Below are 72,089 nucleotides of genomic sequence, written 5' to 3' on the forward strand. Positions count from 1 at the left end.
TACTAGGAGGCCTTCTGAGATACCACGTACAATTCCAATTATTCAGGAGTATGAAGAAAAGAATTCAACATGATGCAGGTATGGAGCAGGACTATGAGGATGAACGCGAGAACAGGCAGCCAGGAAACTAGAAAGAATTCGATCTGTTTAGACGAGCAAAATTAAGGCTTGTTTAAACTAGCAGAATGAAGGTTGGGGCAGAAAGAGGGATTGTTATGTGACTGCTCACTTAAAGCACACTGTGAAAAGGGGGGTGGGACAGGATAAGTATCAGGGATATGCAAGAATGTTGGCAAAGCTAAAAGACAATGCTGGCATAAGAACAAGCCAGTCCAAACTAGCCATACACATATGTATAAGCAGGAAATTATGAGGGAGTTTTTTAGTGTTTAACAAGCGAGTGGCTGGACTAGCTTCCTAATAAAAGCAAGAGGAACAAAATAAAAAACTAGCTACACGGTGGAACTTTTTAAGTTCATTAAAAGAATTCTAAAATATGTTTTTATGGGATAACAGGGAATGGGATTTGGTCACCAGACGGTGCCTTTCAATCCTACGTTCCTAGCTGGTTTTCAGCCTTTTAATTATGCATCCTATCATTATAACCATAGCGTGTTGCAGCCTCGGGTACAAGAATAACACATTGATCTTTTTCTAGTAACTCCTGTGCTAAAAATGGGGTTCTACCTCAAGTAACTCTGTGAAATAGGTTTGAAGGTTGCCGACTTAACTAACTTTCGGTGACTTCCAACGACTAAGCCTTTTGCTCCTTGAAGCGGGAATCATCTTTTTGGTTTGTGTTTGGGTGCAATAGAATCCTGAACCTTGCTTGTGGATCTTTAGCCTTATGCTAATCTAAATAATAACTAAAAAATGGCGAACTAACCCTGACGTTACAGCATGCTATGATGTTTTCTCTTAGGAGAGAAATGTATTTGTCTTTTAGATCACAGAAAAACATCTAGAGGCTGAATAAATACAAATTTGCGTGCACCCATCTACCGTGATAGCATGGGCAGTTACACCAGTGGTGTCAAGGTAGTCCAAACATGCTAGCTGAGTTTATCTACAGTGTTACTGACAATGGGAAATGATCAGTTTTTAGAGTTTAGTTAGAACTTGAAAAAGAATATGTGTCAACTTTCTTCTCAGTATAGCAGCATCTTCTTTTGTAACCATGTATTTACTGATAAGCCAGATCTACCAAGGTCAGCACAGCAGGGCTAACAGAAGAACAAGGTAGATTCTGTTATATCTTTGTACACCATCAAGTTGCCTCCTAAATTTTCTTTACAAGACCTTTTTCTCCAGCAATTATGCGTGCAGGAAAAAGACTGGAGGTTGATCAGCAATCACAAAGTCGATTTTGCGGATCTAAATGATTGTAGAAGAAAAAAATCTCACTCCTACCGTGTAATTCCTTGCAACAGCATTCTTCCCACTTTTTTACTGAACTCGTGGTAGGAAAGATATGACAGAAACATTTAATTTCATTACGCTGATATGGTAGACAACATTCACTTAACATCAATTAGCTTGTATTGTAGCTGATAATTTGGACCAGGGCAATATGCAGTTGATATTCAGAGCTTGGTCCAGACATGACATAAATAAAGAGGGATGCCTCTGCAGATGTGTTGCTCCTCCCCTGTCACTTAACTATGTGTGTGTTGAACCAGGTAGCAGCCCCCCAGGACATTTGCTCCTGTTATTAGGAATTACAGCAATGTACTAAAATCTTGTTTGAAAAGCAGTTTCTCTTTGTGCACGTTTTCTTATAATTCTCAGTGAAAATGGCATTTGCTTCCCTAGCTGCTACGATGTATTTTGGCTGTTGCAGCATTACTGAGCTGGAATCTTCAAATTTATCATGTTTTTTATATTTGCTCTCTTTAAGTGTTGAGCACAGCAGTGATATCATTCAGATATACATTATTAACTGATAAACTATGCTGTTCATCTTAAGGCTTGTCTTCACTTACTTGAAAGTCAGTAAATGCAGCACAGGAACCAGAATTTGATAGCTTAGGCATTAAAGTTATATGGGACATTTGGTTTATTTTCTTGCTCTCAAAGCTCATAGGCGACCATGAGAAGAGTTGTAAAGTTGTAAACAACTTAATTTTAGGCTGTTTAACTCCTGAAGTAGAGCCACAACACCTGATCTTGCAGCAAAGAAATGGACCCTCCGCATCTCCAAGAAGGAAGCTATATAAATTATCCTATACAAAAATACAAAAAGACAAAGACATGTCCTAAATCTCACCTTCCTCTGGGCTTAAATACTGGCCTATGAAAAAATAACTATGTCCATTTGGAATTTGCAGTCTGGGATTATCCTGACTAGATCAGTCAGCAATCTTCAGAAGAGGGATCAAGACCAAGTCATCTCTTTTTCAGCGCAATGCCTCCTTCTGCTCCTGCACCACACTGCACCGCACTGCGGAGCCAGAGCCCATTCAAAGCAGCTTCATCCATATACATTCCTGTCTTGGCTTCCTCTTTCTCCCAGCATTTCTCCAGAAATCCCCAATTTTTCATCCCTATTTCTCCTTTGTCAGGTGCTTCCATAGAGGAAGACTGTCAGAAGTTCAGGAAACACCAAGGAAAAATCTCTTCTTTTGAACTATTGGGCAGGAATAGCATAATTTCTAATGAAGATAGATAGTGGCTTCATGTCTTCTGGAGAGGTTATCTCAGGTAGCGGTCTGCACAGAGGGATGTCAGGATGGCACAGGCAAAGCTGCTGAGCCCTGCTAAGACAGACACGGTTCTGGACACAAACTGAAACAGAATGTTAAGCATTAGGGAAACATCACTATCAAAAACATGGCCATTAGGAGCTTTAGGCTTGCAATTCTCACTGTACCGCCAGGATTTAAGTACTTGTATTTCACCTCAATGTCCTAAGGCACTGGGGGGTTGTGTTTTAATTTCAAATTTCCCTTTAAATTCTCCTTGCCTTGCCAAGATGGCCTAAGGACAAATCCATTAATGCATGTGATATGCAGGTATATTTACATTACAGGAGTTATGTAAGCAGGTAGATCTCATCAATAATTAAAGGCTTTGTGGGCAAAATAAGATCTGACCATTTTCTTCTTCTAGCTTCTTAGAGTTTCTATGCAAGTCCATATGCTTTTCTTGTGAATAATTTTAAGGGACAATGTTTTAAGGGATGATGGTTCCAGTTCTTCCATCTGCAGAAAGGTGTGTGAGCTTCTCTCACTTATTTCTCCCAGAAACAAACCAGAGGGATTACCAATGTAAAATAGGAATTAGTAAAGGAAGAATCAAGCTTTCTAGTTCTGTTTTGATGACAGTCTGCACAAGTTGTAATAAAATCAATAGTTTGTCTTGCTGAAAGGTTTCTTTTTATCTACAGCAATGACAAGAGGATAGTGGGCAAAGAGCTCTATTAGCTGCTCTTTAAGAATCAATCACACTTAAAAGCAATAGCCAGTATGACAACAACTGCACGATGGACTATTAATTTTTTAACACAGATATCCTGAATTTCAGAGAAGAGAGATACTTTTGAAGAGATAGGAAATAAAATGTCTGTTTCTCTAAAAACCAAGAAAATACTAAGCATTTGTTACTAAAGACATTGAAATAGAAATGCTTAGATTTTTAAGGGGTAAAAGAACAGCATACAAATTGAGATCACCAGAACAAGAACAGCAGATAATGATCAAGATTCATTTGAAGCAAAATTTTAAAAGTCACACCAGGAAGTTCAAAATTCCTGAAGCTGCACTCCTAGAAGAAAGCCATCATGGCTGTGTCACTTCTACTGTCAGACAGGGACTTCCCCTCATACACAGTCTAACAAGCCACTGATCCTTCAGTACCTGGAGAAGGATGCGAGCTGATCCAGCACAGACCCACTGCCTTACACCAGCTGAGAACCAGCTGCGTTATGCCTCCGTGTTATAGCTAGAAACAGGAGGCATCATAAAGATGTAATCGGTAATTACAAGGTCACATTAAATGGTATGTAGCATTTAAATATATTGGAAGCATGTATAAAGGTATTAAAAACTAAAATTAGATCAGGTAAAAGGCATATTCATGCACAAATAACCAGGGGAAAATAATCACAGATCAGCTTGTTCTATTTTATCACACTGAGATTTCCACATGGTCTCAGTAGTGGGGAAGAGCAAATGAAAGCCAGAGCAAAGAAAGGAACTGTGCTTGGAGAATTATTCCTCGTTGATGCTGGGTGAGCTTATTGTGGCTCAGTAACAAGTATGTAAGCATGATCAAGAGCAAAAGAAACTCTGGTTAACATGCCCCTACTTTTCTCTGAGGTGCAGGGTTTTTTGAGATGCTGTAGTTACGGAACACTGTCACTTACTATGAGATAAAGAAGACAATAGATTTATGTTGGAGTTACAGACAGAATGACTTCGTAAATGTGGACAGCAGACTGTACTCTGTCTTTTCATGCTGTCGTGTTTCTTTGTTGATGCCTCTGTTTTAAGATCAGTTTGCTCCATGCATCACCAATTGTCTTTTGTCTTCTCACAGCAGGGAAGGCTCAGTTAATCCATATGTCACGACAAAAACTTCAAGCTTCTCTTTGACAGGAACCAAGCATGACAGCAAACTATTGAAAAGGTGTTTTGGACTATCATTTCTTCCAAGCTAATTTATTGACTGGATGGCTTTCAAAAATAACAGGTCTGATTCTCAAGATAATGAGCTCAGATGTGACTTGTGAAGTCCATGTGAGCACACAAATATACTAATTATGAGGAATAAACTAATAATAAACTATCAGTCTCTAGAAATCAGTATCTTGTTGTGATATACCAGCCTAAACTTCAGAGAACATGAATGGTTCCACCTGTTCCCTACTGCAATAATTTTATTAGCCTTATTTCTTACTATTAAGCCTTAGACAGATCAGGATGCTAAGAAAGGATCTGATCTTTGGAGGTGGGGGACGACAGTTTTGCTGAGCAAACTCCAGTTCTAGCATGTGGTTATATGGGGCAAATGCTATCCCACTAAAATTTAGTTAGTGTTCCAGAATCCACAGATTTACAAATCAGAGCTGTCAAAGTGAAGCACCCATGAAAATAAAAGACCTTTAGCATACCCCATTGACTGAATTTTTTTCCCCAGTATATTCCACTTTAAGTGTATATACCACAGAGTAATTACATAAACAGTGTATCTTTCCTGCAGCATTTGTGGAATAATTTTAACATTTTTTAACAAATAGTTTCTGTCACTCATTTTCCCATTTCTGAGACAGATGATGGACAGGACACAGCCATATTTTGACTGTAGAAAAGGCATGCTGAAGAAATGTGGCATACTTAGAAAACATGAATTATTCCCACACAATGAAACTTCTTCTTCTAACAACCAAAATGCCCATAATCTTATCTTCCAGAAAAAGGGACTATGTCCAATTTCTGCTGAAGCTGTAACAAAGACTGTTGCTACCCAGCCTGGACAATTTTTAACTCTTGGACTCCAGAATAATTTTTCATACCACAAAGACCTTTTCTGGCACATTTACAATATACCAAAAAATGGGTTTTTAAAAGAAACCTTTACAGTGTTCTCACTTTAGGTGTAAACCCAACAGGACTTTTTATGCTTACTGACTATCTACGCTCACTCAGGAGTAATCAGCTATAAAAACAGTCAAACAGTAGAAAATTCTGGGCCATTGTGTGTTTGTGTTTGACTCTTTTAAGGCTAGTGCTTTTAAGGCTGACCCTGAATCATCCTAACCTTTGCTTAGCTGTTTAACGTCTGTGCCTTATGCTACCAAGGAAAGAAATTGCTGCCTTAAAACGTTCTTGACCTTGTTCAGCACATCCCTCATGCCATAACTGACTTGCTTTTAGTTGCCAACAAAGCACAGTCAACGAGTTTAGAGATGACAAACGAAAGTTGCAGAAGTTGCATTCCAGGAGCATTTATAATTTCTTCTAAGAATTAAGAGCTCCCTTCTAGCACTATGAACTCCAGACTGCTGTGGATACTCTGTCTTTTGCTTATATTTCTATGAATTATTATGTGATATCTACAAGCACACTTCAGCATATTGTACTTACATCAACACTTACTAATGCTTAGCAAAACTTTTGACAAATACGGTCTGTTCTGGGTATGTACAAACAGTGAAAATAATATGGAGATACAGTCATCATTATTTTCTAAGCCCCGTTTTCTCTTTAGCACAACAGATGTCCATTGAAAAGAAAAATATGTTTCCAATGCTTTTAAAGTTACTAGGACTCTTCCTCCACAAACATTTCCTATAAAAGCTATTCCCGGGAAAAGTGAGTGACCAAAAGCCCTGCTTGGAGCTGCCCTGGTGAGCCCCTGTGTACACAGATTTCCACTTTCCTCTCCTCTTAGGGCCTTGAATAAGGCCTCCAATTTGAGCAGTTCCCAGTAAAAGTGGGACTGTGCAGTAGTAAAATGTCCATTCAGCAGAAATTAACAGATGCATTTTTTATTTGTGAAATAAAACCTGGATTTTAAGGGGTGAAATTCTGAGACATAAATAATCCCCTGGTGCTACAGCAGCTCTGTTACAATAGGTTTTAAACCCAATTTTCCATAAATATTTGTGTACAAGCCAAAAAAGCAGTCCAAGTACACTGAATTGATACCTGGTAGGTCATTCTAACCAGTGCAGGTCAGTTAGCTGTTGGTTTCAATTAAGCTGTGCAAAAACACCCTTGTGTCAGGGTGTACCGTGAAGAAAAATAATGAAGCAACCTAAACCAAAACGCTTCACTTACTTACAACGCAACTTTGGGCTGCGTGAAAGCAAGTTTGCACTGACAATAAGCAACTCACCAGCACACCGAGAACAGTAGGTCAATGAAAAGCAGGAGGAAGAGCCAGGGTGGGGCGAAGGAGGGAATTAGAAAGTTTTGTAAGACCCCAGTTTCCATCAGCTGGGTACAAGCACTTACGGCTTGTTTCCACTGAAACTCTGCAGATTGTATCAAGGTAATAAACATAAGCTATTATCATCTCACTTGGCACTTCTTTAGCATGTTCATTCTGCAGATGTCAAAACCCTTTACAAACCTCTGGCAAAGGCTGCCTTAAAGTTCTGGAAAAGTTTTCCTGAATGTTATCACCAGTTTATAGACAGGAAAAAAAAAATCAATAAAAAAATCATAGCAGTGAAATATTTTTTTCCATTGTATTAACATCTAGGGATACTCATTGAAGTAAAATCAGTTGTCAATAAACATACAGTGAGAGATTAAATTTTTATAGTATAAATAAACAATGCATGGGAAGAAGAAAATTACCATCCCTAATTCACAGAGATGACAAAGGCAGTATGGAACATGTCCAAAGTCAAGCCGAAGTGGCGACAGGACATAGTTATCTTGAGGCCCATGCCAGTGCCCTAGGCACACGTATAGTACAATATAATGCTCCCTCTTTTTTTCAAGATAGTAAAGGGCTTGTAACTAATGCATGAAATTGTATCAGCTGATGGGAAGTTTAGGTGTACATTAACATACAGTTGCAGTTTCTTATTTAGTGACAGAGTGAACATCCTTGAACTCTGTGATGAAATCTCCACCAGTTGGGGAAGGATATTTTTTTCTATTTCACGTTCACCATTTCTTTTTTGACTCTGAAATAAAACTGGGACACATCTGGACAGGTGGCCCCAAATAGCTTTTATTTTTCTTGGACAGAGTCTACTCTCAAGTGAAGTGGAAGAAAAGCGTCAATGTGGTACTTACTGCTTTGTGGAGGATGAAATGCTGTTGCTCCAAGTTGCTAACCTATTCAGTCAAACCGCCCCTGTAAAATGCCAGAACCTGCCCAATGCAGATAATGAAAAGATTGTAATAAACAAAAATCCTGGTTTATTTATGTATGTACAAAATGGTCACTGAAAGCAGTGCACCCTGGCGACAGTACACCGATTAATTAATCTCCAAACCCACAAGCCAGCTCAAGCCAGTAGGTACTGGCTATAGTATTAGATATAGAACCAGGTACACTTTTTAAACTAGAATTTTTACTGGGGCTGTTAGAAACGGGATCAGAGCAGGGCAGAATAGAAGCCATAACATCTTACAGCATCTTGCAGATCCTTTCCCAAGAGCTGAAAACGTTCCCCACGCACCCGGAGCCGCACAGTGCTGCTGGCATGAGGGGAGAGGAACAGAAAACCCCCAACAGCAAGCAGCTGTCCCCCAGGGCAGATGCAGCCCAGCTCGTGAGCTGAACCCCTTCCGCTCCGGCTCTGTGAGGAACCTGTGGTGCATGAGAGAAGCCAGGGATGGGTGGATGAGAGCAAATGGCTTTCCACAAAGGTGTCCTGGAGGGCGAAGGGTGAGTGGGCTGAAAAAGTCTCTCGCAAAGATCCTTCAGACCAGGAGACTTTTTCAGGACCCAGTGCTTTCACGTATCCCCATGAAAGAAATATGCTGCCTTAGGGAACTCTGTAACCAGGACTTTTTGTCAGGAAGTTTGAATATTTGGCATTTAGTTCAATCTCCGTAGTCACCTTCTGGAGAGCTTTCCGTTTCATTAAATCCGAAATGTAAACCGACGTGGTTGTGCTTTCACGGGACCTGGATTTGTCCGACAAAACGGCGGCAAAGCAGCCGCCGAAGCCCGCCTTGCCGAGCTGGGTCGCTCCCCCGCAGCCAGGCCCTGGCCGCCGCGCCCCGGCGGGGCGGAGGTTTCCTTCAGCCTCGGTGACTTGGTGCCATCTGGCGGTCGGGCCCCGCCAGCCCACGGCGGCGCCGGCTGCGCGGCCGCGGCGCAGGAGAGCGCGGGGCCGCGGCGGGGCCGGGTGGGCCGCGGAGGGGTCGTGGGGCCCTGGGCAGACCCGCGGGCCCAGCCTTTTCCTCTCCTCACCGAACTGCGTTTGGTGACGGAAGGGGCGTCTGTGCAACTCCCGCGTCTTCTGTGGCCCCCAGGGACTGAATGCAAGGTCCTCGGCCCCGAGTGAGGGCACGAGGTGGCACTGACTGACCTGTCACACGAAACAGTGCTGTCAGAATTCCACGCGCTTGACCCTTAGCGTTATGTTCCCTGCAGGAGAACACATGCGCGTGCTGCTGAGGCATCACAGAGGGTAAATAGAACCGAAATGTAAAGAAGGCAGTGACAGATCACTGAACGAGGAGAGAAGAACGGAGGGGGAGGACGAGTCTCGAGCTGGTTCCCGGCTCGGATGCCTGACCGGCAGCAAACGGAATTACTTGGCAAAAACCCCGTGTCAGAGAGAAGCGCCCAATGGATCAGAGTAGTTTGGTTTGTAGTGACCAGCGACGCTTTGCTTTTGCTGAGAAGGTCACGGCAGTGCCATCCGTATACTGCAAAGGGTAAACACGGTGTAAAAATGAACACTGGAACCACGCGTGAGCACTCTGAAGAGCAACCAGCCCATCACGACAGCGCACATGCCTATAGAAAGTAGAACCATACTGTGCTAATTGGGAGCCAGAACATCTCAGCGTTCTACCATCAGGCCATACTTGTAAGAAATACTTCTGTCACTATATATTCTCATTACAAGGTGTTAAAATTGGCTAACAGATATACTGCTCCTTTTTAATGTATAACATGACTGTACTTTAGTCATTGTTTCTTGTCTCATTAAAAAGTAAAACAATTTCTCATTGGCACAAAATAATTGGTGCAGTTGATTTGCATACAGAGGCTTCCACATCACTGCCACATCTTGAAACATGAAGTCATATTTCATTGAAAACCCCCAAAAAGGATTATATACTCACTTCAAAGCAGTTATTATTGAGCATCTGATAGGTTACTAAGAACGCAAGAAGGATTTGTTGGATTTGTTTCTGCAAATACCGCCACAAATATACTTGAGTCATTTAATTTTGGGGTGCTTATTGTCATGACAAGATGAAGTTACAGGTCATGCACCTCTCAAGCCAAATGGAGAGTCCTAAAAAAGCTTGGATAAGCTTCTTGCTGATGAATATGCATCAGAAACATATAATATGGCGTAACATAGGTGGCTTTGTCCAGAAGGCAGCTGCGTTCTAGAAGGAACATAGAAAATAAGACACACCAGAGAACTTGGAGTAAGGATTCTTTTAGTGTGTTTTCCTCCTTTTAAAAAGCTTATTAATGAGCTGGGTATCATAGCCTGTTTGTCTCTTTTTTTTTTGTCTCCCCCATCGTCATCTTTTCAGTTGTATCGGCATTACTGGCCTTTACTAGATGGGCTCTAGTGATCAAAATACACTAGTTAAAAGCTCTTCACCGTGCATTTATCATTGTCCAAAACAAAGTGGTCATACCCTGCATTTTGTGATCTCTTTTCCAATTTCGGTTCAACAACAGGGTCCTGATCTCAGGGGTCACTATGGCCTCAAAGTAAAGTCCACGTAAACTTCGAGGCAGAACGGTATTTATAAGAGATTGGGCAGAGAAGCAGTATAACCGAAGTACAACATCAAAAAACATTTTTTCCAGACTTAATCTTTAGGTGCAAAGGAAAGTAACTTAAATTGGCAGGAGCACATTCCTAATTGGTTGTTTCAGTAAAAGCAACTTATTATTTGAAGTGAGAAACATTCCCCCAGCCTACAAAAACTGGAGATTTACAGTGTGATCCCCATCTGGCTTAGGATGATGTCAAGACTTTTCAACACGGTATCCAAAACAGGGTATCCAATATTAATGTCATGTGCAGAAGCCATGGCTGAATTCTTCCTTCCCCTGATTCAAAGACGACGGTAACCTCCATCTGCCATGTCTCAAGTAAGTTTTATCTGTACACTGCCTTGCTGAGGACTGACAAGACTTATCCCTCCATCTCAGAAAAGAGCTGTGACAAATAGGGCATTCTTTTTTTTGCGTAGGAGATCTTTACGTTAAAAGCTGCTCAGCTAACAAAGGCCTGACTATTTGTGATTGAGCAGAGAGGCTCATTTACTTTGCTGTTTTTAAAGGCAGGATCCCAGTCAATGTTTCTTGTAGTCGAGGAGAATTTGAGTTCAGAGGCATTTGTGTCCCAACAAAGCGCTATGGCACGGACGCAGGATAGAAAGCTTGGATGCATGTTCTGGATCTGTTTTATAAATAGAGGCTTTGGGGCCCATGCAGTACTAAAAAAGGTTTCCAGTGATTTCAAGACCTACGACCAGATCTCTTGGGTAAAGTTTCCTATTATACAGACCTGCTATACATATGCTTAATTGCACAATTTCCTTTGTAATTGAAAAAAACCCCAAACACTATTATCGTTAACCTGTGGCTTTGCAGCCTTGGCACAATACCTGGGTAAGCACCAACCAACTGGAACACACTCTGCATTTTTTTACATACTTGCATAGAGAAATTGTGACTAGTGGCAACAGCTTTTGCACCTTGAATAGTGCTTATTATTGCCAGAAGAAATGCTGTGCTAACTAAAAACATTAGGCATATGCCACTTACAGGTTAATTATCACAGAATACATGCGCCTTTTAGAAGGCAAATGGTACCTACATGCTTGCTTCTTTACTGCTTCTCATCTAACTGAGTTCCATTTCTTGCATGTCTTCCATTTTCATCACGTGCTAAACTAGAAGCACCAACCTTTGAGCTGCTGACACCAAGGAAGGAGTTTACTCAGCTCAAGGAGTTGAGTTGAGGCGTTCACTCAATCAGTTACTGTGAGAAAGAAGGTGCTGGCACTTTGGGAAAAGAAGGGATGTTAGCAATGGAAGAGACGAGCTCCTCTGACCCTGTGGCAGCAGCAGAAGAAAGAGAGGTACCCCTGGGACAGTGAGGACTTCATAGATGGTACAGAGTGAGAAAATCTGTAGTAGCCATAAAAGTAGCTTGTCTGTTAGTAGCAGGAAATGTTCATGTTCCAGGTTAGCTTTTGAAGCAACTTCTAGGTTTTCTCTGAGGATCTGAACTGAGAAGCCAGAGGCGGAGGAGTGTTTAGGGCAGTCTTCTCTCTCTCTCTGCAACAAGGTGTCTGTGTGCTCAGTTGTGCTTTGGTCCCCAGCATCCAGCGTAACAACCCAGTGGGTGCTGTAGCTTCCATACATGCACATGCAGGTCACCCAGAGCACTCTACTATCCCACAAAGTTTACAGGCTACTATTCGCCAAGCAGGAATTTTGTGGGAGTACTAGCTTGCCTGAGAAGCATCAAGTTTAAACCAAATCCTGCTCTTCTGGAACACCTGTTTTTCCCCAAAAGTGCCATTATGGAGTGTCATCCAGCCTCTGCGAACCTTGAAGTTTTCAGCTGTGTGTTGCATCACACACAAATGAGCTAACATGATATATTTGCATGGGTTTTGAAGTGGGCTGTAAAAAGCACATTGCTAGTAGTGTGAAGCTAATGAAAGTCAGGGTTTTAGCTGTTCCTTTCAAACAAAGAAAGGAACGTGTTTTGAAGCAAAATATCCTAGATACCATAATTCCCACTAAAAAAATGGAAATTTATTTTCCATTTTAAAACATTTACTTTGTTTCAGACCAGGCTGTATGCCTTTGATATTTATAGAGAAATATTGGCATATTTGGATATAGGTGGTGTGTCCAAAGAGGACGGGTAATCCTGACTGATCCTGAGGCTTCATGTCTTCAGAAAATCATATAAAACCTACTTCTTGAACTAGTTTCAAAAATTGCACTGAAACACATGAACAGAGCCCTAAAAAACAGTGTATGCTGAAGAAAAAAAAAATACATTCAGAAAGTTCAGTAAGCCCACTTTGAAACCTAATATGTCTCCAAATACCATTGAGAGAAATGCAGTAAAAATTTCAGGTTTTTAGGATGAACAAATGAAAGTGGAGTATGAAACTTACAATCTGATCTAGTCTATGGTGACTATAATCTATTAACCAAACTTCATTTATGTGTCCCAAAACAGAGACAAGCCTCTTTCCTCAAAATACCCTGCAGAAGTGAAAAAGTGAGAGTCTGACTTCAAAAGCTCTTCAACACTGTAACAGTAGATCAAGTGTATTTTAATTAGAAAAAGATTCAGACTGCAGAATACAGCTCTGGTTCTGGACCTAAACTCCTCCAAAATGCAGTCTGGCTGTCATATTTTATCTGGGGCCTCTTATTTTTACTGTGGAAATAAAGGTGAAAAAATTCTCTACATTGGTAGAGAATTGGTGTGAGTCCAAATTGACAATAAAATTACTAGAGTTTCTTGGGATTTACTCTAACAGGAAGTTTTATCACTGCATATCAGCATTAGTCATGCATTAGGTTATAAGTCAAGTCAAAACACAGTAATCACATATTAAATTGTGAAGACGAAAGAAAGTAAAAGTGAAATCTTGAGTACACTATATTCAATAATCTGATGTTGACTTTAATAGAACCGGTATGTCACCCAGAAAACTGTCTGCAGGAATTCAAGTCTTTGTTTTATTTACATAATACACCTTACATAGTATGCTCCTCTTCTGAGAAGTGAAGACCTTATGTAAATATATATGCATACTTGATTTCATTAGGAATTGCACTTTTAATCAACCATTCTTAAGGGTAGGAGGTCAGGAATTATTCTACCTAACTGTAGCCTTCAGATTTTTTTTACCTAACTGTAACCTGCTATCTGAAACTGGAAAAAAAATCAGCTTCCTAGCAGCACATTTATTCTACAAGTACTATATGAACTCAAAAGCCATGTTGCTTTGTTGCAGCAGCCATCTCCATTCTTTGAGGCACTTTACAGACAAAACAAGTTAATTTTAAGCAACCAGGAAGTTTACCTGAGTCACTGTAGAAAGATCACCACAACAAAATATTATTTCACCAAAATTTGTCAAATTCACTCTCCTCATTGCTGGTATTTGAATGCTAATATATACAATAATGTATTTTGATTTCCAATTGTTTTCATTATTTTATCCTTTGCAATAACACAGCTCTACTCCAGATGTACTTTAATCTTCCTTACTGCTTCTGCCAAATTTCTGCTCTGTTTTCCATCTGCTTAGTGCTCTCATCATGAGCAATATGTCTGTGTCACTTCCCCCCTATATGTACAGGCTTTTTCTTGAATCATGCAATATGTAAGAAGAAAAGTCAAAGGGAGAATGCAAGCACTTTACGGTTGCTATTTTTAAATACAGGAACTTCTGTGGGGCTGTTTGAAAAGGAGATTCCTTTTGAATAGCAGATAATAAACCACACGCTGGAAATAACATGCATGTACAACTAGTCTTACAAAATCTCATGTCCCAGCCTTCTAGCAGGTCAGCATAAGTGAGACTCCAAAAAGCACAAAATATCCAAAGAGAAACAACAGAGACTCAGGTTCCCAAGTACACCTGATGCTGTGGGGATTTGGGATATTTCCTGAAGTGTGTGGACTGTCACCAATGATCTGGGCCACTGGGCTGCGGCTCTCTCTTCTCTCTCCCTCTCTCCTCCGTAAGGATTGGCCTGACTTATGGTAAATATAACTTTGATTCCTACAGATGTAAAGATAACTGCCCCACGAATCAAAACCTCCTCTTTTCAGATCAAGGGCTGACTAGGTGGGGAGGAAGGGAGAGCAGCAAAGGAGTCCCAGGGGCAGCATAGCGATAGGGAGCTCAGTCCATTCCTATTTGCTCTTCCTTGGACTATGTGAATTGCCACACTCTTTTAAATCACAGGGCACCTTCTTGAGCGACCACCACTTCCTCAGTCTGCTGGCAGTCATGTATTGTAGTTCTGAACCTCCCCGGGGACAAGGTTATCTTACATTTAAAGTAGAACAAGTGGAAAATAACAAGAATATTTTCACAGTACACTCAGATATTCTACTATGAAACAGCAAGACAAATCCAGGTAAGACAAATGCTGCCTTTGGGTTTCTGCCAGCATGTAAATATATTCCAGCTAAGAACTTCTGTAGCATTAAATGGTGCCATGGTACCAGGCAGGGTGCTGGGGTACGATGATGACCGTACTCTAGCAATGTGATTCCAATTCAGAGAGTGTAATCGGGAGTAAAACCACTGATGCTGCTTAATACCCTAATCCTGTTCACATTCCTGTTTTTCTACCAGTTTTCTGTTACTTTTGCCTAAACAAATAGTTCCAACAGAAGCTTATCTTTGAAAGTCTTGTGTTTTCTAGTTTACTATGAAAAATAAAGGTAGCTTTTCCTGTGCTTCCAATATTTATAAAGTATTTTTCCGTGTTAATAGACACTAGTTGATACCACATTTCAGTCTTTCCCTCATGGCTCACTCTCCTCTCTCCAGCCACCGATTTGCATGAAACTTTCAGGAATGTAATATCTGAGATTGCTGCCCTCTGATAAGTCCGCTTGAACAAGGCTTTAAAGAGAACAACACACAAACACAACACCCTTGGCTGGCTACAGCATCGTTTCCCAAGCAAACCAAATAAAGTTTAAAAAAATCAAACAGGAAAGTTATGCACTGAGCTGGACTTCATGCCTTTTAGAGGCTGTTCATGATCATGGCCAGAACACAAGAAAGTCTGATAACACAAACAAGTAGGTTTTACTCTCGAGGCTCATTATTTATTATGCAGTATTCCATACACAGGTTCTTACTAGCAGCCATAGCACTACTCTATTCACAGTGTAAAAGTGCTGTGTAAATGCTTGTAAGACTTCATGAGCGCCAGTGCCTCAAAGCACTTACAATTCAGGTATGATTAATAAATCATGCATGTACACACTGTCTCATGTCTCTCCCTAATCTTTCAGAGCAATACTCCAGTTAGTTTGTGTCACATCACAGGCAAAGAACTCCTCTATACTGACTGAACACTGTTGTTAGAGGGTTTTTTGTTAGCTAACTCTAAAAGACGAGTCCCCTTGTAACGGAGCTGTACCAGAGATTTAATTAACTTTACTTTTTTCACTCACACATGGTCCACCAGCTGTTGCCTTTATCTCACACACTCCCTGCTTTGCTTATTGATGCTGCTGAGCACCCACACCCTCAACAATGATTGCTTTATGTCACGGCCTGGCCTCTATGAGACTTCTTCAGGGTGTAAAGCAGCAGCCTGGTTTCTACTCAGTCTTCTGGAGAGCTCCCACTAGGTGGCACCGACTATCTGAGGTGCTTCTCTCCACCCTGCATAGGGACTTCCCTTGCCTTGCTCCAGATCTTCTCTCCCTTTTTTCCAGCATTTCCAAACACTGAGCTCATCGGTTTTAATAACTGCAAAAACAAACAGCTCCTGGGAGCTTTTTCCCTGTCCTTACAGTGCTGCACGGATCCAAGCCAAAAGACAAGCTATGCGTTTTCACAGACAAAAAGATCAATTTCCAATGTCATTTCTACAGCTAGTTGAAGAACTTTACTGGTATAACCATTAATTGCTTCTTTAAGGACCATGTCCATGTAAAAGGTCCTTAGTGATTCCTTACTTTGTCACCCTCACTTATATGTGCATGCATAATAAACCTAACCTCTGCAAGAATAGCCGTTATCCCAGACTGACTGACGAGCTGGACAGACAGGGAAAGCTGCAAGGAAAACTGATGTGGCAGCGGCTGAAAGCTGCCAGCAAGCATTTATCTGCTGGTAAATGGGAGGAGGAGGAGAGAGTGCGACAAAAAACAACTCAAGGGAACTCAAACAGAAACTGAATAAGGCAAAATGTGGCTCAATGTGGTTTTGGTAGCACACACCCACCCCACCCCACCCCCCGGCCCTCAACAGGAAGCAGTCAAGAGTAATTCCTCACCAACAGGACTAAAGTAATTTTGGATATCTCAGATATAAATTATTGACGGTGCACACAGATGAACAATTTAAAACACACTGAAGATACATGAAATAGAGAAAAGGTTTGCAAACCTGGGGACCAGGGTCATTGCATCTGTTCAAGTGTCCAGTCATGTGCATTGAGCCATCTGAACACCAGGACCATGTTCATCCTCCAGCAGCTCACATGGCAAAGAATTCCACTAAAATTCTTCAAGGCACTTGAGCTACCAGTAAGACGAATACTTACACAAAACATGAACACTAACAAAAAAAATAACATAAAAAAAACCCCCTCGCACAATGAAGTCCTACAGACTAGGGGAAAAAAACTGGGGAAATTGCAGCATTTTCTGAAACACAACAAATGAATCATGTTTTCACTGAAATTAAGGACTTCTTTTCTTTAGCAAGAGCTCAGTGAATCCCTAGTTCCTTCTACAACTTGAGGCCCAGACACTGCAAAAAAGTACATATGTGTTTATTTGCAACCACTCCTACTGAGTTCAACAGTGAGACTTGAAACAGAAAATGTTACAAATCTTTCAGGAGAAGAGCTTAAGATTTTTCTGACAGGTCTTTCTCAAATTCAGCTATTTTCTTCTCTCCTGTATACTCTTTTATGTTCTTGAGCAAATCTGTAAAATGTCTTTGCACTGGAACTAATTTTATTTTGTAATGTAAGAGTAAAGCACTTCCAAAACTAACAATTAGGACAGATAGTAACGCTTTGTGAGGAAAGCCTGCACACGTTTTCCTGGTGTATAAGCACAAAAGCTGGAAGTAAATAACTAAAATTAAAATAAAACTACAATCCAGGGATAACTTTGCAACTGACTGGAAGAACAGTTTCTATTTCTGAGTTTGACAGGCCATGATAATATCACTAATGGGGATGATAGTCCCATGAAGATGAAAATGAATATGAATACGGCTGTTAAAGTCTTGAATTTATTTTAATCTCATTTAAAGTTCTTTATCTACAGTTCTTCAGATTTTATACATAAATTCCTGAGTGCTTGTTTCCTCGCCTTGAATTAGCTCTACAAAGTAAACAGTTCTTTCCAAACTCTGCTTAAGTGTCTCCATTTCAGATCCTTAAAAAATCACGAAGATATCACAGATGTAAATGAAATGTACATTAGTTCATCAGTCACTACCCTATCTTGCAGTGCAGTGATAATGGAAACAGTTATGAAGATGAGATTTCTCTTTCCTGGAAGGCCAGACAGTTTTACAGCTGTAGGATATCAGACCCTGGCTTTTTTTCAGGTGCTGGAAAACCAAAAGACTGTGAAAAAATAGACAAGTCCAGCAAGATTGGAAAAAGCAGGGCACGGAAAAATTCAAAATTCACTGACCTATTTACTCCTCCACCTGCCATGGCCTCCAGTCGGGACAGCCCAATGGGAAATGCACCAGGAAAATGTAATCACTGGGGATTATTCGATGTATCAGAAAAAACAATGTCTGTAGTCAGCACTCCCAAGTTCAACATTTTCCTCTAACTCATAAAATACAGAATGCAGCTGCTATCTTTTGAAACAGTAAAATGGGGAAGCCCACTTCCCTCGCAGAGTTTTTCAGCTAGGGCACAGGATTCCCCAACACTGAACCATGTGGAAAAACCACCAGGCTCCTGTGTCCAGGATACTTGCATGGTGCTCTCCCAGGAGGTTTTTTTTGTCCGCCCAAATTTTTTTCTTGTTCTCACCTCACTGCAGGCACAGCCCCATGTCTTTTATGCATAGTTTGCTCACACTACAAAACACACCCACCTGCATGGGGCAGACTGAGCATTATTGTTTGCATTTCACTTAGTGGTTCAGATTGATCTGTAGTACAAACAAAACACACAGAACCAAAATACGGACAGATCCCTGTCTCAGAGCACTTCTGTTCTATGCAAATGACATGCTGTTAGATAAGTGCCTAAAGGCGCAAATATCCAGCCCCTTAATCCTAAAAGTATTCATATTATCCTTAGCACTCATTGTTTTGTTTTTTTTTTTAGGCAAAACACCAGCCCTCAGGACACAGGGATTTCCAATTGCAAGTTTCTTAAAAGGTGGATCATCTGACCATTGTTTAAAGTCAATTCATGATTTAACATAGTATTTAAATGATTTGGGATCCTAATATTTGTTTTAAGTGTTTACTCTCAGTTTTTATGGTAGCTCTCACGTTAAGAACAATGGAGCACGTAACAGTATGAGGTTTTTTTCTGGGGATTGCAGCAAAAGGCTGATCAAATCCCAGTGTTTCCTAGAAGTTGTTCTGCCTTGACAGACAGCTAATAGCTCCAACACAGGATATGCTGAAGTACTGCCCCTTGAAGTTCATCTGTGATGACTGTATGGCAATGACGTAAAAGAATGTACAGCAATTCCGAGTGCATCCTATGTGTGTCACACATATAGTGAATTTGTAGGCATACATAGCTCCATTACTTCCTAGTCCTATTAAAACAACTGTACATTTTAATGCGTCTACTTACGTGCATTAATTATTTACAAAGGATAATGTTTTGGAACCAGTAAAATCACAAGCCTGTTTAAGTCAGGAAGGACCAGAAACAAGACACTCAAAGTCAGTGTAGCCTCCTTACTCGTCTCCACTAGTAACCACATTTTCTCACCTCAGTATGGAATGCTGTTTAAATTATTCTATGTACCTAGGCAGAATTTTCTTACCAGTGTTTTATCTCCATTGCTACCACGAATGCCAAGTGATTTAGAAAAATGTTTCTTTATATGCATCCATGAGGTAGAAGTCAGTCATCATCTACTGTTCTACAGCCAGAACTGAGGCACCAGAAAAGAAATGTCAAAGCTGCATTAACTTTGCGTGTCCAGTTTGGGATACCTTATGTTTGATTTTTTTTCCAGAATGTTAAGTAGCATAGCGCTTTCTGTATTAAAACACAGCCCTCCTTGTCCTCACCTCAAATTAGGACATCAGCAAACAGAGTTCAGCTGATTACTTAAGCTGGACACTCAGACACAGGCAGCTGACAGGTCAGCTATAAAAAGCTTGACTTCCCCTAATGTCACAAACTATGACCTCAGGCAAGGATAAATTCAGTTTTCCCAGGAGCATTCACCTCTTCAAGTCTAACCTTTTTATTCCTTTAGTTCCTCACTGCTAATAGATGACAGTGAGTGTTAAAATAATCTTTGTATGCATTAGTAAGCTTTAGTCACTGGATAAAAAGGTCATTCTTGCCTAAATGTCTGCAGTTGGAATGTACTTTGTAGCTGGAGAGGTAACAACATATGACTTGCCAGTACATTCCTTAACTTCTGGCAACCAAATGAACGGGCTGTGACTGGTAAGGGACAACCTCCACTGTACATTTCCATCACTTTGGACTTTGGATCCTTGATCCACTGATTGGTAGGATTTAAAAAAAAGTAATAAAAGACCTGCTGCCTGATCTATTTAACTGCTGTGTTCATCGGATCATCCTGGAAAAATTCAACGCTGTCCAATGATCATTTTTCTTAGAAACTGCTAGCTACAAAATAATCATGGAATCAATCTTAGTAAAACTTGACAGTGAAAAAATGAAAGAAAATTAATAAAAGAGAATTACATGAAGAGGAGGAGAAGAAACAAAAGAAACAAAAACCCCATGTAGTTCTGTGATGTCCAAGCTTACTGAGGACTGGCTTCCCACATCTGTGGTTGATGGCGAGAACCCATGTCCCAAAGAAATGGGGTATTTCTAACATCTCTCCCCTGAACAGGTTCTCTGTTATCCAGCCGAGTCTGAGCATGTGTAGCCTTTCCTTCTGTTAGGGAACTTAGGGGGTTATACTTCATATATTTTTCCTCTAATTTCTCAAAATTTATAGGAAATTAATTTTGCTCAACATTTCTACAACCTGGTGTCCTGGTTTCAGCCAGGGTAGAGTTAATTTTCTTCATAGAAGCTAGTGTGAGGCTGTGTTTTGGATTTGGGATGAGAAAATGTTGATAAGGTGCTGATGTTTTGGGTTGTTGCTAAGTAGTCAAGGACAGTCCAGCTTCTCATGCTGGCCTGCAGCGAGCAGGCTGGGGGTGCACGGGAAGCTGGGAGGGGACACAGCCGGGACAGCTGACCCAGGCTGGCCAAAGAGATATTCCATACCATATAACGTCATGCTCAGTATATAAAGCTGGGACAAAGAAGAAGGAAGGGGTGGAGGGACGTTCGGAGTTATGGCGTCTGTCTTCCCAAGAAACCATTATGCGTGACGGAGCCCTGCTTCCCTGGAGATGGCTGAACACCTGCCTGCCCATGGGGAGTGGTGAACAAATTCCTTGTTTTGCTTTGCTTGCGTGCGTGGCTTTTGCTTTACTTATTAAACTGTCTTTATCTCAAACCATGAGTTTCCTCACTAAAAGGACTGTCGTGGTTTAGCCCCAGCCAGCAACTAAGCACCACGCAGTCGCTCGCTCACTCCCCCATGGTGGCACGGGGGAGAGAATCGGAAGAGTAAAAGTGAGGAAACTCATGGTTTGAGATAAAGACAGTTTAATAAGTAAAGCAAAAGCCACGCACGCAAGCAAAGCAAAACAAGGAATTTGTTCACCACTCCCCATGGGCAGGCAGGTGTTCAGCCATCTCCAGGGAAGCAGGGCTCCGTCACGCATAATGGTTTCTTGGGAAGACAGACGCCATAACTCCGAACGTCCCTCCACCCCTTCCTTCTTCTTTGTCCCAGCTTTATATACTGAGCATGACGTTATATGGTATGGAATATCTCTTTGGCCAGCCTGGGTCAGCTGTCCCGGCTGTGTCCCCTCCCAGCTTCCCGTGCACCCCCAGCCTGCTCGCTGCAGGCCAGCATGAGAAGCTGGACTGTCCTTGACTACTTAGCAACAACCCAAAACATCAGCACCTTATCAACATTTTCTCATCCCAAATCCAAAACACAGCCTCACACTAGCTTCTATGAAGAAAATTAACTCTACCCTGGCTGAAACCAGGACACCTGGTTAAATTTGTCTGAAATTGGCCGATGAGTTGGCCAACTGCTTGTCCTTACAAGGCAGAAACTGACAGACGGTTTGATTGCACAAGCCTCATTTGCTTAGGAAACGAAGCTAAAGATGATAAATAGGTGCGTAGAAATGCCTGCCCATGAATTCCCTGTTGCAGACTCCGAGCATGCTTCCCATGGTAAAACCATAGCTCAGAAAGCACTTATCCCTTTTCCTCCATCTTCCTGATTATATCAGTAACTTATTCAGTGATTAGTCAAAGTAACATTCCTCTCCTGGCAATTAGTTTAATGCTTTTTAATATATTATGGTCTCTTTTAGGTCCAAACCTTTCTATTTTGGGACTACCATTTCAAATTTGCCTAATAGCTTCACATAATAGTCCCTTGCTCCCAATAAATTCCTCATTTTAAGTCTAATTGGTTTGCTCGTGAAGAACCACAATTTACATGAGCTGAAGAGGAGATGTATCACTAGCTATTACTGAATATAAGTAATATTTGATTAAGCAAAAGGAGATACTCATTTGCTTTTTTCTCAGCATTTGCTAATGATACTGCCAATTTCTACAAGCAGATAAAGTATATTTACAGTATAATCAATTAAATGGATTTGGAATAGGTATTAAATAATGATGTCAGTTCAGTGTCCTCTTGAATTTGTAATGGCTATTAATCATAATGATAACGCAAAGTGACTACCATATTCAGATGAAGTTGCTGGTTAGTCAACTGTTCTCCAGTGTAAAGTGATCAAAACTAAAGGCGTAGGCTGATTTTATGAAAGGTAATGTAAGCAACAAGTGGAAACACAAGACATTAAATAATTTGAATAGCTGCGATTTTGTAGGCTCAGTCTAGAAATTAAGAATTGTCTCATTCTACTTAACTGAGCTCAGCCTGAGGAGCCTGGTAATGCAAGAATGCACAGGATGTCTCTGAAGGTGTCTGGGAAAGGAAGGGAAGCTGGAGTTTGGTTGACACTGAGAATCCTACTGGGATGACTTTGTGAAAGAAATAGATGCTGTAAACCTGCATGAAAATAAGGCACTTTGAAACACTCCTGATTTTGAATAAAAATGTTTAAATGAAACTTCAAGAACTTCAGGAAGCTTCTTAAAGGCAACAGAAAAGACTGTAATTTTTTTTGAAGTATCGCTATTTCAAAGACATTACAATTTCTTCCTGGGTGTCTAACTCATAATTTTGAACACTTTGGTCCTCAAATGGAGAGCAAGGCATTCCATTAAATTAAAAGACAACAAATAAAAATTTGAAATACATTTAGATAGAAGTCATACCAGTTTGTGGTACCGACTGCTATTAATTACTGGGATATGTAGACTATTTGAATAACAAATTTTTAAGCCTCTTTGATGTAGCTTTTCATTTAAGGACAGAATAATGCCTATGAAAAACACCAATCGACGAGTTAGATGTATTTAGAAAACGTAACTAGAGTTATGTCTTTGATTTTTTTTGCTTACTATTACTTCTAGTTTAGCTCGAGTCTTGGTGGTTGTTTTTTTTTTCCTGTAATAAAATACACTAGGTGAGAGGACTCTAGTTACGCTCATTCCAAAATCATGCTGATTAAGGATAAATGCCCTAAGACCTGCCTCACCTTTTCACGCACAACAGCGGCCCTTGGGAGCAGGGTATTACCGCAGACATACTCTGTGCCTCAGTCAAGATCCACCTGAGCTCAGCTCTTGAGGAAGGCAAAAGGCAAAGAGGCGAGAAGGCCGCGACGCGCAGCACCTCTCGGGTGCAGCCCGCACCCCGAAACCAAGTACGGCCAACGACCTATGGGGAACATAAATTAATGTGGTGAAGAGCATAAATAAATCAGGTGCTGGGTTACAAAATCAGGCTCTTTGGGGCTCTGCCCTCTCAGTGCCAGATCCCTCACCTCCCCGAGGCCGGGCGGCCCTGGCGTGGCTGCGGGGGGCCGGGTGCCCTCCAGCCGCCGCAGGCCTTGCCGGCCCCGGCCGCGGCGGCGGTCCCACACGGTGCCACGCCCGCCACACCGGCTGCCACGCCCGCCACGCGCCTTGCCCCACGCAGCGTCACGCACGCCCCGGCTCAGTCCCCCGCCGCCTCACAAGGCGGGAGGCCGCCCCGCCGCCCCGGCCGGGCGTGAGGAAAGGGGCGGGCGTAGGGAAGCGGAGCGCCCGGGCGGGCCGGACGGACGCGGCGGACACCCAATGCGCTCAGGCGCTGCCGCCCCGAAGGGAGGGGAGAGACCCGCGCTTGGACCCAATGAGGCCGCGCCCGGAGCGGGACTTCCTTCGGGCATCCCGCGGCGGGGAGCCGCGGCGGAGCGGAGGTGACACGTAAGTGCGGGGCCGGGGAAGTTGCCTTTGTTCCTCTCAGGTGGCGGCAGTGCCACCGGCCGGGCGGGTCCCCGCGGCGGGGCCGGGCTGAAGGCGCCGCCTGAGCGGAGCGGGGAGCCGCCCGCGCCCCGCAGCCCCTCTCCCGCAGGCCGCGGTAGCCAGCGCCGCAGCCCGCCTCTGCCGCGGGGGACCGGCGCCGTCAGCCGGGGGCCGCCCCCTCCCGCCGCCGCGGGGCCGGGCAGCCTCGCGGCCGCAGCATGCGGCTGAGCCGCCCGCCCCGCGCCGCGCAGAGTCCCGCTGGCTCCGCTCCGCCGCGCAGGGCCCGCAGGCAGGGGGAAGCCGCCCGGGGTGCCGCGGCGGTGCCCAGGGGCTGAGGCGCCCGGCCGGCCCCTCCGTCCCTCCCTCCGACCCTCCCTCCTCTTCCCTCCTCCTCCTCCTTCTCCCGGCGCGGGCCCGGGGCCTCCGATGCCGCCGCCTCGTCGTCCGCTGCCGCCAGCTGCCTGCTGCTAAGCCGTGAGGGGCGGGGGCCCTCGGGACCCTGCCGGGGACATGGGCAACGGGATGTGCTCCCGAAAACAGAAGCGGATTTTCCAGACCCTCCTGCTCTTGACTGTGGTCTTCGGCTTCCTCTACGGGGCGATGCTCTACTACGAGCTGCAGGGCCAGCTGAGGAAGGCTGAGGCCACGGCGCTCAAGTACCAGCAGCATCAAGAGTCCCTCTCGGCTCAGTTACAAGGTACTTCCCTCGGCAGGAGCCTCTGCCGCCCTTTCCTAAGGCTTGCAGAACACCCTCCTCCTCCTCTGGGGAAGTCTGGGCTCCATCTGTCCAGCTCTCGCAAAGTTTTGCTCCTTACGTGCTGCTTCCCCTTCTTTCCCCCCAGCCTGTGGGGTTTTGATACCTAACCATGGGTAGGATTCTAGCCCAGCTGAAGTCAGTGTGAGTTTTTGTCATTCCTCCTCTCCCCCAAACACGTTTTATAGAGTGACTCTTATTCCTAAAGGACAGCACATCACTTTGCAATTCGTGGTATAAATGGAAAAGACGGGCATACAGCCTGCTGCTCATCTAACGGTACAGACCACGTCCGGTTCTGGGACTTTTCTGTGCTTCTGTGTTGTCTTAGCAGTATTAATTTTATGCTGCTGAGAGAACATTCATCTGCAGAAACACAAGGCTGCAGTTCCTGGGCAGCATAAACCTTAAATGGCTCCAGGAGTGGGAGGAAAACTTTATTAAAGCATTTTTTTTTTTAAAAAGGTAATTTGAAAGTAATGTTCAATTAAGTTATTTGGATAATTCTATTACTTTTGGAATAACTTTGAATTTCTTGGCTTAAAGCTGCCGCATAAATACAGATCCTTATGTATCTTGGTTTATGAATGCACCAAGTGTGGGTGTCTGGGCGTCCTGTACTTAAAAAGATGCCCGTCTGACATCTGTGTGTACAGAAATCAGATGCAAAGCAGCAGATACATACACGAAGCATCAGTGCTCTAGGAAGTGCAAGACCTCAGTGCCTCTCTAATTGTCAAGTGCAAGATTAGCAGGTTGGCATATATGAAGTCCAGAGCCAACTTTCAAAACTCTAGAGTTTTATTTCTCAAAATTGTATAAAACAAGAATAACAGTGGTCTGTTCTATCAGCTGTAGCAGTACTTCAGGGTGATCTTCAGCCATACATTTTCATTGTGGAAGCATACATAAAAGCATGCCTGGAATCATACAGTTTTTATGCAAAGAGCGCAGAATTGGGCTTACACTGTTAGATTCTTGTAGTGATTTGTTATTTGAGTATGTTTCACTGCAATCTGAGATCATCATTACTTAGTATTTCAATTTCAGGCCATTTCCAGGTAATGCAGTGGCAAAAGTTGACAGAAACCTTCATTTTAGTCACAAAAAAGGTGTAAATGTTTGGCTGGGAGATGGGTGTGTGGCAGATGGGTATGTGGCAGATGGCTAAAGGGCTACTTTTGCTAGTCTGTATATTTGCCAACAGTATTTGAAGAGGACACAGGGACATCTTGTTCTCAAGCTAAAATTCAACAAGTTAGCTTTTTCTGTTGCTCTGGCTATACCAAAGAGGAGCACGCAACAAACTTTATCCTAACACAGAGGAGAGATTCTTTTGATCAGAGATACTGGATCTGGACTGTTAGTTAAATTTTCCATGTCTGAAACACTATTTTGAGTAGCCATCATCTATCCAGACAAGTTCATAGAAGCAGCAGGCAACTAGTAGTTGATAAATGCAGTGACAGTGCTGCATTTTATATAAGTATTCTCTTGCTTGTTTCAGTGTATCAATGAGAAATGTAAAATAATGGACCAGAATCTGAAAACATTAATACTTTGGATTATCAGTGCAATAAATTCACATGGTTCTGGGAATGACCCATGGCAATGTATCAAGCTCATTAAGCAGGAGATCTTATCTACGCCTAGTAAGGTAGCAGTAAACCTTGTTTAAAAAAAGCAACTAGCAATTACGTCACAATATAAGGAAAATCATAATGTAACAATAAAATTGGTTCTTTAAAATTTTCCTGTGTTATGGCAATAGCTAATATACCTAAAAGAGGGTGAGGCTGAGAGCCCAGAGACACATTAAATGCAGCAGCAAGCATTAGATGCTTAATCTCCTACTAAAGTAAATGGAAGCTATATGCCTAAGAACTTTGGGGGACTTGGCCTAGTGAGCTAGAAATAAACTTTTCTTCCCTGTCTTATTTAATGACTCTTTCTGGGATGGTCTGCCCTATGTAATCACTTGGACTTTTGCCATAGCAGTTTATTAGTGAGGAGAACATAAAGATTTCAGAAGTTGTGCCTATGGCCAACTCACCTGGAGATACACAAGCACCATGCTAACTGGTGACAGACAACAGCAAAACCATTTCTGAACCTTTCCTATTTAATTCTTTGATATGGAACAGCAGGAAGAAATTTTCTTTAAACAGAGACTTTGAAACAACATAAAATGCTGACAGATGATCAGGTGTTTGCAGGTGCAGTATCTGATTGCACTTTGAACTTTTGATTTTAAATGGCCTGGATTTTAAATCAACAATGTTTCTGTTGCCAAACAAACAAAAAAAACCCTTTTAAGAGTAGCTAGGCTACATCTCTTTGCTGTCCTTAATAACGTGAGAGATGATTCTTTGAGTTTATTCCGTTTATGAGAGCAGCAAAATGTATCACTGCTAAAGCAGTGCAACTTGTCTTTTCCATGCAGCATAATCCGTTTCTCTATAGATACTGGTCTAGAGATAACTTTGGGGCCCAAAGTATGATGGGAACACTCTGAAGTCTTTTAAACAGGAACCAGTTAAAGGGCGAAGTCACTGACATAGCATTACCAGGAGGAAAAGAGGGTGCTGTATCAACAGTGGTTGATGATTTAGTCTTTACAGCTCTCTTCTGGGTGATTAAATAAGACTTTAAAGCTCATTACAAGCTGAGGAGAGAACCGAACCTTGGACTTCCTGAACAAACATTTCATCAGTAGGCTTTTATTGTTTTAAATTAAAAAAAAAAAAAAAAAGGGCAACTTCTTAAAGTCGTCCTTTTGAGGGTCCTGAGGCTCTATTGTGTCAGGCTGGCTGTGCTCCCGGAAGGCTGACTGGATTGAAATGTTTGGATGACAGTGAGATATCGCCTGTTTTCTGAATTTTCATTGGGTTTTGTTGTGACTGCTAGGGCCTATAAAGGCTTTCCTGATTGTACACAGAGGAACACTGTCAGGGCTCCTGGGTGAAACCTGAGTCAGCTTAAGGATCATAGGAAACTCCTAAGTTTGTGTATAAGGTCACAGTTTTCGACCTGAATGCCTTTGGTTTGCCCAAAATCTGAAGAAGGATCCTCGGATGTAGCTCAGAGCGTAGCCTCTCTTAACTTCCTACTGTCCCCTCTGCTATTTTTCTCTCTCTGCACAGTTTTTTTAGGTTTTTAATCTATACAGGTAATAAGAACTTTCTTTTTGGTACTTGCCAGTTCTTCATGCCTGAATGAGCAGGGCTTTCTGGTTTTGTTTGAAAAGCCAGTTGTCTTAGATTTTTATCTTTTTCATTGCCTTGTTTTGCTCGAACGCAGCACGTGAAGCAGGCTAAATCTTCTGTATACCTGGGAGAACAGCACTCTCATCTACCAAGGCAGAATGTACGGATCACTGAAAAATGGTGCAGGAAGAGGTCTCAAAATCATTTAGCCCATGCGCCTGATCTGAAGAGGGCTAAATGCAACTGTTATTGTAGGGACTTCTGCTTTTTCTGGTATTTGCAGGTACTTCAGGTACTCAACTGAGAAGTATTTGTGCCTCTTGAAGTAAGATCAGGGTGCGATTGGAAGGATGGCAGACTTGGGGAACATGATAAGAATAATTGGTTTGGAGAGGCTGGATCTTAAGCTCACCCCATTTAGACAGCTCATGCTGTAGAAGATTTTTTTTTTTTGAAAGCTAAACTTCTAGGCCATCTCACAAGAGAATGTTGAACTTTGGCAGTTTTATCTCTTTAACAGAGTTCTAATGGGCATGGACAAGTAGGGCTGCTTTTGTAACCTACAAAGGGAATACTGGAGGCAAAACTTAGAGATGACACAAAATTTCTTGGCTGCTAGAAAACTTAAAGTCATTGTTATCTGTAAGGTTTTTCATAGGGAAGCTGATGTTCCCTGTAAGATGATTATTTTTAAATATAATTCTCTGAGCATTATATGTATGAAACATGAAGATAATCTCACCTGGTATTTTTTTTAAATGATGAAAACAAAACCTGTGACTGTTTGCCTCCTGCAAAGATGTGTCAAACTAAGTCTTGGCTGTATAGCAGCAGACTTCAGTTGCTAGAACAGATACACATGGACAGCTGTAGATGAATCGTATCTTTGACTGCTTCAAGCTTGAATGTATCTACAAATGTCTTTTTAGCCCTTACAGCTTCTGTCTTCTTATCCTCTGAATATTGAATAACTCCTTGTGTACTGTTTAATCTGTTTTAATCCCTAATCCCAATAACAGCCTACATTTAGTGCCTTTTACTCCACTAATTTTCCTGCTCTTTCTCTTCAGCTCAGCGTATCTGATGGCTTCAGGCAATCTCTGTGCAGTCTGAGACCATACTGTAATCTTGGGAGCCACCCCAGCAGGGACTCTGAACAGTTCAGAGTTTGCCCTACTGTAGACGAGGTGTGGATTTCCTCAAAGATATCTGATCCAGTGCTAGAAAGCACCAGCTGAAAAGCAAGTGTGGCATTCCTCTGTGCCTGTTGTGCCCTTTGTTCTAAACTGAGGCCCCTTGTCGGAGGTGACCTGCTAGGAGTTGGTCAGATCTATAGCAGCTGTATGTGTAGAGACTTGCATAATGCATCACAATACTAGATCATAGTTCTGTGTAACTTTAGGGGTTAATATTTATTCCATCTGTCTCCATGCTAACTATGTAGATGCCAAAGCTGTTCTTAGTGAAGGACATCCACATCTGTATGTGTGCCGCTATCTCACCCCTCTTTCATAGTACTCCATTTAAACTTGTACCTTCAGTTGGCAGAGCTAGGAAGAACTAACAGTACTCCCGATGGCTTATTTTTTACATGCATCGTACAAGTAGAGCTACATCTACGCAGCTCCTATATGGTTTGGTTGTTCCCCTTGACAACAGCAGCCTGAATTCCCATGATTCCTATTAGTTTCAGATTGCACGTAACACTACAGCACTTCTTTTGATTGTGTTTTGTTGCTGGCTGAGATCTGAAAGATCTGTGATAGTGCTGTAATAGCAGAGGTGAGTTCCCTGTGTACTGTCAGCACACGGGTGTACTTCACTACCAAGTACAGTACTGCATGAAGTGCCACATACAGCATCCCTAAATTCTGCTACCTGGCTTGCTGAAATGGTATGCTTTGGTTTGTAACCTCATCTAAAAATCTGTCTTTTGTACTTCCATTCTCATTTTCCACAGAGGATTTAATGTTCTAAATACCTAAACGTTTGAAATTATTTGTGCAAAATTTTAGCATGCAAGATCTATATGCTATAAAAGTGTAGCCATATATGCATTTGTATGTACATATATGTATGTATAAAATGTATATTTAGATAGATATGTGTCTGTTTTGCAGCTCAACCTGAAGGTTTCAGGTTTTCGGGAATTACTAAGATTTCTTCATAATCTGAGTACAGAAAAGGTGCTAGAGCTTTGTTCGGTTTGGTTAACCCAGGGAGCTGGTTTGTTATTTCTAGGTCCACAGTAAGTGTCCGAGCAGCTGAATTCTATGACTGGAAAGATAAATTGAACAAAAGCCCGTATTTATATTTTTTTTTTTTCATTCCTGTAATCCATGCCTGGATGACCTTAAATCACTTTCCATGTGGACATAAGTAAATAATAATATCCTTCCAGGATAAATTTCTACCAGTCCTGCAATGTTACATCTGCACCCAAGTTGAAATCTGGGCTGAAGATCACAGAACATGTGGTCTGAAGGAATATTAAGCAGCATGAGGTAATAGGGTGGTTTTATTGTTCCCCCTCCCTGGTTGAATATTGGGCCTGGTAGCTAACAGACTAATGCAAGATAGAGCCAATATCCTGAAACTATTTGTTACTGATGATGGTTTAAGCCTCTTAAAGCTTGTGATTGATCTACCTGGGTTTATGAACACTGTGGAGTCGAGAGAGGAGGAGGGAGGCAAGATGGGTGGATGCTTTGGTGGGTTTGCATTCTGGCTTCTTCAACAGTCATCTTCTGTCACATATTCCTAGCAGGCAAAGGTTGGACAGAACCTTCTGCATCACCTAAAACATCATCAGCTGCATTGCAGGGAGACCAGTAGAGAAGCAGAGGATGAAACAGCCATGGTCATGATCTGACGATTGTAGCTGCAAGCTGAGCCAGAAATCCTGTAGTCAACAGCGTAGTTTAAGGGATACCTGTCCGTGCTAAGCGCACAACATGGGAAGAGTCTTAGGGTGTCTGTGACTTTGCAGTTGTACTGACAAAACTTTAAAGTTAATACCTGGGAGTTAGGCACTCCTGGAATGGTTCAGTTAAGCTTGTTGCTTTACTGTTAAAGCCAAAGCCTAAACAACTGGGCGGCATTACTTCCTTACTTCCTACATGAGCAAAACTGATTGAATTCTTAAGTCTTAAATATGATGTTCCAAACACATTGTCTCATCGGGCTGGTTGTTTTGCTGGGCAGAATACAGAGGCTGACAAGCCTGTATCTGGGTGGGGCAACCTTATGAGTAAGGTTTCCACCCACTCTCGGATTCAAGTACGCATTATAGCATCTCTTACATAGTGGTGAGGATATTGCTAGCAATTTGTGGCTAATGTAGTTCACCTCGCTCATTTTGGAATTGGATCTTTGCATAGAAAAAGTAATTAAATCTGTCCTGCTGAATGTCAGGTGCTGTTTTGAGGTTTAATGGTAATGAAAGATAAATAATTCAGATTACTGAAAAAATGAACTATACACAAAAACTAATTAAGGCAGAATCTTTTGTTGAGTGATTTTTTTCATGGTATTTTTAGGATTCAGGGGCATGAATTTCTAGTCATGTTGGAGCCCGAGGTAAGCATTTAAGGAATTCAGCCTGTTTGGATGCTGTTCCTTGTTTAAAGAAGGGTATTCTGAGCTGGATGCAATTCTGATTTATTTTCTGGTGATCTAGCATAAATGAAACATCCTGAGATTTTCTACTATGTATCAATAATTGAGAAATAAAAGCAACTGCAATTACTCCACCTCTTCCTCTGTTTTTCCCCCCCCTAAGGTATCTGAAATTAGCCTAGTATCTTATTTTCCTGAGGTGACTCAGACCCCTGAGTTTGGCAGTCACTTCCAGGGCTTAATTACAGAAATGTCGAGCAAAGTACGGCCTGCTTGTGGCCCTGGAGGGCTTAGTAAGCAGGCTGTTCCTATCCTTGCCACCACACTGAACAATGCTATTTTCAGTGTTTCAGTTAATCTGTCATACTTGGGTGCATATGTTGAAGTTTGATGGTGATGTTCTGTTACAAAAAAAAAAAAAGTATGAATGACTAACTCAAACTATTGATTTCTATATGCAGTTTTTTGAAACATACAGCTGGAGCTGACTCCAAGTTCCCTGTGTTAGAGCTCTCAAGAACCAATTTAAGGAAGCGGTTTAGCAGTTTTGTAAGGTGATAACCATAGCTATTTCATCAGTTTTTGCCATATTCCATTATGATAAAAATGCAAATGTGTGTTTCAGTTAGGAGAGACAGTTGAAACAACGTGTGTGTATATATATAGATTATGTTGTTTTTCTTCGAGGTCAATTTTGTACTAGTTTCTAAATATATATATATCTTTTTTTATATAGAACCTAACACCATGTAGATAGAATCACTAGACTTCGGCATAAAATTAAAAAAAAAAAGTCTGGAACAATTTTTGAGAGAAAGAACAGGCCTTCACTTCCTGGAGTGGGGAGTTGAGCAGACCCAGACATTCAGAGATGATTTAAGAAGGAAACTCTTGTCTCTGCAGCTCTTCTGAATGTTTGTGTCTTTTCTTCAAAGTGATCTGGTGTGTCATGACAAAAATGGCAGAATAATGGAGAGAAGAAAATCATCAGAAAAGGGAATGGATTTTTTTTAGAAGTAAATCTGCTAAGTAAATTAAGAATTCAAGTCTAAAATCACCACACAGGGTTTGTTTGAATTATTTGCATTTATCATCACTTAAAAAAACCCCACAACTTTAGCATAGACAGGTGTACAAAAACCAGCATCTGCAGGTCATCTGAGATGACCCAACATCATAACCGTGCGTGGCACCAAAGGTTGGAAAAAATCTTTTGTGGAGTTGCAGGAAGTTTTTTCTGGGATGGAAAATGTGATCTCTTTCCTAATAAAAGTCATGTCTGAAGCCTAACTGTTAGGGATCAAATATTTAATTGCATTTAATACCCCTTCTCGAATTTATATTTTTAGCAGCAGCTGTTACAATTTACTGCTTCAACATGATAAATACCTCCCTACATCCCAACGTATCTTGCAATTTGTTTTTAAATCTGTTGTTTCCTAGAGGTGTTAATGACTTCTAAGAAAGGGAGTACCTGAGGCAGGCTGGAGTAAAAGGATTCTATTAAATGTAGATGTTTACTTCAGTTTAGAAATAATTTTCATGTCATCTTTCTAATTGAATAGGGGCCACAACTATTTCTTAGAAATATAAGCATGTGTTTCTGGGGCAAACTGCATTAGTGTGCCAAATTCCCCATCATTCCCCCATTTCCAGAACTGAAATGAAAGTAAAACTTTTAAGATCTGCAACACTTCTCCACGTTGTGCTTCAGATTTCCTCTTTTCTTTTTGAGGATGCAAAGCTGAAGGTTTGATAAGCATGTGAATTTTCTTACATGCTTAGCTGAACTCTCCACACGTTCCAGAGCTTCCTGAAGTTCTCTTATGGTTAGTTTTGATACCTTGTCTAATCTGGTGCCAGGCTCTGCAGTGTTAGTGTGGGAAAAACCCCTTGAGAGAAGGCAGTTTCATAGAGAGCATCAGCGATCATTCTTGCCCTGGGCAAGACACCAAGGGCCGAGTTGGAGTTTGTAGAGCCAAAAGCAGGACTCTCACAGCTGTAGTTAAGGAGTCAGCTGCGAGCTTTAATGGATTCCCAAGGCTCAGTGTGATGTCAACTACCAGGATACAGGTAACTACCAAAGTATTCTTTGTTTTTCAGATATATTCCATCTTACCCAGAAAAAATTCCAGTGTTTCAAGATTGAAAATGTTACAGAAAAATGCATGTAGTCAGTTCTCTGTTATCTTTGGGTAGATCTTATCTGGTTTACGGCTAAACTTTGACCTAAGTGCAGGCCTTGATCTGTCTCCATCCACAGCTCTGTGTGGAGCTGTTTTAGTCGCAGTGGTGCATCTTTGTGTAGAACGGCTCTGCGTTGGGCGCACGGTGCGGCGGGACGTCGCTCTGGTGTGCAGCTAGCTGCCTGCTCTCAAGCTGCTCAGACCCCAATCTCCATAATTTGCTCAAGTCGCATTCTCCTGTTCTAGTTTCTTATTGGAGTACTGACTATGTTAGAGGAACAGATTTATGTTAATCCATAGGTTATTTTTGGTGCAGGATCTTTGAAAGCAGCAGATGTTAATGCTTTCTCCTTGTGCAGTTTAAATCGGTGGTAGGTCTATGACAGACACTACAAAACCCCTGGATATGCAGATCCAGATATTAAATGCAAACTTCTCTCTTAAAATTATTAACGTTCTGAGCAACATGAGTGACTAGAGAACTATGTCAAAGCAGTGGTTAATTGTAAGCACAATTGCCGATGCATAATTTAGTTTGCTAGGAGGGGTTCTGCCCTTCTGCAGTGACTGGCTGTAATTGGGCAAAGCTATTACTTGATCATTCTTTGCATGAGTAAATTGAAAAGTGTAGGAGTTTGTTTTAAAGTAATGTAATTGTCATACTGCATGCAGTCCTAGTTGTGGTTTTCAGTGAACAAAATGAGAGCAGACCATCCCTGCCTGTATGCAGAATTGTTCCCCAATTAAGCCAGAAGAATGCTTGTTTTTCCACACACGATTGGTTTTACGTTATCTTGGCTTCTACTTCTGTCCTCTTTGTATAGATTCAAAACAGAAAACTTCAAGGGCATAAAATATAAAATAGCTTCAATATTTTGTTCAATATATTGTAAATATGTTGTGTTCTTAGGCTATAAAACACAGTTTTCATAGTCTTTATTGTGGGAATATTTCTGTTGTTTCTTAGATATTTGCAATATTACTGGACTATCTGTTTGTTGCTAATATTGAGAGTCTTTGAAATGAATGGAGGGTATATGGTGACCACTATGGGTTGTACTCTGGTGGGGAATCCTGATGCTTGTCCAAGAGCTACCTGCAGTTTGATAATCTGTTTCTGATAACATTACCAGTAGTGAAATAGTGGATCTCCTTGTGTGAAGCCAGATTCACTGACGTAATCATATACAGAGCTGGAAGCTTGGAGAGCAGGTCTTGCTGTATTAATAACGTGTTCTCCTAGCATGAAATGTTAGCATCAGATGAGTCAAGAAGTCTTTTCTGAGATAAAAATTGTAATTATTGTCATTGGACTAGAAAATCTGTCCTACATCCCATATTGAAGGGATTCTTCTTTGGCTCATGGAAATGCTTTACTCTCAGCAGAAAAGCTATTTGCATGGGTTCACATTTTAAATGGTGCTATTTGCAGTGGCACGACTTGGAAATTAACTGTATTTTTTATAACAAGTCTATGTTCTACAGACCTTCATAGTGTTACTAGAAAAGTGCCATTGTGGCTTACTGCACACTGCTGGTTCAGTTCAACTCTGCCACAGTCTGAGAGAAAATAATGTTAAATGTTGCCAAGACTACTGAAATCTGGTTTTAAATGAAAAGTATTACTGTAAACTTAGAGAAAGATTGCAGAATTGCATAAGAAACAATAACATAGAAATTAATAACATTTCTTGCATCATGTATATTTAAATCCCAATGTAATCTTAATTTTCAAGTACGTAAGATAGTGGGAGCTGGGATATTTTAGACTCTGGAATCATGCTTCTGACAGACCAAAATACCAAAGTGACACAGTTGCAAAATTGCTGGTAAGGTAAAATAGGAAGTACTTTCTTTTAAATATACAATAATGGCTTACTTTGCTTAATAATAGTTTTACTGCTTAGAGGTGCAAAGCAAAGGTAAGAGAAATAACCATGACTGTTAAATAAGCTTGCTTTCATCACATCACTTGACTCCTGTGTTGCAATTAACGTTCAGTAATGGTCAAAGTGGTGTAATCTTCTGAGAACCTAGAGAGTATCAACCCCCTGCCCTCTCCTCCCCTTTCCTTTCTGCATGAGAAAAATCCCAAGTGAAAGACTTACATGTTATATTCAAGTATTTTGCAGAAACCAGTACAAAATTAAGAACTTACCCTAGGAAGAAATTATTTGTGAAGTGCCATGTCGGTCCATCACACCAGTAGGTATTTGACAGATTCCTTATATAGGTGCCACTCCCCAGCTGGGAAACCTGTAATGGAAAATGTGTTTTTCAGTGTATTTATTTCTTTGAGATTCTTGCTCAGACATCTTTGATCCAGGCCGGTAGTGAAGAAGGAGAAATCCCTGCTTTAATAATAAGAGCCCTGTATTTTGGACTCTTGCCTAAGAAGTTCCTGACTGGTGGGAATAATTTATATTTATGGGAGATAAACTCCTATATATATTTATGAAATCTGACCTGTAACGTGCTCCCAAAAAGAGCAAGTGAGAAAATATGGAAGATATGTTTTCTTAATAATTATTCTTAATCAGCGTCTTCATTACATTGCACATTATGGACTTCTTATCAGAGAAGAACATTGCTGAACCAACCAGCAAATGAACTAGAAAGGGAGAGGGGTAGGAGGAAGTTATTCTTAGCCCTTTTTTGGCCATCTGAAAGGCTATTTTAAGACGTTGCCAGCTGCTTTGCAGTATTTCAAAGGTTAGCACACAGAAGGTAGTGGGGATGCACTCCCCGGCAGGGATGTAGAGACAGTGCCTGAAAGTGTGGGTGGAGACAGGAAAGCCAAAGCTCAGCAGAGATGCAATTAGCTGTGAAAGGCATAGAGCACCGTGGTCCCCAAAACCCAAACTGTTGCATTCTCTTTCTCCTTTCTTCCTGCCCTCGTCATTAGGAGTTTGCTGTGCGGGTTCCCCCCACCCCTTGTGAAAACACCAGGAGGAGCCGAGGAAGGTACACTTGCAGACAAAGAAGTGAAATGGAAAATGTTGCCTCTGAATCCATTTGTGGTTTAGTCTGTTTGCCAAAAAGCCTGTTCTCACCCCGATGCCATGGGAGGGGAAACCCATTATGGATTTTCATTTCTCTCCAGGGTTGCTATGCTACAACCACTGTTCCTTTTGCAATGTAATTCGGCATTCACAATCTTCAGTGCCTAGATAAAACCATTACTGTAGTGCTGCCATTTTTTTTTTTTTTCCTTCTCTGAAAGCTTTCTTGCTGGTGACTGTGAATATTCATTACATGCTTGTTTTGTTGCAGAGGATGTTGATACATTAGTTCATCTTGACTGATGCCCCTGACTTTAGAAGATAAATAGCAGAGAGAGGTGACAAGGATTGATTAGCAATCCAGCTTCTAAGCCAAAACATAAACCCTTGTAGGTAAGCCAGTAGCTAAATAGCCTGCAGAATGCACCTTGGTGGAATTAAGAACATGTTTTAAGGTGCAAGAGGAGTTTTCTGTGGCTGCCAAGGTACAAATCTTTATTTGATATTTCCTGTTGAAGGCTTGTGTTCAACGACGATTTACTTCTCGGAAAATGAGTTTCCTAGTTTTGAAGGAAAAATCACACATTCCATTAATACAAATTAGTAACTCTTTTAAAGAGTGCAAATTGTAATTTGGACAGTGAAAGGTACTTGTGTTAAACTGAGCTTGAACAAATATAATTATACATTAGTGAGAGTTTTAATTGATATCTTTCCTTTGCTGCAAACTTAGGCTGTTTCAGATAATGATCTTTCAGTCTGGTGAGTGATGAGGAAGGGGTAAATAGGTACTGATGTGCCCCATCGCTTGTGAGAGACATCTGAAACTAGATGTTCACAACACAAGCTGAATGAAATGCTCATTTACTGGCAGCTAAGTGGTGGGACTCTCTGCCAGAGGGTGGATACAACACCCTTGTTGGATACAACAATTAGACAAATTCATAAATGTAAATTCCATTTTGGAATGGTGCACACAAAGGACCTGCAGGCAGTCAGACAGTCTTTGGGAACCATAAATTGCTGGGAGACGGTGCCAAAGAAATACTGTAAACTCATTGTGTGTATTCTGTTAGTCACCTGCTCTTGTCAGGTCTTGAGAGATGGCACTGTGGGACCATGGATATGACCGAGAGCAGTTGTCACACCATAAAAAAATCTCGAAATAAGGTTATGTCTGCTTTCTGTGATCAAACCTGGAGCAGTCCGCCTCCTGCCATGCCACCCAGTGTTCCAGGTCTGCCAGTCTTTGCTGATGCTCTCTTAAGTCTAAGCAGGCACTGCCACCAGGAGAAATTGTTCCTCACCCTGTCCCCAGCTGCTAGGTCCTGCTGTCCCATCACCTGTAGCAGTAGGAGCAAAGGGAAGGACAGTGTGAGAACAAGCAGCAGAACCACCTCTTCTGGTAGCAGTGTCAGCTCAAAGGGCTCATAGAGTTTGGCAAAGATGTCGGAGCACCTTTCCAAAAAAACACATGCATTTTTTTGTAGTCAGTGACCCCACTGGAAGGGACAGCTACACACCGCGTGACCCACTGCATGACCGCTGTTGCCTGGTCTGCTGAGGATGTTGCAGGTTTTGAACGGTGCCCCTAAAACCTCAGCCTGTTGCTTTTTTGGCTGAAGAGCTGTACACAGACCACTTCTTCATCTCTAGACTGGCATGTGGATGTTTGGACTCTAAGAGAATGCATAAATGGATTTAAAAATCAGTGAAGATTAAATTGCACTCTCAAACTGGAAAGATTTCCTGACAAGCAGTCTCTGATACCCTAGCCTTGCCGAGAAGCATCTGGTTTAGCTTTATACGTTAGCTATCCCAGCCCTTCAGATGATTTCTTTTGTTCTTCCTGCCTTATCCCCTTAACTGTGGGGGTGGAAAAAACCCTCAAAAAAACCCCAAATCCTCCTCAGATTAAGTGAAATCGGAGTACAGGGTGCTTTAGCGTATGTATACCTGCTGTCAGCACATGCTTACTAAGAAATGCAGGACATTCTACCTAAGCATTTCATTGTGCAGCCTGTGGGTCTTCCACAGGGCTGTGGTGTAAACAGGTGCTGTTATCCAGACTTTAGAAAAAAAGATCGCAGAAAACTGAGTTGTCCCAAGTTTTTGGAAGAATTTAGGAATGGATCTCTGGTTCTCCATGTCTTAGCCTAAGCAGCCTGTCTAGTGTACTACTGCACCTTTCTAAGCCATCCTGCTCTTGTGCACTTCTCTTCCCTCCTTGTGACAACTTGTCTGCTGCAAGGATTTACCCGGGCAGTAAGGTTGTCCCGTCGTCTTTCCTTGTCGACAACCAAGGGACAAGAGAATGGAAGCATGGGAAAATGCATACCTGCTCACCTAAGAAGGAAGGAGTTTTGGTAGCTTTTGCGTAGATCCACCATAGCTGACTGTTTCCATAAACAAATCGCGTACACGGTTGTCATGTTGTATGTTTATGCAGTGGAAATAGCCCAGAATTCAGGATCAGTAGAGCATGCAATAAAGAAAAAAAGTTACTGTCCCAAATGATGCAAACAGTCCTGTATCCTATGACCTCATTCCACTTGTATTTTCCTGGTACATTCCGTGCCAATGCTCTCTGAGTGTGCTGCGGGTGGGTGGTGGTTTTTGTATGTATTATTTTTAAAATGAATTGTGTACAAAATTTCTCTTTTCAGTTGTATATGAGCACAGGTCAAGATTAGAAAAGTCATTACAAAAGGAAAGGCTTGAACACAAGAAAGCGAAAGAAGGTAAAAATGTGCTTTTCACTTTGACATTTAAGATAACTTGATTATTTTAGAAAGTAACTTCAGATGTATTTTGTTCAATTTTAAACGAGTTACCAAGGTATAACACATTAGCAGGACCACCTTGGCAGATCTGTGGTGGTCTTTTTAGCACATCTTTTTAATTTATTTTTTGAATCTAATCTTTTAAAAAAGTAATCGTCTTTTCAGTTCTGTTTCCATGAACCTAACACATATGTAGAGTATGGGCATGTGTAAATCCTGTTCTGGCATGCTGAACATGTAAAACTTGTACCAACACCATGGGATCTTTTCCTGCATTCCATCAGTGTGAAATTAGACTCTGAATCAGTATTTTTACACATGCTTCAGGGTAAACACATGTTTACATACCTTTTTCTGATTAAAACTAAATTCTAAGGGTGCGTGAGGGTGAGATGGTGGCATACATTGTATTTCTTACCCATCTGCCCTCTAGGAAACTTCAGCAGAATGCAATCCTTGGAGTTTTCTCCGAGTCTTTTGTTGTTCAAAATTCACTACGATTTTCAAAGTAAAGCCTGTATTCTTCCTAAAACTGGGGACTCAACGCTGAATTAAAACAACTGCTTTAGCATAGGTTAAGAACGTGTAAGATTATTCTCACTGTGCAGTTCTCGATAGCTTTCTGGTGCCATCTAGTGTAGAGCTATCCCATTGCTGGGCAAAAGCCAGTCGGTGTTTTCAAGTCCTGGAAAGAGGATCGAGGAACAAAAGGGGAAATTTTTGTTTTATTTAAACTTAGTCTAGACTTTCACACTTCTTAAAGTACAATTTTTTTTTTTAAATCCTAATACAAGAATACACAGTTTATAAATGTCCTTTTGCTTTTGAATGATGCCACTGGGTCTCTACTGAGAGAGTTCATGTAACAGATTTCACTACCCGTCTGTAATCTTAAGCCAGTACCCCCTATATCTCACACAAAGATAGGAAACTTTATGATGAAAATATTTTATGAAACTGTGAAACTTTTAAATGAAAAGATTTTGTCAAAATTTGAACATTTTGTTAAATTCTCTGTAATTTTTTTAAGATCTTTTGGAAAATTGTAGCCGCATAAGTATTCAGCTCTTAAGACAATTTATGTGCGCAACAGTTATGTTATTTAAGTACAGATTCTAATCTTCCTGTTTTTTCATCAGTATTTTCCCTTTTATGTTGTAGATTTTCTTGTTTATAAACTAGAAGCACAGGAGACGCTAAATAAAGGAAGGGTAAGTCATCATTCCTAGTTCAAGTTTTTAATAGTTGATGCTATTTGAGTTGCAAGAAAAAGAAAATGCTTTGCAATTACAACTGTTCAAAGAGGTCTCACAAAACGCTATTTGAAAGAGCGCTCACTTACTCAGTTTCTACTCTGCACGCGTTAAGTGCTCTGCAGTTCCTCATTGCTTGAGCTGTAACAGGAGATCCTAATATCTTTCCAGAAAATTAATTTAGAAAATATCCTCCTGTTGATATTATGGTAGTTCGAACATAATGTTACCATTTTTGAAGGGAAGGGAGAATAATAAGGCATTAGAAATCTTTTTGTAGCTTAGTCCCCAGGGAAAAGTACAGTGACAACTTTCTAACACATGGTCTTGGACTGGAAAGTATAAAAACATCAAGAAACTTTGTTTTATATACCAAGTGCCAGAAGGAAAGCTGTATCTGGCAAAGGACCCAGAGACCTGTAGAGAGCTCTTTATAAAGCAAGTAAATCAGGATTTTATGGCTACTTCATGTTGAAACTGGGGAGCAGTTTGTGAGCTAAGTAACCGAAGTTAAAATACATTGTTGCTGCAGGAAGTGCCGAGTATATATGCTTGCTATGTCCCAAAGCAAATGGAGAGATTAATTTGTTTCCCGGGAGTTATGTCCCTTGGCTTGTGACTCCTGAGTAACTGTGTGTGCAGAGGTTAGAGGAATGACAGTGGTGTTCTGTTTAACACTAGCGTTTTCGTTTTGCAGCAAGACTCAAATAGCCGATACAGTGCACTGAGTGTCCAACACCAGATGTTGAAGGTAGGTCACGGAGATACCCGCTTTCAGAGGACGCTGGCATTCTGCCACGGCAGGGAGATACGGCCTCACTGGCTCCCGGTGGTTCACTCCAGATTGTCAGTACATCGATGGTGCCTTCCTTTTACAACAGTACCCTTAAAAGATGCTGTACTGCAGTTTTTCCTAGTCAGGCTTTCCAGTGGGTAATTTAGTCTTATCAAATGCAGTTACTTGTGTGGAATGCTGACTTATCAGACCTTACATAGTTTGGCATGTAAGGAATTTCTTAGACACATTTAGCAGCTCCCAATGGGACAGTGCAACTGCAGGGTGAGGTGACGTAGCCCTAGAACAGGAGACTGCTCATCACAGAGATCATTTTGTGTTTGAGAGGAGCTGCAATATGCATGCTTTGAATAATAATCTTCTTGTTATGAATGCTTCCTATTCATCTGGACTTATTTAACAAATTGCCAAAGACAATATTTGCCAGATATGCAGATACCGAACTGTTCCAGTGTCCAACTTGGTGTTTGCAGAGTCAACATGAAGAACTAAAGAAACAGCATGCTGACCTTGAGGAAGATCACCGAAAACAAGGAGAAGAGTTTAGCAGAACATTCAGTGATCACAAGGAGCGATACTTACAACTGCAGCAGGAAAAAGAGCAGGAGATCTCTAAGCTGAAGGGTATATGCAACCTGTATCTGGCTGCCCAGATTAAAATGTGTATTTGTCATTGTGTTTTGTGTGATGTGAGACAGAAGGGCATTGTCTCTGTTCTCATGAACAGGTCATTCATGCATTTTATGCCTCCTGATAAGTTACATTTTATTGATGATTTTCTGTGTCCTCTTTCTGAAATCTATTCATATGTGTGCTTCGTGTTTCTATCTAGATTAGAGAAATAGAAAGAAACACAGCACTTAAAAGCCTGTCACGTGTCACTGGCTGTTTTATCCAGTCTTTCATTTTTAGTTCTAAGACTTGTATAAACCTGGAAAAATTGATTTGCCTCTTTACTCTTTTTTTGTAAATGAAAGGCAATCGAAGAACATTTGCGTCCTCTGTCAGAAATTTAATTGTGTGTCTTTATGAAGTGACTTTATATACATTTTAGACCTCATTTTCTCTATATGTATCAACTTCTCTGAAACATGTTGCACCTGTATACTTGGGCGATGAAGTATTCGTTTTTGACTCTTCGCATCCAGTTTCCTATTAAAGAGATTCTTTGCAGTTTGCAGACCTCTTCAGTCCTAATTACACAGTTGCAAAGAACAAAAGGATGGGTCTGCCCGCATCAAGGGCCTTCAGCCGCTTTCTGCCCTGTGTCACTAACACATGAGTTAGTTTTGGAGCTGTCTGCGGTTTTGTCTGCACAGTATTTTGCAGGCAGAGGCTGTGTTTATCAGTTCTGCCTTGGTACCACACCAATGAAGTCCTACAGCTAGCTCTTGGGCTGAGCTGAATTGCAGCCTAGCAGCTTGGAGTGTGGGAAGAGCTTGCCTGTGTCTGCTTGCAATATTCCACATCAACATAATGTAAGAAGTGGGAAGAGAAGCCCCTCTCCCTGGTCCCAGAACGCAAAGCTTTTTGAGTACCTTGGCCATCTGGGCACCTCTTCCAAAACAATAGCCTAGTCCTACAACATAAAATTCTTGCTACCAGATGCGACGTGGGGGGAGAGAGGAGGGTGGCTTCCTCTCTGCATTTTAAAGATTCAGATTGCCATAATGAATTTTGCCGTCTGCAGTCCCCAGCATGAACGGTGATGTATTATTCCAGTTGCAGATTAGGTGCACTAAGATAAAATTTAACCATATTTTACAATTTTCTGCTTTAAAATGTCAAGCTTTTCATAGGGCTGGGGAGAGATGTCACGTAAAGAAGCCATAGAATTACTCTAATCCATTTTTTACTATAGCAATTGTGTATGATTTTATGTAGTTTGCGTTATAGTCTTAATCTAGTATCATAAATCTGACCAGGTTTAAATTCTGCATGTCCTTTCTTTTAAACAGAATCCCTGTATAATTTACGGGAGGAGAACAGACAGTTGAGAAAAGCTCACCAAGACATTCACACCCAGCTACAAGATGTCAAGGTAGGCTTGGCTTTGCGGGCAACCTTGAAGACCTTTAGGAAAACCAAAACATTTTCCCAAGTTTTAACAAGCTAGAAATGGGCTATGCTGAAGACTTGTAGTTTCTGTTATGTGGCAAAAAGGAGAGGAATATGGCCCGGCTGGATTTCTTGTCTTTTGCCACCTGTGCTTTAGGTACATGTTTATTTGACAAAACCAAAGAATTGGAAGAGAAATATTTAATATAGAAATTGGAACTGGAAATTTGACTTTGCAAGTTAAGAGTTGTGTTTTGGCAAACTAAGTTTGCTGAAATTAATGTTTTCCAGCTCTATTTTTTTTTAATGTTCATCAACATCTACTCCAACTTTTAACTTTATTTTAGTTACCCAAATTCTGGCCTCACAAATTTTCTTCCTGGGCATGTTCGCTTTCTCTGCGTGTTTAATATGCATTCCATGTTAAATAAATAAATCCTGAGTTGGAATGACAGCATTTGCTTTTTGAAATAAACTGAATTATCTTCCTAGTTCAAAATCCCCCGGGCTACCTAACTTACCTTTAGAATGAACTTTATGTGAAACATGTAATGTTCTTCTTTTTGTGTAGCAACAGCATAAGAACTTACTCTCCCAACACAACCAGCTTGTTGTGACATTGGAAGACCACAAGAGTGCACTAGCTGCTGCACAGGTCAGAAAGGAAAGCAGCTTCTACTAGCTCTAACCTTCCTAAAACTTGTTTCTCCTAGTTCAGCTGACTGTAATGTTATGCATGTAGCCTTTCGCATGTGGAGTTCGCAGTTAGCACCGTGCTGCACACTGCAGGGAAATGCATGAGTTAAAGGAGTGCTCTTAAGAAGAAGCTGCAGCTACTCATAGGGCTGTCAGAAAATAAAAACCTGTATTATAGGCCCGAGAATGCATGTATTGCTGATAAGAAGAGTATCTCTGCTTCCATGAGAGCTGTTGAATACCTTTCTTTCTGTCTTCTCTGGAGGAACTCCTATTAGTTTAACATCCCACGCTCTGACATTCATATGTATCACTTAAAAAGACCTGGTGTACTAGAAAGTCTGTTTTTTGTGTATGACTGGAAGGTTTATAATATGCAACAGAGGTAGAGCATATATGGAGGAATGTAAACTCGAAGTGGAGCTCAGTTAAAAAGAAGCAGCAGTATTACCTTTCGTAAATGTCATTTTCAAGTGAACTATCCATGAAGCATGAACTTTGTTAGACTATTGCAGATTCATTCAGCTGTGCCAGTACAAGCTGTGTAGGCCACAGGGAATCTGAAAGTAAGAGTAATGTTGGAGCAGAGGAAGACTATTGGTGAAAGATCAGAGGGAAAGGCAATGAGGCAGCGTGAAGTTATTTTTATTCCTGACTAATTTTCTTCATTTCAGTAGTTTCATGGTCCACAAAGTTATTAGCAGTGTTAAAAGCATTGGATCTTCCCCCCACCACAGTTCTGCTTGTTGTGCATGTCAATATGTGTAGATATTTTAAAAAAAAAAAAAAAAAGGAGAGAGAGACTAGGGAAGTCTCATAGACTAAATACATGAGGAATCTTAATTTCCAGTACTAAAATGTGCTGGCCACTAGCTTTAAGCTCTTCTCCCACTGGCCACGCTAGCTACTTGGTATGTTTTTGCTAACATCTGAAATGCCACAAGGGCAGATGCAGGGTCTGATTTAAGGATCACCAAATCCAAAGGGAAGCTCCGTGTACTTCTGGCTTTGACTGAGTTCTTTAATTAGAAAACCTGCGTCACACAAAGCCTTTCTACCTGCCATCAGAATGTGGCATTTATCATATGGAGAACCTTTCCTTCAAGGGAAGGGTCTTGCACATTCTTTCAGAACAGAAGGTATTTAGCACAGTTGCATAGTTTCTCCTGCAAACCAGCTACAGACAGTTCACAAGGCATTATTGCTTAGGAACACAGCTCGATAAATGACCCCTCTATTTCTAGGTGTATTTTAGACATTAAATATCAGTAGTCAATACTGCACTAATGAATTTGTGACCTGAATCTTTAAGGCATTGTAATCTTTGTACTTCTCCATACCTCAAACAGCCAGACAGATTCATTATGTATTTTTATAAACCCTGTCTTTCTGCCACTATTAATACCTTTTAAGCTATGGCCTTGAATCACAATGTTCAGCTTAGTGACTCGTGCAGCGGAACGGAGTACTGTAATTCTGATCTGGACATGCACTGTTTAAATATCCTAGTATATTAGTCTCTCTGCGTGGTCAGTGAGTGGGGGGAAAAAAAAAAAATCAGACACCTGCGTATTAGTCTTATGCTAAGTAAATGCTATTTTTTTCCTCTAAAATCTCTTGTTGGATTAATCAGGAAGCAGAAGTATCCCTCTGGAATGACAAGAGTAATTACTGTGCATTCTGCTTTGCTTTTAGGCCCGTCTGTTTTAATGGATGCCATAGTCTTTTGAAGATGCTTCGAGGTGCGTCTAGCTTCGGAGCTGTTATGCATTGCATCATGTCAATCTGTAGCACTGTGGATATTGTTTTGTATGAGTATTATGCATTGTACATCAATGCATCATGCCTGTCTGCTGTACTATTGATTGCTATGATACCACATAACACACTAAATGACATACACAGTCACCAAGTAGAAACTGTAGCCAGTTTTTAACGTGAATTTTAAGAAGGATTATGAAAGGCACCTCTGGCTTCAAAATGGGTAGTAAACACACCCAAGATCTCCGCTGGAGCAAGAGAGAAACCCTCTTGTGGGGCACCACCTTTTGTATATGCAGCTGGTCAGCTTTTATAAATTCTGTCCATCTCAAAAATTTTACTTTTCAAGATAATCTTTCTTGTACGTCTGCTGTATAGACTGGGAGTGCTGTACCAACCAGTCTGCATTCTCATACTGGGCTTTAATGCTTTTTGAAAGTATCTTGATCTTGTACAAAGTTAAACAGCAAATACGTTTTATTATTGCATTTCAGGAAGAATTTAGATATTTACATTTTCTTTCTTCTTTTTTTTTTCTTTTTTATTTTCCTTCTTTTTTTTCCTTGCTCTTCACCAACAGTGTACTATGATTTTCTTTGCCTCAGTCCTTTATGTTGGCTGTTGTCTTGTGTAACACCTGTCTAAATGTTGAGGATCTGGCATTTTCATGATGTGTATATATACTTCAAAGCTACTGTTTCTGGAAGAACTGTACTTCTTTCTACCAGCAAAGGAGAAGTTGTGGTGCTCTTGATTTCCCTTGCTTCAGTCTGCCAAGGAAACTGCATCATCCCCTTTTGACAGTTCTCCTGCTTGGCATGAATAAACCAAATCTTCATCTTTGTCCCACAGAGGTTTTTCTAATATATTTTGTATGCATGTGCACTTTGGCTGAAAAGACTGTGATGAATCAATGCTATCTTAGTGCGTGGAAACAACAAATTTTAAAAGCTCCCATCCCTTCTCCTCCCTGGTATTTGCTCTGATGTGGATATCGAGTCTTTCAACCATATGTCTTGCCAGCAAGTTCACTCTGGGGTGACTACATTTTATTCAGGAATTGATTTGGACACGCTATAATTAATGTGTTGACTTTAGTCCCAGGTGGAGGAATACAAACAGTTGAAGGACACGCTCAACAAAATGCCAAGTTTCCGACAGCCTGAGAAGTCAGAACAATCAAACGAGCAACCAGAGGTGCGAGCACCGTCTCCCCACAGTGACCTCCCAGTGCACCATGAAGCTGCGGCTGAAGAGCGTAAGGAGGTATAACGTACTGACTGGCTACAGACGCTCTAGGAAATGGTTCTTATTCAGAAAAATACTAGCTATGTGCTTAACTTCCATTAGAAGCGTATGTTTAATTGTACAAGTTTGTAATTTCTTGAGTAAAGTAGTAAGGAATAGTTTAATCTTGCTGAGAAGTAGAAAAATATATTCATGGTGGCCTATTTTACGACTGTAAATGCACTTAAAACTGGTTTATGTAAGCTGTTCTAAGAAGTTGCTAAAAATCTTAAATTTTTGAATAATAACCTGTCTCTAAAATTTTAGATACCTCATGTTACAGAAAAGCTTTAATAAGTTCTGAAGAAATTTGTCGTTCTGCGTTTTATAAAGTTTCAGTGGCATGCTTAAGTCAGTATACTTAAAATTGGCACGTTAGCCTATGTTCAAAAAGACATAAAGCAAAGTTGTGGGTAAAGACTAGAAGTTGCAATATCAGTTGTGGTTTTGTTTTACAAGAGTTCTTGGCCAGAAGAACTTACAGGGAATAAAAATACAAAGCTTCCTTTGTAGATACAGAATTGTAATAGTTTTGTTCCACTCCAGATAAAACGAGGCTTAACCTGTCTTATAATGCAATTGTACAACACCTGGCATAGCTGTGCAGAGCCAAGAATCAGGTATTGATATCATCTGGCAGGAGGGGTGGCTTCATCCCAAGCAGGCATTTGGCTCTCCTGACTACAGCTTCACTACTGCAGGCTGGAATAAAGGCATCCATAACTGATCCTTGGCTCTCTTGAAACAAAATATGGAATCCATAATACCTTGTGCACACATAATTTTGTGTATATTTGGCAGAATGAGAAGCCAAAAGAGAGAGAAGAGGTAAATACCCAGGAAAAAGATGATGGAGCTGAACCCTTTCATCTGCAGAGAAGGGCTAAGGAGAGCCAGCATGCCAAAGACCTAAATATTCAGGAGCAACAAGAAGCTGGAGAGGATGACGAGCAACATGTTGATCAAGTTGAAGAGGAACGCAAAAAAGAACTTGAAGAGGAAGAAATGGAGCAGGCAGGTCAGCCTGAGCACTTAGAGGAGGAACAGGATCAAGTACCAGAAGAGCATCAGTGGAAAAAACAGGAAGAGAAAGAAGAAGAAACCAACATGCTGGGTGATCATTTTCATTCAGAGGTATGGAGCTCTTCTTTTCTACTAATTGATTAGATTTGTTGTTTACAAGGAGGCATCTCTTATCATTGCTGGCCCTGTATTGCACTTGCCTATTTCTAGGTAAAATCAGTGTCATATTTATAGAACATTTGGGATTCAAAGCACTTGGATGCACAGGATTCAGGCTCAACTTCAGCACACACATACTGCAGTGCTTGCCAAATGCAGCTGAATGAACATTAATTCTGCTGATAAAAAGCAACAGATGGAATAAAAGAGCAGTCAGGTTGAATTCCATCTCTTACTTTAAATTTGAGGCCTGTGGTAGCTGATGGGAAGAAAATAGCTGATGAGAATGAGACTTATCTTCAGCACCTTGACGAAGAGCTGTCCTGCTTTACTAATTTGACACATCTCAGCAAATTGCAGTGTGTTTCCTTGTAAGATATACCCACCTTCTGTAATCATGTCTCCATCCTGTCGTTTGACAGGAAATTTTAACTGCAAGATGAACATAACTAAAATAGCCAGGGGAAATCAGTGCGCACCAATGGCAAGCCTTGCTCTGTGCAGCTCTAAATAAAACCAGCAAATCCTGGATTTGCATTCTAGATCAGATCTCCGGTGGAAAATATATTTTACTGATCTCACCTTAGGCTTTGTAAACACTCAGTCTCCTAGCACTCTAGTGTGATGAGAAGCCATTGTTGGAGAGGTGCAGTAGATTAGAACAGCAGCAATAGGTTAAGCTGTGACACTGGAATTAGTTTAAGTAACTGCTGGCTGTAAAAAATGTGCCATATCTCAGTTAAGGCTCAAAGCAACCCCAACTGAAATTACCAATTACATCAATCGAAGCACATTTGCCATCTTAATTGTCAGCCATCAAAACTTCCGCATGTCCTCTACAAATGCCCCAGCACTTCCAGTCTGTGTTCAAAAAACCAAACTTTAAGCAGAGACAAGAAAACTTAAAGTAACTTTGCTGTAACTTTGCCTATTGCATGTAGCATCTGCATGTTTTTCCCTCTTGTCACAGGTTTCTGCATGCTTGTTTCTGATCATTGAAATTACGATAAATCTATGACTAACACATTTCTTTGACAGACAACATCAACAAAAGCTGTAACAAAAAGACATAAGCCAGCTTATGAACAGCAACTAGAGCAGCAACATCTTGCAGCCCAAAGAGCAGAGGAAGCCAATCAGCTACGAGAACATCAGGAATCGCTACACCAGCAAAGGCTGCGAGGACAGCTATTACGGCAGCAACAGCTTCAGGAAAAAGAGCTTCAGCTGCAGAAACAGGCAGAACAAGGAGAAAAACTCTATAAAAACCAGCTAAGGTTAAATTTTTACATGAGTTTGTCACGGTCTGTGCTCTAGGTTTTTTGGCTTCCACTGTACCACCTTTGAAAAGAAGGTGGTTTAATGCTATAAACCTAGACTGCCCAGAAACTAAATTCAGTGAGCCTCACCTCCTTCTTTCCAAGGCTAAATCCTATTGTTATTTTAAGGGTTTTTCCCTTCTTTTTTTTTTTTTAACTATTCAAACCTCTGAAGGCTGGAGTAATGAGTGCACATGGCCATGCACATCCTTGGGAGAGGTTAGGGGCTTCTGGCCTACAATGCCCCTTGTCTTAAAGCTTGCTTTCAATTAGTAATTATTTTGTGCTAAGTAGCAATTACGATCTTGTAGTACTGAGGAGCTCCAATATCAGATATGCATTAAGTACCTAAGCTAAAGTTCCTCTTAAATGTGAGATGCTCTTTTCAAGTAATTCCATGAGAACTCCCACGGTGGGTGGGATTGTTGACCTGCCAAGGGTAGGCAGGCTCTACAGAGGCATCTGGACAGAATGGATGATGGGCTGAGACCAACTGGATGAGTTTCAACAAGGCCAAGTGCTGGGTCCTGCACTTGGGTCACAACAACCCCATGCAACGCTACAGGCTTGGGGAGGAGTGGCTGGAGAGCTGCCCGGTGGAAAGGGACCTGGGGGTGCTGGTTGACAGCCGGCTGAATATGAGCCGGCAGTGTCCCCAGGTGGCCAAGAAAGCCAACAGCATCCTGGCCTGTATCAGCACTAGTGTGGCCAACAGGACTAGCGAGGTGACCGTGCCCCAGTACTTGGCACTGGTGAGGCCCCACCTCGAATCCTGTGTTCAGTGTTGGGCCCCTCACTACAAAGAAGGACACTGAGGTGCTGGAGCATGTCCAGAGAAGGGCAACGAAGCTGGTGAGGGGTCTGGAGCACAAGTCTTATGAGAAGTGGCTGAAGGAACTGGGGTTGTTCAGTCTGGAGAAGAGGAGGCTGAGGGGAGACCTTATTGCCCTACAACTAACTACCTGAATAGGAGGTTGTAGCATGGTGGGGGTTGGTCTCTTCTCCCAAGTAACAAGTGATGGGGGATGAGAGAAAATGGCCTCCAGTTGTGCCAGGGAGGTTTAAACTGAATATTAGGAAAAATTGCTTTACCAGAAGGGTTGTCAAGCATTGCAGCAGGCTGCCCAGGGAAGTGGTGGAGTCACATCCCTGGAGGTATTTAAAAGACATGTAGATGCAGTGCTTAGGGACATGGTTTAGTGGTGGACTTGGCAGTGCTAGGTTAACAGTTGGACTTCGTGATCCTTAGGTCTTTTCCAACCTAAACAATCCTATGTTCAATGATTTCAGGAGAAACCAACGTCCTGTTAGTGTCATGAATTTATTGTGAATGCAGTTATATTCATGATATTGTAGCTTTCACCTTTCACCCTCCCTGTCATATTTCCTTATGCTTCTGCTTAGTTTAAAATTGTTAGTGACAATTTTTTATTTTTTGGAATCTTAAGCCTATTGAATTTTCTTTGCTGAAACATTGAAATATCAATTATTAACTTGACCCATGTTCTAAAAGGAACGCCTTTTATAAGTTGATTGATAGTCAAAATATTGTGTCCTGCAAGAACAACTACACAAGTAAACCCCTTTCAAGATGAAAGCTAAAACTGCTTATTCAACAAAATAACTGATCCATGTAGTCTGTCTTTAAGACCGTTTACCTGAGAGGTTGTTTGCTTCCAGTTCATAGTATTTGTGCTTTGATTATGGCATATACTAGCCTAGGAGTTTTGAAAATACAAGGCAGATTCCATTTGATACATAAAAAAATACAAGCACAGAAGTTAGTATAGTAGGACAAGAAAGTTTTTGTTCTATAAAGTATCTCTTCTTTCAGGAAAGGTGATGTGAAAAAATGTAAGGTAGGGGAAAGCTAAACTGGAACCCATTCTGGCAGGAGGTGGGGGAGGCAGAGATGCAGTAGGATGGTTTGTTTACTAAAGCAAAACCACACTTTTTTGAAACTGAAATGATGTATTTGCATTTAATTTTCTCAGCCAACAGGCTCGTTATGATAACATGGACCATGATATTGTACAAGGGGAAGAAGAGCAAGGTATTCAGGAAGAGGAAGGAGGTAAGATAAAATGTATATCCCTACCATCTTCACGGGTTCCCTGTGTACTGCGTTTCATGCAAGGTTTTAATATTAATTTCATATCCAGTTTGGTTTCAAGGGAACTATACACTTGCAATTTAAAACCAGAAGCTCAGATAACACTGGCTGAACGGACTGAGTGAACTACAGGAATTACTAAAGATCATATCCATATCTTCCTTTCATATCTGAAAGGAAGAGTGTCCTTTGATTGAGGTACTAGGATAGAGCTTTGTGGATCTTGGTTACATTCCTGTATTTGCCTATGATTTTGTTTGATATCTTCAAATTATATAATCTTTCAGTGTCAGTTTTCTACTAGCAGTAAAACAATTCTGTCAGCATTACTTGTTTAGGTAAGCTCTTTGGGTAAAGGCTGCCTACTGCTAAAAGCACATCTGGAAGCTAGTATATAGGAAACTGTTAAAAAGGCTAACTAGAAACTGCTGTAATACAATAATAATATCAAAAATTTGTCAGCTTATGGACGTGACAACCAGCACCAGGATGAAGGTGAAGATGATGATCAAAATAATGCAAATGAACAGCAAGAACCAGAACATCAAGTAGAAAATCAGCAGGCTGATGAATCAGTGAGTATGAATTAAGATGCTATGGATTGCAGTCGTTACTGAAGTGAAAACCCAGAGGTCTCATCTAACATAATTGCGCAGTACAGAAGTAAGATGAACCAGAGGTCTGCTAGGAAGACAAGTTTGACAGTTTAAAACTACATCCAAGATCTATTTAAAGTTGTCCTTAGTGATTTGGGAAGAAATCAAAAAAGCTTCCTTGTTGGAAGCAAGCTGTTTTTCTGCATTGCTTTGATCTGTGTTTTAGGTGGAATAAAGGATTTGGACTTATCTAGGACTTGGACAGGTAAACTTGAATTCAAAAAAAATAACAGGAGTAACTTATTGGTGGTCAGTCAAAAAGCGTGGTGACAGTATTTTTCATGCTGTCATTAGTTAAGAAGGTAAGAGCCAACTCAATAGCCACTGAAACCAGCTGGAGTCAGCACAGAAGTGGTGTGAGATCCTGAAAGAGGCCACACCTCAGCACTGAACACAGCCACGATATCGAACGCACGGAGATCTCGATGCAGGAGATTCAATTCTGCGCCTTGCCCCAGGTTCCATCCTACTTGGTGTTGTGGAACATCAGGCATATCATCTTCACTTCCCTCGCCCTCAGCAAATTAAGTTGTATAGTAAGTATTTTTGAAGGATCTTTAACTTGTCAGCTATAAAGATCTCAGAAATGCTTTTACAGAATGATAAGCAGAAAGAAAATGCTTGCTTTCTGAATGGCAAAGTATGATGAGAAGTGAGTGTTGTTTTCTTTTGTTTTATTATAGATGCAGACAAGGTCAATATTGCAGGACAGACTGGTACTGAAAGATCACATCAGCTCTTTTGAGCTGTGAGCATTTAAACTCTTATCTTTTTTCACCTGGTCTTATCAGGCATTGTCAGTTGTCAGATAGTCAACAAAAGAAGTTCAACAGCCAGTGTGAAATAAGTCATCAGATTCAATCTGGTTTTCAGCAGACAGACACCATCCTGCAGTTCTGTCTCTATTCAGTGCTGAGGTACTTTTTCTTTTGAGGAACTGACAGTTCTGTACTGGGTGGGGGTTGATCTGGTGACCCCTGATGCCTGCAGAGAGATTCCAGCTGGCTTCAGTGGGTATGGACTTGGCTCTAATGCAGCTCACGCTAGGGAAGCTCTCAAGTGAAATGGAATTTGACTGTGAGATAAAAATACGTATTTAACATTCACTTCTGAAAATTACAGAAGGCAGCCATGGAAGATGTGAACCCTGCTGATGACCCCAACAATCAGGGAGAAGATGAATTTGAGGAAGCTGAGCAAGAGAGAGAAGAAAATCTACCAGATGAAAATGAAAAGCACAAGCAAACCAGTCAGAAACAAGGACATCCGGGAATGGAAGAGCACCTAGTGGTCAGTAAAGGGAAGGGAAGCATCTGTGGGTCCTCTTTAAGGACAGTGTAGCACAGCTTCACAAGAGAACACTCAACTTTGATTTTTAAAGATCTCTTTTAAGCCATATATGACATGTGCAGGTGAAAGTGTGGGATTACTCTTGGTGGTACACTGGTAGTCTTTCACCACTGGCTCCACTCAGCAAGGTTCTGTAGTCTCGTAGTTCAGGGCCTCTGCATTTACTTTCACACAAGCCCCTGGAAGAACAATCTTCATGTTCATACAATCTTCACGTCTTCCCACAAATCCCTTCTGTGCTGCTTCTATGCCATCAACATGCCATCAACTGTAAGCAGTGGTGTCACTTTCCTTCTACATCCATTGCGGTGAATGCTGCGCATTTCAACCGTGTTTAAACTGTAAACTCCTCTAGGCAGAAATAATCTGTATTTTACGGCATTGGTCTTTAATGGTGTGAATATTTCATTGTCTTCCTGCTTAGTATGGAAAGACTTGCTTTATTCTGTGAAGTGATTTTTATTATAATCATTCTGCTGTCTGTTTTTTAATTTAAGGCAGTTCTAAATCATGTAGCCAGGCTATCATTAATGCTAATGAACGCACTATAACTTCTTAATGCTGTTATTGTTACTTTAGCTTTGCATAAAGTTTTAGTTCCAGAACAAGAAGCTTTAACCTTCAGTGTTCTGAAGTTAACAGGCATGCACATAGAGCTGAATTTTTATATGCTCTTTCTGCAGATGGCAGGAAATCCTGACCAGCAGGAAGATAATGTGGATGAACAATACCAGGAAGAAGGAGAAGAGGAGGTAAGAAAACAGACATAAGGCATATGTGGACTCAGGTAGCAGAGCACATCTCCATTAATGTTCAACGTTGGTATCTTCTATAACTGCAAAATGAACCCAAATCGCTTTGTCTGACTTTATGAAACCTAGAAGTTTTGCCATTACACTGCTGTCCACTTCTGGACACGTTTAGTGTTACTCATGCTTATATGCTGTGATCACAGTATTAGTTGCGCAATAATTGAAAAGATTAAGCCATTCACAACGCAAGGAAAAATTCCTGAAAACCTCATTAACTTTGCATCTCTAATCATGCACTGCTGTTCCAGACAAACTGCTTCCTTGGCCAGTTACTTACTCTTTAGCTCTGGCTTTGATTTATCTCCTCAGCAATCCAAGGTGTGTAAACCCCAACTATTCATGGAGCCAAACAGTCAGGAAGCTGTTAGCACATTGCTTTGGACTGGAGGAGAAAAGGAGGGGAAGGGACTTTCTCCATCCTATGTTGAATGGCACGCTCGTTATGTGTGCACTAGCATAGCTGCTCCGCAGTTCTTCAATACATGACCTAATCAAGGGCTATTTTCTACTTCATACATAACGATTTACAAAAAGCGATCGAAACGGCTACTCATTACTCCCTTATGGGGACCACTTTGTGTAGGGTAGCTGGCGTGCACTTAGAATTCACTAGTCCAAAATCAGGTTACTTAAATCAAACCAGGTCATTAGGAACTGGTAATAGTTGGCCTTTGGCAATTACTCTCTGGCTTACAGGAAGTAATTTGATACATGTTTTATGAAGGACTGTGCTTACTGGAAGTATTAAAGAGTCAGCAGTGATTGAATGAGCAATCAGGAAAGAGTTGGGATGCTGTAATTAGAAACAGTTTCTTTAGGAGGTTGACTCAAATACATTGCTGTTCAAATCTTTTCCATATATTCCTCAATGTGATCCAGGTTTGATGGCTGCCCTTCTGCTGGCAGCAACACCTGACCCCAGAGAACTTGTTCACAAGCAGCTTTGCCTCCTGTGGGAAGCAGCTGCTAAATACACTCTCCTGGCACTGACATTGCTGAGAAGGCTGCTGCTGTTCTTCAGGGGAATGTGGTGGCAGCTGCTAGAGGGAGGGAGCCCTGGGGAGAGCAGCAGTCTCATCCTTGCTCTTTGTGGCAGGGGTGGGTGGCAGCACTGAGTGGCGAATGCTTCCCAGCCAGGTGAAACAGCTTTTTGCCGTGGGGAGAGCTGTACGGCCTTACTGAAGCACCTTACCCAGCTTGCAGGACACGGTTTGAAGCAGACGTGTGTAATGGCATTCTCCAAAAGAAAATCAAGTTTATTTTGAAAAGCATGCCTCTTTCAAATTTGCACCTAAACAAGAATTGACGTGGAAGTGAGGGAAAGTGCTGGCATACAAGCAAGAAGGGATAGATCAAGATCTGAACATCTGGAAAACAGAGGCAGCATGGCCTGCTCTCTCTCCAAGGATAGAGTTGGAAAAGGTTATTCTTCACTCCCAATCTCTCCCCTTGCTCTTTTGTGGTTTTCCAGGGGCAGTTGGCAGAAGGATCGCTCAACTGCTGGGAAAACATGGACAAAGTTACCATTAAATACCTACATCGCATATCGGAACCAAAATAGTTCTAGGAGTCTACAGTAGGGTGGAAGTGTCAGTAATGACTCCTTCCTGTGTCATGACACTTTCACTGTGAAGGACAAGAAGAAAATATTATATATGTAAAGTTAAAACATGGAATGGAAATCTAAATGCTGCTGATGAGAGGGTCTGTGAAAAGTGTCGTTAAATGTGGTCTCAGAGGAAGTTACTTTCCTGATGGGGTGGGTTGGGTGGTTTGGTGCTTGCTTTTTTTTCCCCCCCTCTTTCACCTCTCCATGCCCTCTCCTCCCTTTCTTTTGAATCTTCATTCTGTAAAAGCATAGCTGTGAAAATGTGTCTACATTTATGCCACAGACTACTTTTTTTAAAGGAAATTAAAATACACAGAACATCTCTGTGCTTTCTAGATCCAGGAAGATTTGACTGAAGAGAAGAAACGAGAACTGGAACGCAATGCTGAAGAGCCATATGGTGAAAACGACGAAAATGTAAGTACTGCTTAAACCCACAAACTCGGAGACATGATTAAGCACTTAACATGTCACAGTGACGTTACATAATAATTTAGATCATAGACCTTGAAATTTCATGCTGTCCCAACTTCCCTTTGCTCATCCTTCCACCCCCACATCCTTTCTTGCTGCCTGGAGGCTTTTGGAAATCTTTTCCTGTTTCTGTCCCTCAGCTCTAACAACTCCAGCTGACAGTCACTTTTCCTTAACTTCATCTCATTGCCCCAAAATAAACTGTAAGGAAACTGCCAGTTGCACTGAATTGGGGTTTTTTTTTTTGTTTTCCCCAATCAGGCAGATGAAAAAAATAACAGAGGGGCAGATCGAGAGCAAGAAATGCAAGAAGAGAACAACCAGAAAGAAGTTCATGAAGAAAATTATGAGGAGGAAGAGGAAGAGGAGGAGGAAGGCAGAGCTGTTGCAGCAAAAACTCGTAGACGAGGAGAGATGTAATCTTCTTAATTTTTTTTTTTTAGCACACAAATGCCTAGGGTTTTGTGGGTGTGGTTTTTTTTTAAACCAACAACTTTTTTAGGATATTTAATTTCAAAAAAAGAGTTTGTGTTTTACACTTCTTACTTTTCTATTAGATGCTCTCATACGTTTATATGAATAGGATATTTTGATACTCTAGATTAGGATTTCTTTTCTATTAAAGCTGTACATAAACAGACATCATATAGGTTTAATTTTTTCTAATTCTGGGCATGTTTCATAAAGGCCATCTTGGAATACACTTTCCAAGTCTGACAGAGATGTTGGTCTAATTTCAGATACATTCAACATCTGAGGGATTATACCTAGTGCCTAAACCCAGCTGACATTAGTCACTCCAACTCTCGTCTTTCTTGACACAACTTTTATGACTAATGGTTGGCCATGCTGCCCGGCCAGGGCATGATCTGCCGTGCTCGTAGAGGCCCACGGGTGGTTTTGTTCATTATAATCCATGAGACTCTTCAAATGCTTGAAGATAAGCACATGCCCAGCTCCTTGCAGGACCAGGCCTTTTATAAGTGCAGAACAGTTATAAAATATGCAAGCTTTACAAGCCTTCAGAATACAGCCAGGTTCACAGCTGTTTTTAGCAGCTGTTTATATACCATTAAATTATGCATTTATTTTAATGAGCATACCTAGGTACTTCAATTACATGCCATACGTAGCAGATAATGCAAATGGTGGTATGCTGAGAGGAGATGTGAGCTAGAAACCAATTTAGACTTGAAGACCCATTATGCCAAATCAAAACACTACAGCTGTCACATGAATGAAGATTTGCAGAAGGAACAATTTTGTTGTCCTAGTTAATATATAAAATATCTGACCAGAGAATTATAACGACATCATTTCAGTGACGTGCTTTCTGGAGACTGTAGCGAGGGTTAAGGCATCTTAACTGAGCTGACATGATTGGTGCAAGATGTTGAAGTAAGGCCTTTACCTTCTTTTACTTATTTATTTTTAAGTCTATGCTGGCAGGATTTCTGTGTCCCCTAGTGTGAAAATCAGACTAGAGACAAATCCCCCAGCAGGTATTTGAACAGAAACAGCTCTAGCACTGCATGCCAAAACGTAAGGGGGGCGGGGGCAAGGACACAAAAACTGTGCCTTGGTGGGCTACTATGAACATAATCACAGTGCATGAATATATACAATATTTGTATTGGTACAGACCCTAGTTATTTAATATATGTTAAAAGGAGAATGGGAATCTGGATTTCCTAGGCTATGCCCCATTGCTGGAAATGAGGCACACAGTAGCTCCCCAGGAAAGTGTGTGTTAATATATAAAAGGGGAGGGTTTGGGATTTTCCCTTTTTTTTTTTAATAATGATGCATAGCAATGTTTTTAGTTTAACTTTTTCTATGAATGTAATTTAATTCATTTTTCTACTAACGCACTATAGTATGTTTTATAGTTGGTTTCCATTCTTTGCAATTTTCCTGAGTGTCCCAGACACAGTGCTTATGTTTCATAGGAATATTTTTGTCAGCAAGTATTTTGGGTTTTCTAGTTACCATAAATCAGATTTACCTTATGTATAAAAAAAGTTTACATGATATTGTAAAATGTATAATATGTACATAATCTTCAGAATACAATTATTTTGTTAAATTGGCCTGTATTTTTAATGTCACGGTTGCAGTATTTAATTATTTGAGGCATAATAAAACTTGACTGCAGTCAATAAACTAGAAGAGAGTTGCTGATCATTCACAAGTGTGATGGTTGGTCGTAGTTTGCCTAATGATGCATTCATACTCCGTTTTACAGAGCCCAGCAGAGAAAGGGAGGGAGCTGGGTGCCATGGCAGCCTTTTCAGTGAAGCGGAGCCGGGTTAGGGTTTCATCAGCCATCGCTGCAACTGAGGCCCTTCGCCCGCTGGAGCAATAAAGCACTTTAGCCTCTTGTATCAGATGTGGGGCAGTGAAAGAGCGGGGAGAGGGGCACAAGCCTTTGTCCACACAAGCTTCTCCCACAGCCAGGACCAGCTGCCCTCTTCTGCCCACCCCACGCTGCAGGAAGCCGTCCATGCCGTCCACATTGGGCCTACTCAAGCTAGGAGGAGAGCCCAAGCCATCCGCAGGTACAAATTCTGTACCAGCACAGCATCTCCACACCAGAACAAGCTGCTGCTCACTTCTCGCCAATCGCTTACGCCATTTGCCGGCTACAGCTGAAATCGGAGAGGTGCTCGGGTGTTCTGCTGGCCTGCGGACCTGCCGTTGCCAATGCCCTTGGGCACAGGGCAGGTTTATTAAGCAGCTTTGACGGTATCCTTTCGTGAACAGTCAGGCTGTGGGGCTTCACGCGGATAACTTGTGGCTCCAGCGACAGGCCAGAGACAACAAAACTCCCAGAATGAGAAGCTGCAGAATAAGGGCCCCCGCTGTGCGCTGTACCAGCCAGCATTCACAGCGGATGCAACATTTACTTCAGCAAGCATAACAAGTCCCATCTACCGTGAATAGGCCAAGAAAGTCTTAATGAGAGTTCTGGCCTTAACCAAGGGCCTGTTCACCTCAGACAAGAGTTACCCGACTGAAGAGCAACTTTCTGAGTGAGACTGAAGGCTCGGCCGTGTGTCACCTCCCTAAGGTCCCCCAGCCACCAACTCTAGCACTGGCTGGTGCTGCTTTCCCATGACTCCCCGGCCAACGCTGCTCCCGCGTCTCGGAGCTCAGATTGGCATGACTCGATCTGCGATTCCTCAGGACTTCCGACGGTTTTTTGCAAAGGCTACGGGGAAAACCATGCGAGACCTCGCACAACTGCGGCTCTGTTGCTGCTCACCCAAAAACGATTCTACCCTCTTCGCCTGACACACGTCACTTAGTGCCATACCCTGTGGTCCCATTTGGTAGATGAGGTGGTGGGTGGGAGGAAGACCCACATGGCAGGTCCTCATTGCTATAGGATGTCTTCTGGGATACAGGGAATGCTGAATGTTTTGCTAAATCAAGAAATTAATATTTCTGGAGATGAATAATAAAACTGGAGATGGCCCACAGCTCCGGCCTTGTGGGTGTACAGAACGAACGGCAGAAGGAAATGCTCTCGGTTTTACTGCTTGCAGCGCGTGACTCCCAGCATGACGCCATGGCACAGGGGACTAACGACAGTCCCACATCAACAGAGTGAAGGTAGGGATTCCAAGGGAAAAGTCACATCACCTCTGGCTTTGGCAGCGGCAAGACACCTATTGGTATACTGTGACCAGGTCTAGCATCCACTCCTCAAAATATGGGAGACCATTCAGGGAACAGGGCAAGAGAGATGGGAAAACTTAGCTTAAAGAAAGGAAGCTCATGCTACAATCAGCTCAGGACAGCAGAGGCAGCCACATGGTGAGACAGGAGTCCTCAGCCTCCCCGTGAAACACAAAAGAAAATCCCACAATAAAACACAGGCCAGAAACTCAGTGGAAAAGTTTAGTAATGCAGTTAATTAGCCGTTGCAGCAATTATTTTAAAGGCTGTGATGAATTCTTGGTCACTAGACATCTTTCAAAATCTTTCTAGTTCAGCCCCAGCTTGGGCACGACGAGAGAAGTCCCACTGCCTATGATAAACTGAAAGGTCAGTCAAGAGGATCGTAGTAGCATACTCTGGCCATAAAATACATGAAACAACGACACTCAGTCCAAAACACCAGACCCAGTGGAATTCATTCTGTGGGTCAGGAAATCCGTCAACAGATCAGATACAGTATTAGGGCTCCACAACTCACCTCAGCAAACGACTGCTCCTCGCCCCATTGCCTTTAACGTTTGAAACCGCTTGCAGGCTGAAAGCCACCACGCGCCATCGGGGACCTGCTCGGCGCCGGCATGCGACCGGCACCCTCTGGTTGCAGGTTTTGTCCAAATCTATTAAATGCCAGCATGCTAACTTAAGGCTCCATCTAAGCCAAGCTGAAAAACGAGTTAGGTAACTCTACTTTAAAGCAAACATTGGAAAAATCACCGTGATTAGGAATGAAACACACAGATACACTTGTCATTGAAATACAAACTAGTTTCTGACAATTTTTATCCACTTTTGCCGCAGGTTTTCATGACAAAGGAGCCACAGAGCAGTCCTTGCTAAAATCAACCTTCACTCAGCTTTTCAAGTCTGAGCACGTAAAATGTATTTACTGTGTGCACAGAACTTCTTACTCTGCTATACGCAGGAAATAAATTTATATTGTTACAGCCCAAATACTCACAGGGTGAAGGGAATGAGAAACCCAAAGCTGCATATCCAGAGCAAGATAAAAAGTTGCCTTCAGTATACGTGACACATCAGCCTTCAAACAGGTTTCCCTTCTCTTCCCCTGTTTCTTGCTTTAATAGATCTTGCTGGTTCAAAGGCAAAATTATTCATTATTTCCTCATCACCACTTCTAAAGGGAATAAAAACTGAAATAAATTTGCCATATCTACGAAGAAAGTATTAAAATTTTTATTAGATGTTCAGCATATTAAAGGTATCTACCAGCTCTGCTATAGTCAGGGACTCAGCTGACAAGATTAGCAATGCCTCTACTTGTTCCTGCATGCTGAAATACACAGCAGAAAACTCACCGGCACGTTGACGTCAATAACCTGCGATTCCTCGAAACACAATCGCTGCACCGGAATAAGTATTCGGTTCTCAAAGCTTCTTTTATCTGCCGATCTCAAACCATTTTTTAAAAAGTGCTAAACCCTACCGTGGAGCAAGACACAGAGGCGAGGCAGCGCAAGCGATCTGGAAAAGGTTTTCGAGAGGAAACACCAGAACAGAGACCAGACTGTTTGAAGCCAGAGTTCAGCCCCAGAGTCCTGCAGTACCTTCTGATCGCGACCGGCAATATTAATCTGCATCTTCCGCAGCTTTTCAACCGCACGGCAACACGGTTTTATCAGTTCAAAAAATACTTTGCAACTGACTTTTGGCCTGGTGCTGGTCTCTCACTATTTTATTCTTGCAGACCTCGCCTGTATGAGTCGCTGGCCTTCCTTTACGTCACCTCTGACGTCAGCCAGGGCCCATGTGTTTCCTTAGCTCCATATCTACATTTCAACTGCACAAATTGATGTTCCACCAAAATTTCAGAGGTGGCAAAACTATCAGGACACTTTTTCACCCTAAGTGCTATGTATGTCAGCCACAAATTGCCTGGAAAACTCTTGTGGTGCCCTCAAAGCCACAGGAGCAAATACTTCAGCAAACGTGCACCGCAGAGCTAACTGGCTAGAAAAGCTGTCGTTTACATAGCGTTGCCTTCAGTAATCACTTGACGCAATCCCCAGCACTTTCACAGCCCTACAGACTTTCACAGGACGCCAACAAACAGCGCTGCTCCTTCAAGTTGTGTAGGAGACGCCTTCCTGATCAACCACGCCAACATACGGATGCTGCCTTGCTGGCGTCTCTACCTGTGCCAACTCATCCAGCTCTAGGTGCCACCTACGTACTTACAGCAGCTGGGAAATATGGTCCTTTCGCCCCAGCACTTCTTTTATTTCATAAGATAAACCACTGCTGCAGAATAATTCAGCCAGTTCCCATCACCCTACCATGGTCGGTGCTTGAGTGAACCGAAGCAACTTTGATTTCTGCAAACACGTGAGTCACAGGCACTGGTAAAAGCTTTTCAGGTAAAGAGAAAAGACTCAGATTAACTACAGCAGGGGACGGCTCAGCCCTTGGTGCCCATGCAAGGTTCCTCCCCAGCCACCTAAACTCTCGGTTCGTTTCTCTGTTTGAAAGCGGGCCTCGAGGACGGCCATCGGTCACCCCGAGCAACCAGCACGCTCATTTTTGCGGTTGTGCAGGCAACGCACTCGATCATCACACGCCGTGCAAAGCACGGGCAGTTCTGCATCCCTCTTTGCTCGCTGAGCCTTTGTGGTTCCCCGGGCACATTTTATAAGAACATGCTGTAATGGTGCTTTTTAGGAACGATGCTCTTCTGCTCCAGGCTGCGGGAAGAAACAAACATCTCCCTGCATCTGATACGAGGGAAAAACCAAAATGTTGACTCTCTGATCAGAGGTACCCAACAAGCTGTTCTGTATTTTCTAGAAGTTTCTTTGTCCTTCTCCAAGAGGGAGAAGGCAACTGTAAGGATGTGCTTGCTGAAAATCTACTGCGTAACGAAAAATTTGACAGCTAAGGATGAGGGCTGAGCCCTGTGTGCCACGAGTCAGAGCCTAGCTGTCTAGCAAGCCACAAGCATCGTGATAAAACAGTTACCATTTCCTAAGCGTTTGTAGGGACTCCTCAAGTCTTCAGGATTACGCAGGAGGTGGATGCAATTCCTCACGCCTTCCTCACGCGGAGAATGGGGTCAAAGACTGGCAGAAGATGGCTGGGGCTGGCCCAGCAGGAGGTACTGCTCCACAGCCACTCCTGGCTCCACCACCTCTCTTTTCTCAAATGAACAAAAAGTATCTACCGTATAACCCGCTCCCACGAAGGCAGGACTAGGGGATCTCATGCATCGAGGTCAAACAAATTGGAGAGGCTGTGTTTACATTAACATCTCTCTAAAGGCTGCTGGGTTTTGCCAGGAATTTGCCTAGTGTCCAATGGAAATGTCCCTCCCCTTAGCGGGGACTCTGGTTTACATCACAAATAAGTTTGCCCAGTTACTCTCCTGAAAGAGCTCATATTCATGTCAAAGCTGAGCATTCTACATTTGTCTGTGAGGTGCAATTAAGACCTTGACTATGAACTGAAGTAGATTAAAAAAGGTGAGCTTTAACGAAAGGTTAAACTTTGCTGGGAATTTTATACACTGCCTTATGTCAAGGGAACAAAAAAAAAAGTCCTGGATAGCATTTTGGAAAAGGCAGCCTCCCTAACCAATGAACAAACGACATTGTTAGCTGTTCATCAGAACAAAAATAGCCAAAGTTGTGTAAAAATGAGATTACGAAATTAATTCACAGACTATTTGGGATACATTATTCCACTGGTGTCCAAGAGGATGGCAAGACCTGCAGTTTCTCCCTGACCTGTAGAAAAGACAAGCTCAATCTTTCCTGGCAGGAGCTGCAAAGTACCTGTCTAAAGTGGTAATTGTGGTGAATAACCCAGGTCAGCCCTGCGCAAGATACTGCTGATTGCAGAAGCCCTGAGCAGTTTGTGTACAGGAGATACCACAAGTTGAACGCGAACAGCCCTCCCAACATTGCAGGGAGCCAGTTTTCTGGTCACTTATTGTGACAGGCGAGAACACGGTGGCTCCTCTACATCAGAGATGGTTTATAATACTAACCAGTGTCCCCACACCCAATCAAATCCTACCCAGATTTAGCTTTACTAGTAGTTTTATACTGTAAAGCCAAAGAATAAAACCAGTATCTGGAAAGACACAGAGGGGATCAGAGCATTCATTTAAAAGTCGGTGCAGAGCACAAACGGGAGGCGGAGTATGGCCAGGCGCCTTGGCACGCCTCGGCGATCTATTAAAAGCAATAGCGGTGCCAACGAAAACTGCTGTATTTAAGTCACAGCTAACCAGGGCCTGTGCCAGGAAATGGATATTAAAGAAAGATTAAAGGAGTTTTCTATTTCACCACAGGAATAACTAGCAGGTATTAGAAAATGAACATATGCAAATGCCTATTGCAGCAGTTACTCCTTCGAAAGCTTACGGGTGACCTCCTGGGGAGTATCGGACATCACAGTTGCTTTATCAGCCACAAAGGACGAGCTTAATTCAGCACCAGCCGTCGCGCCGGAGCACCGCTGGGAACCGGGGGATGGCAGGCTCCAGAGGAGGTGGGCAGAGGTGGAATAACGGGAGACACAGCCAGCGTTCCTGTGCCAGGAAAGGTGTAGGGGTGAAGGACATAAACCAACGTGACACCAGATTTCATTGGCTCTAGTGTCCGTGGAGCAATTTTTGTTACCTTGAAAGCATACAGGTACGTACAAAGAACATGCAGGTATACCGAAATATATATTACATTAAGAAACAGTTTGCATTGAACTGTATCTACCTGAACCGTGGGCAAAAAACTCTTGTAGATGAGCTCAGGTCTGAGTTTCCGGCTACTGCCCTTCTCCTGCAACGCGAGACGGACCGTTATGAATATCTGCTTTGTACCGGCCTCTTTCACCAAAGAGCAGAAACGTTATGTGGCACAGAAGAGACAACTTTACACTCCTTGGGCTTCCAAATGCTCTCGAAGACGTGGAAATGGTTCCACTTCTTGTTTTACCGATATGTCAGATGGCCATGTTGTGGATCAATTTGCTTGTAAAATTAGAGGATGTGGTGCGATAACTAAAAACATCGAGATACTTCCAATCTCAAGTTCGATATTTTGAAAAAGTCTTGTAGAAGTGTGACATTCACTGTGATAAAAGTGAGAAGCCGCAAACCATGGTATTTCTGAAAAGACATCAAGATTTATTCTTGAGGGAGTTTGTTTAACATTAGGATATTGGACAACCTGATATTCTGATACGCAATTTAAAAATAACAAGAAGTTATTTAGAAAGGAATTTCACATTGGTGTTTTTGCAAAGAGTTTCATAAACTCTACCAGGAAACGTATCCAGCTCTGCTAGCCCAAACCCCAAAAAACTAAAAGATCATGCAAGTTATTTGTTGGTTCTGTTACAAACCAAGGTGACTCAGTGCAAGTATGAGGAAAGAATACGTCATAGCTTCTAGCCTTGTTTTGATTTTCCGTATTGATTTTGACTGTAATGTAATTAGTTGTTCACCAGGTTATTCTGCATGGTGGTTCCACACTGTCAGACAGTGCCCTTAGGGCTTGTCCTCGCAGCAAATGTCATTAAATTCACAATTTACCTTAGTGCCTGCTACATTCCCCATCCAAACCGTCGCGTCATATTGCTTCAGCTAACACGAAGAACTGTTGGTCTACCACTACTTAGATGTGACACAGAGCACCATTTTCCTATCCTTTCTTAATCTGCTTTTATTTATTCTACTTGGGTTTCCTGCGTTTGACAGTTGTTCTTTGGAGGACTGGGTTTCCACTTCTTCATGTAAATCCACACGAGCAGCACTGCTCCCTCAGCTCTTACCCTTATGTACTAAGCTGCTTTACTGAGCCTCAAGATTTAAGCCCTTTGCAGATAATGTCACCATTAGATTAATCTAAACTCAAAATTTGGCCTGTGCATATCTAATCCACATCGTTAGTAGACCATCTGCAATACAGGAATTATAATCAGTGTCAGAAGGAGCAAAGGAAAGAAGGGGGCATTTTTGCCTTGTTTGATAGCAAAGGTTTCACATCTCCCAAACTATAACGGTTACAGTATGGAAGAAGAAGAGGGGATTATCTGAAATCCCTCTGTGTTTTAGGAAACTGCTAAGGATTCATGGATAGTTCAAAGCCCTGGCTTCCCAGAAAAGTACCTTGGTTCTCTTCGGTGTGCTCCAGATGTGGATTTTTTTTACACCAGGTACAGCACTGCGGACGTATGGATTAAGATCTAGTACAGGTTGACTATATTTTAAGCATGGGGGGTGGAATCAACATTGTTCTTTCTCTAGGGCAATCCCACGCCTTGCTCAGTTGGTTCATGTGAACAGAGAATAATTGCGATTTCATAAATTGCTAATTCTTTTTGTAATTAACATTTCTATAGCCAAATCCCCATTTACGTGGTCTGCATGATTGCTCACCCTGCATAGTCTCTTAGCCTGGTCACAGGCAGCTGACTTTTGCTACTACGTGCCTCTTGTAGAAAGCAATATCCATCTCGAGTGCAAATACAGAGTCAGGTTCCAGTTTTCAATGGGTTTTGTTTCCTTGCCTTCATGAAATGGTATTTTTCCTTCCGACGCCGTTTTCTTGGGACAGTCGTGTCCCGAAGCCTCAGCAGTGGCCAGGTCAGATTTGAGGGACCCCGCAGAGCCCCGCCTGTTTCCGTTTATCACCCCTCAGCCACCCTCCACCACCCCATCCGCGCAGCCACCCATCGCCCGTTGCGGCGGCACCGCCTGCCCATCGCGAGCCGGGCGCGCGGCGCCACGGAGTCCAGCTCTGCCTCCGAAAGCCACAAACCCCGGCGCAGGAAAACGCTGAGAAACAAAGAAACGAGGCTTCGGCCCTCTCAGGAGTGCCGGGTTTGTTCAGTTCCTCCCGATGTCATGGGAGATAAAGGCCAGGCCTGTAGTCAGTAACTACGCGGCCAGCGGGCAAACCGCATTCCTCCTCTGCGCGACAGGACGAACATCTAACTGCCAGAGGCAGAAAACGGTCAACTTGTAGTCAATTGTCCCACCCCTCACAAGATTTGGGCCCGTACGGGTGTCGTCTCTTGCACAGTATTGATGCAAATTGATTGACAGATCATCCCTCTTTATACAAATCATTTACGATGTCCAGATCACTTCATCGCTTGCTCCTACCAACAGGTAGCAGACATGCCAACAGCCAAAGTAATACAACACCTAATAAGAGGATTAAGTAGAGAGGATTTCTGTTTAATATTGTATTAGGAATAGCAGATACCTTCCCTGCCCATTCTCCTCACAGGATACAGTGTCCACACTTGTAAGGGAAGCTTACTGACATCTGATCAGTCAGAAAATCTCTTCTTGTTTCTTAATGAGCCCAAGAGTTGTTTCCACATGCTCACATAATCTTACCAACAATTTGCCTTCATAAATCAGTAATTGCCCTTAGAGCTTTTTAAACCCTAGAACCTGATTTAGCTCCTTTTTGCAACAATTCTCTTCTAATTGTAAATCAAGACTGAGAGCAGAGCAGCATTAAGCCTCACCAAACCGAACACAGCGGTGCACAACAAATCGCCAAGGGAGACAGAGACAAGAAGACTCCTTCTGTGCACAGTCAACTCCGACACCTGCAAACGGGAGCAAAGGAAAAAGGATGATCCCGGAGTCAGGACAGTAGATTTGGAATTAGTGGTTTTCAGTCTTTGTTGCTAAATCATGCATACGACTTTTGCAATTAGTTTCCCTTCTGTGTTTCAATGTTTTGCCTGCGTAAATGGGGAGGACAGCACTTTGTTATCATACAAGGACTTGATCAATAAGAATATATTAAAGGTTCATATACAAGTGCATTAAAGCATCCATGCTGTGCTAATGTCTCCCATTTAAATACTATAAAAAGCTCAGTGGGCTTTTGACTGAACCATTAAGTGAACCGTCGGCAAATCAGAAATGTCCAAGAAAAAAAAACAGAATTACTTTCTGCTGTGAAACACTGGGCAACTCCTATAAAAATCAATGGGACTGCATAGTAGTAAATTGCCGGGGAGATGAGCTTCATTTCATGGCTCATAAGTGAAAACGAATCTCTAACAACCTGTCAGTCCCGACAGCTTTGACTCTGGAAGGAACTGGCTTCTCGGGTGCTGCCGCCGCATCCTCCGTCCCCTGGTCCGGCTCCCTCAGGCACCGGCTCCTCTCCCGAAGGAAAGCTGTTAGCACGTGGCAGCCTTCAAATAAGATCAGCAGCAAGCATGGTGCTGCCGAACACGCGACAAGAGGGAGAGACGCGTATTTCAGAGACACGGACTTCGGCGACCGCGCCGCGCTCGCTGAACTGGTAGGATGGCTGAGTTTCAGGGAAAATGCATGCTAATATGCGAGATGGCCTACAAACATGAGCAGCTCTGCTGCTCCCTTAGCTTGCTGGCAGAACATTTACCTACCCTTGTATGCCAAAAACCTAGCTTGTGCCAATAAATCATCTCTTTTTGGATTACCATACAAATAACTGGCTTTGATGCTGGCTGTTCACTTAGGGAGCATAGTGCCATCCTCCAGATTCAACAAAAAAAGCCAACAGGGGATCTACACAAATTAGCACTTCATGGCGCTAATAAAGGTCTGTGGGAACAATAGATAAAATCAAATAAATTACATAAATCCCTCAGGTTCTGGAAAAAAAACAGACTCAGATTTTACCATTGCCCCCTAGTTCTTCACACAAGGAAATTAAAACAGGCCTTTTTATCTGACAGTGAAAAGCATGAACTCCTGAAACCTTGAGATGACAAACGAGCCTAAAACCACAATGTATTTTCCCTCAAGCCAAGTTCTTTGCCTTATCCTCTCCCCAGATACTGCACTTGCCTTCAGCTCCCCCCTTCAGGCTGCCGACCTCCTTACACAGCCCACGTCAGGCTGGCACTTCCATCTCTCTCTGCCTAATCTTTCAACTATTTTCCTTTCCCACAGTGGTTTTTTTCCCGATAACGATTTCTTATTACCCTCCAAAAGGCACTTGAATCTGTTTTCCCAACTCATACAGCACAATAAATTATCAGGAATTAAATTAGCTATCAAAGGGCTAATAGACTTGTTCCTTAAAGGGCTAAATTACTTTTATCATACTTTACCTGGAAAGGGGAAGGTTTAAAAATGTACTTTTCCTGCAGGTTTTCATTATATATACTGAAGCCTATCTTCAACAGCCACTCAAGGGACCAAGAAAAGTCAGCTTCCCAGCACAGATGGCCTTGAACTAAAGGTCAAAGAAAAGAGCATGAAAAATGTGGAAACCCCTTAAAACTGTTCCTGCAGGTATCAGTTACTGACTGGCTAGAGTCACCTTTCTGTATAGGTTTCACTGCCTTTGAAATGCCTTTTGAGTATTACTGTGTTCAATTTAAATGTTACAAGAATTTTGGTTTTTTGTTTTTTTACCTTTGCTTTGTGTTTTAAGTGGGATTTCTGGTATCTCTAAGAAAGGAAAAAATATTTGCTTCATAGTGGAAGGATTAGGAAATATGGATGGCTGAATTAGCTGATTTATTAATACTATGTATACTATTAAAGCAGCCTGGACTCTCCATTATAAAAATAAAAACTTAACAACAAAAGCCCTCAAAAACAGACTATGAGAACCATTTTCCCTGTACACAACATCCTGATCCTCACTGGCAGCTGAGTGGATGAAAAAGCTATACTGGACTTTATTACATCCAGGAAAAAAGCTGGGTAAACACCTCTTGTCCTAAGTTCCTTTCAGCAAAATAGAATATATCATTTCCTTGACATTACCGCTTAAATACTGCTCTCAAATCACGGCTTAGTGCTGCACTCTGTACAGTTCCTTTCCAGTGCACTCATTAATACAGAGATGACATGAAAGCAGAGATCCCCAGCATAACTGGTACTGAATCTTGAACATTTAGTAAGACCCTTGTGCTGCCAAGCCAGGCAAAGAAGACTTTTGGCTACGGGGTCTTCCCTTACCTGGGCGAGGCTGGACCCGATGACCTCCGGAGAGATCCGTTCCAGCCCGAACTCTCCTGTGACACGACATCCATCACCACCTTCCTCTCACCAGCAGGAGATGGAGTCACCCTGTCCTGAGCACCGCAATGTATTCAGGAACAAGAGACACCTGCGAGGCAGGCAATCAAACCCGGCTCCCTGGGCGAGGAAGAAGGTGCTTGATGAGAGGATAAGTGCAACCACGCAGCAGCAGGGGCCGTTGGCTAACACGCATCCCAGCTGAGGAATGGCAATACTGATCTGACTTCATCTGAAGTGGCAATTAGCGGGAGGAAACCTAAAGTTCATAATTCTGTGGGAAGAAACGGTTAAACAAAGCGCAACAGAAACAGTTTGAGATAGCTGAATGTGCTCAGCTCTACAGTACTGGCAGCTCAGTACCTCTGCACAGAAATGCCACCTTGGGGGTCTGAAGAGAGTCCTTTAAAAGGAACATCTAGTGAACTTTAAGAAGCACCATAATAAAGAGATTTTATTCCTTTGGGCATCCTAGGAAACCGAATTCTTTGAGGCCTGCAGGAAGCCTTGAGGAGTAATTTCCACAACCCAAAAAATTAGCACAAAGAGGGGAAAAAAGCACTTTAAGCCCGCAGCCTAAAGCCAGCTGCCTCAGGGAGGCTCCTTCAGGCATGCTGGACACAACAGACTACAGTTTTAGCAAAAAGTCAACAACCAGGAGACCAAGAATGGCTTATGGATGAGAGGAAGAGCAGCAAATTGCACCTGATTATTTCTGTCAAAAAGTTCAGTGGTTGTGAAATTGTTTTTTCTGGCTATAGTTCATTCCACTGAAAAAAACCCCTTTTTTTATTTCTAATTAATTTTAACTTTTGGCAGTTGCACTGCAGTTCATTGGCCAGGGTTTGGTGGCTGCTCTGCTCTCTACAGTTCTTATTGTTGGATAGTTCAGGTGATATTATCTCGCCCAAGACAATATTAATTGCTGTGACAGTCCTCAGTGCTCATACAGACATCTATCTAAGAGATAAGCCACTAATTCTGTGAATTTCTTCTCTTCCAATCAATGGGCTTTGTTAAAACAGGATTATACGCTGAAATGAGTGACAGGAGATTCTATAGCGAGTAACTAAAATTAGTACTAAGGGAGTTACAAAGCCCCATGCTGCAGGAATGGACCACGTACCGGCTGGTGACGAGCGGACTTGCCCTTCACCTATCTCTAGTAAAGGACAAGAGCTAAGCACGCCTAAGAAACGCTATTCGTTTCCTCTGAAAGATTGCACCTTGGCTCTGCTGCAAATAGCACACCCTCCGTGCAGCCCCATCTCAAATTTAGGGATGCATCTCCAAGTAAATTAGAAAACCAATTTGTTTTAAAGAAAGGGATGAATTACAACTTAATTAAAACAACACGAGAAGGCTGGAGAAGGAAAGAT

The 72,089-nt window shown here is 42.0% G+C and overlaps 1 protein-coding gene across 1 annotated transcript; it reads left to right on the top strand.

Annotated features, from left to right (window-relative positions):
- Positions 1 to 24,437: 24,437 nt before the first annotated feature.
- On the top strand, positions 24,438 to 57,940 carry GOLIM4 (golgi integral membrane protein 4). The gene is made up of 17 exons (XM_082003725.1): positions 24,438 to 24,763; positions 39,499 to 39,573; positions 40,777 to 40,826; positions 41,566 to 41,619; positions 42,138 to 42,288; positions 43,623 to 43,705; positions 44,294 to 44,377; positions 46,044 to 46,082; positions 47,278 to 47,445; positions 48,268 to 48,600; positions 49,687 to 49,925; positions 51,962 to 52,041; positions 52,543 to 52,655; positions 53,859 to 54,026; positions 54,770 to 54,838; positions 56,844 to 56,924; positions 57,243 to 57,940. The coding sequence occupies exons 1-17, from the start codon at positions 24,577 to 24,579 to the stop codon at positions 57,399 to 57,401; spliced, it is 2,133 nt and encodes a 710-aa protein (XP_081859851.1). The 5' UTR covers positions 24,438 to 24,576; the 3' UTR covers positions 57,402 to 57,940.
- The last annotated feature ends 14,149 nt before the right edge of the window (positions 57,941 to 72,089 follow it).

The sequence above is a fragment of the Phaethon aethereus genome, assembly GCF_964289735.1.
Source record: "Phaethon aethereus genome assembly, chromosome: 9".
Taxonomy (NCBI): Eukaryota; Metazoa; Chordata; class Aves; order Phaethontiformes; family Phaethontidae; genus Phaethon; species Phaethon aethereus.

Coding starts and splice junctions, on each gene's coding strand:
- GOLIM4 (XM_082003725.1), top strand. CDS start 24,577: ATGGGCAACGGGATGTGCTCCCGAAAACAGAAGCGGATTTTCCAGACC. Junction 46,083..47,277: donor ATCCCTCTGGAATGACAAGA/GTAATTACTGTG, acceptor TGTTGACTTTAG/TCCCAGGTGGAGGAATACAA. Junction 52,042..52,542: donor TATTCAGGAAGAGGAAGGAG/GTAAGATAAAAT, acceptor AAAATTTGTCAG/CTTATGGACGTGACAACCAG.